The 71,359-nt window shown below is 41.8% G+C and overlaps 2 protein-coding genes, 1 non-coding gene and 1 pseudogene across 5 annotated transcripts; 1 reads left to right on the top strand and 3 right to left on the bottom strand.

Annotated features, from left to right (window-relative positions):
- Nucleotides 1–12,489: 12,489 nt before the first annotated feature.
- Nucleotides 12,490–14,438, bottom strand: LOC111169423 (putative G protein-coupled receptor 160; annotated as a pseudogene).
- Nucleotides 14,439–24,205: 9,767 nt separating this feature from the next.
- LOC115802240 (U2 spliceosomal RNA) lies at nt 24,206–24,396 on the bottom strand. The gene has a single exon (XR_004022660.1). It is a non-coding gene; the product is annotated as a U2 spliceosomal RNA (small nuclear RNA).
- Nucleotides 24,397–38,556: 14,160 nt separating this feature from the next.
- ALAS2 (5'-aminolevulinate synthase 2) lies at nt 38,557–62,062 on the top strand. The gene is made up of 11 exons (XM_022563597.2): nt 38,557–38,579; nt 43,537–43,732; nt 44,373–44,495; nt 45,347–45,457; nt 47,850–48,072; nt 48,622–48,806; nt 51,649–51,828; nt 54,292–54,456; nt 55,031–55,299; nt 57,721–57,883; nt 61,777–62,062. Exons 2-11 carry the CDS (start codon nt 43,567–43,569, stop codon nt 61,938–61,940), a joined length of 1,749 nt encoding a protein of 582 aa, XP_022419305.1. The 5' UTR covers nt 38,557–38,579; nt 43,537–43,566; the 3' UTR covers nt 61,941–62,062.
- Nucleotides 61,781–70,528, bottom strand: APEX2 (apurinic/apyrimidinic endodeoxyribonuclease 2). 3 transcript variants are annotated; one of them, XM_022563598.3, is made up of 6 exons: nt 70,270–70,527; nt 69,193–69,276; nt 68,377–68,557; nt 67,683–67,829; nt 66,887–66,956; nt 61,781–64,320 (listed from the first exon to the last, which is right to left on the bottom strand). In XM_022563598.3, exons 1-6 carry the CDS (start codon nt 70,424–70,426, stop codon nt 63,412–63,414), a joined length of 1,548 nt encoding a protein of 515 aa, XP_022419306.1. In that variant the 5' UTR covers nt 70,427–70,527; the 3' UTR covers nt 61,781–63,411. The 3 variants fall into 3 exon arrangements, with proteins under 3 accessions (XP_022419306.1, XP_022419307.1, XP_089760608.1); XM_022563599.2 differs by lacking the exon at nt 67,683–67,829 and having other exon boundaries at nt 70,270–70,528; XM_089904482.1 differs by lacking the exon at nt 68,377–68,557 and having other exon boundaries at nt 70,277–70,390.
- Nucleotides 70,529–71,359: the final 831 nt, after the last annotated feature.

Below are 71,359 nucleotides of genomic sequence, written 5' to 3'. Positions count from 1 at the left end.
TTTTGGTCTTGTTTATGGTTTCCTTTGTTGTGCAAAAGCTTTGAAGTTTCATTAGGACCCATTTGTTTATTTTTGTTTTTATTTCCATTCCTCTAGGAGGTGGGTCAAAAAGGATCTTGCTGTGATTTATATCATAGAGTGTTCTGCTTATATTTTCCTCTAAGAGTGTGATAGTTTCTGGCCCTATATTTAGGTCTTTAATCCATTTTGAGCTTATTTTTGTGTATGGTGTTAGGGAGTGATCTAATCTCCTACTTTTACATGTACCTGTCCAGTTTTCCCAGCACCACTTATTGAAGAGGCTATCGTTTCTCCACTGTACATTCCTGCCTCCTTTATCAAAGATAAGGTGACCATATGTGCGTGGGTTTACCTCTGGGCTTTCTATCCTTCTATCTTTCAACCTATCTTTCAGTTTCTGTGCCAGTACCATACTGTCTTGATTACTGTAGCTTTGTAGTATAGTCTGAAGTCAGGGAGCCTGATTCCTCCAGCTCCGTTTTTCGTTCTCAAGATTGCTTTGGCTATTTGGGGTCGTTTGTGTTTCCATACAAATTGTGAAATTTTTTTTCTAGTTCTGTGAAAAATGCCAGTGGTAGTTTGATAGGGATTGCATTGAATCTATAGATTACGTTGTGTAGTAGAGACACTTTCACATTGTTGATTCTTCCAATCCAAGAACATGGTATATCTCTCCATCTATTTGTATCATCTTTAATTTCTTTCATCAGTATCTTATAATTTTCTGCATACAGGTCTTTTGTCTCCTTACATAGGTTTATTCCAAGATATTTTATTCTTTTTGTTGCAATGGTAAATGGGAGTGTTTTCCTGATTTCACTTTCAGATTTTTCATCATTAGTGTATAGGAATGCCAGAGATTGCTGTGCATTAATTTTGTATCCTGCTACTTTACCAAATTCATTGATTAGCTCTAGTAGTTTCCTGGTAGCATCTTTAGGATTCTCTATGTACAGTATCATGTCATCTGCAAACAGTGACAGCTTTACTTCTTTTCCGATTTGGATTCCTTTTGTTTTCCTTTCTTCCCTGATTGCTGTGGCTAAAACTTCCAAAACTATATTGAGTAAGAGTGGTGAGAGTGGGCCACCTGGTCTTGTTCCTGATCTTACTGGAAATGCTGGCTGTGGGTTTGTCATATATGGCCTTTATTATGTTGAGGAACGTTCCCTCTATGCCTACTTTCTGCAGGGTTTTTATCATAAATGGGTGTTGAATTTTGTCAAAAGCTTTCTCTGCATCTATTGAGATGATCATATGGTTTTTCTCCTTCAATTTGTTAATATGGTGTATCACATTGATTGATTTGCATGTATTGAAGAATCCTTGCATTCCTGGAATAAACCCCACTTCATCATGGTGTATGATCCTTTTAATGTGCTGTTGGATTCTGTTTGCTACTATTTTGTTGAGTATTTTTGCATCTATGTTCATCAGTGATATTGGCCTGTAGTTTTCTTTCTTTGTGTCATCTTTGTCTAGTTTTGGTATCAAGGTGATGGTGGCCTCGTAGAATGAGTTTGGGAGCGTTCCTCCCTCTGCTATATTTTGGAAGAGTTTGAGAAGGGTAGGTGTTAGGTCTTCTCTATATGTTTGATAGAATTCGCCTGTGAAGCCATCTGGTCCTGGGCTTTTGTTTGTTGGAAGATTTTTAATCACTGTTTCAATTTCAGTGCTTGTGATTGGTCTGTTCTTATTTTCTATTTCTTCCTGGTTCAGTCTTGGCAGGTTGTGCATTTCTAAGAATTTGTCCATTTCTTCCAGGTTGTCCATTTTATTGGCATAGAGTTGTTTGTAGTAATGTCTCATGCTCTTTTGTATTTCTGCAGTGTCAGTTGTTACTTCTTCTTCTTCATTTCTAATTCTATTGATTTGAGTCTTCTCCCCTTTTTTCTACATGAGTCTGGCTAATGGTTTATCAATTTTGTTTATCTTCTCAAAGAACCAGCTTTTAGTTTTATTGATCTTTGCTATCGTTTCCTTCATTTCTTTTTCATTTATTTCTGACCTGATTTATATGATTTCTTTCCTTCTGCTAACTTTGGGGATTTTTGTTCTTCTTTCTCTAATTGCTTTAGGTGGAAGGTTAGGTTGTTTATTTGAGATGTCTCCTGTTTCTTTTCTTTTTCTTTAACATCTTTATTGGGGTATAATTGCTTTACAATGGTGTGTTAGTTTCTGCTTTATAACAAACTGAATCAGTTATACATATACATATGTTCCCATATCTCTTCCCTCTTGCGTCTCCCTCCCTCAAATCCCCCCCATCCCACCCCTTCAGGTGGTCACAAAGCACCGAGCTGATTACCCTGTGCTATGCGGCTGCTTCTCACTAGCTATCTACCTTATGTTTGGTAGTGTATATGCTTCCATGCCTCTCTCTCACTTTGTCACAGCTCCCCCTTCCCCCTCCCCATATCCTCAAGTCCATTCTGTAGTAGGTCTGTGTTTTTATTCCTGTCTTACCCCTAGGTTCTTCATGACATTTTTTTCCTTAAATTCCATATATATGTGTTAGCATACGGTATTTGTCTTTTTCTTTCTGACTTACTTCACTCTGTATGACAGACTCTACGTCTATCCACCTCATTACAGATAGCACAATTTCGTTTCTTTTTATGGCTGAGTAATATTACATTGTATATATGTGCCACATCTTCTTTATCCATTCATCCAATGATGGGGACTTAGGTTGTTTCCATCTCTGGGCTATTGTAAATAGAGCTGCACTGAACATTTTGGTACATGACTCTTTTTGAATTTTGGTTTTCTCAGGTATATGCCCAGTAGTGGGATTGCTGGGTCATATGGTAGTTCTATTTGTAATTTTTAAGGAACCTCCATACTGTTCTCCATAGTGGCTGTACCAATTCACATTCCCACCAGCAGTGCAAGAGTGTCCCCTTTTCTCCGCATGTTCTCCAGCATTTATTGTTACTAGATTTTTTGATGATGGCCATTCTGATTGGCGTGAGATAATATCTCATTGCAGTTTTCATTTGCATTTCTCTAATGATTAATGATTTTGAGCATTCTTTCATGTGTTTGTTGGCACTCTGTATATCTTCTTTGGAGAAATGTCTATTTAGGTCTTCTGCCCATTTTTGGATTGGGTTGTTTGTTTTTTTGTTACTGAGCTGCATGACTGCGTGTAAATTATGGAAAGTAATCCTTTGTCAGTTTCTTCATTTGCAAATATTTTCTCCCATTCTGAGGGTTGTCTTTTGGTCTTGTTTATGGTTTCCTTTGCTGTGCAAAAGCTTTGAAGGTTCATTAGGTCCATTTGTTTATTTTTGTTTTTATTTCCATTTCTCTAGGAGGTGGGTCAAAAAGCATCTTGCTGTGATTTATGTCATACAGTGTTCTGCCTATGTTTTCCTCTAAGAGTTTGATAGTGTCTGGCCTTACATTTAGGTCTTTAATCCATTTTGCACTTATTTTTGTGTATGGTGTTAGGGAGTGATCTAATCTCATACTTTTACATGTACCTGTCCAGTTTTCCCAGCACCATTTATTGAAGAGGCTGTCCTTTCTCCACTGTACATTCCTTCCTCCTTTATCAAAGATAAGGTGACCATATATGCGTGGGTTTATCTCTGGGCTTTCTATCCTGTTCCATTGATCTATCTTTCTGTTTTTGTGCCAGTACCATACTGTCTTGATTGCTGTAGCTTTGTAGTATAGTCTAAAGTCAGGGAGCCTGATTCCTCTAGCTCCATTTTTCGTTCTCAAGATTACTTTGGCTATTCGGGGTCTTTTGCGTTTCCATACAAATTGTGAAATTTTTTGTTCTAGTTCTGTGAAAAATGCCAGTGGTAGTTTGATAGGGATTGCATTGTATCTGTAGATTGCTTTCGGTAGTAGAGTCACTTTCACAATGTTGATTCTTCGAATCCAAGAACATGATATATCTCTCCATATATTTGTATCATCATTAATTTCTTTCATCAGTGTCTTATAATTTTCTGCATACAGGTGTTTTGTCTCCTTAGGTAGGTTTATACATAGATAGTTTATTCTTTTTGTTGCAGTAGTAAATGGGAATGTTTTCTTGATTTCACTTTCAGATTTCTCATCATTAGTGTATAGGAATGCCAGAGATTTCTGTGCATTAATTTTGTATCCTTCAAATTTACCGAATTCATTGATTAGCTCTAGTAATTTCCTCGTAGCATCCTTAGGATTCTCTATGTATAGTATCATGTCATCTGCAAACAGTGACAGCTTTACTTCCTCTTTTCTGATTTGGATTCCTTTTATTTCCTTTTCTTCTCTCATTGCTGTGGCTAAAACTTCCAAAACTATGTTGAATAAGAGTGGTGAGAGTTGGCAACCTTGCCTTGTTCCTGATATTAGTGGAAGTTCTTTCATTTTTTCAACATTGAGGATGATGTTGGGTGTTGGTTTGTCATACATGGCCTTTATTATGTTGAGGAAAGTTCCCTCTATGCCTACTTTCTGCAGGGCTTTTAATCATAAATGGGTGTTGAATTTTGTCAAAAGCTTTCTCTGCATCTATTGAGATGATCATATGTTTTTTCTCCTTCAATTTGTTAATATGGTTTATCACATTGATTGATTTGTGTATATTAAAGAATCCTTGCATTCCTGGAATAAACCCCACTTGATCATGGTGTATGATCCTTTTAATGTGCTGTTGGATTCTGTTTGCTAGTATTTTGTTGAGGATTTTTGCATCTGTGTTCATCAGTGATATTGGCCTGTAGTTTTCTTTCTTTGTGACATCCTTGTCTGGCTTTGGTATCAAGGTGATGTTGGCCTCGTAGAATGAATTTGGGAGTGTTCCTCCCTCTGCTATATTTTGGAAGAGTTTTAGAAGGATAGGTGTTAGCTCTTCTCTTAATGTTTGATAGAATTTGCCTGTGAAGCCATCTGGTCCTGGCCTTTTGTTTGTTGGAAGATTTTTAACCACAATTTCAATTTCAGTGCCTGTGATTGGTGTCTTCATTTTTTCTGTTTCTTCCTGATTCAATGTTGGCAGGTTGTGCATTTCTAAGAATTTGTCTGTTTCTTCCAGGTTGTCCATTTTATTGGAATAGAGTTGTTTGTAGCAATGTCTCATAATCTTTTGTATTTCTGCAGTGTTCTCCTTTTTCATTTCTAATTCTATTGATTTGAGTCTTCTCCATTTTTTTCCTGATTAGACTGGCTAATGGTTTATCTATTTTGTTTGTCTTCTCAAAGAACCAGGTTTTAGTTTTATTGATCTTTGCTATCATTTCCTTCATTTCTTTTTCATTTATTTCTGATCTGATCTTTATGATTTCTTTCCTTCTGCTAAGTTTGTGGTTTTTTGGTTCTTCTTTCTCTCATTGCTTTAGGTGCAAGGTTAGGTTGTTTATTCAAGATGTTTCCTGTTTCTTAAGGTGGGCTTGTATTGTTATAAAGTTCCCTCTTAGAACTGCTTTTGCTGCATCCCATAGATATTGGGTCGTCCTGTCTCCATTGTCATTTGTTTCTAGGTATTTTTTTTATTTCCTCTTTGATTTCTTCAGTGATAACTTCGTTATTAAGTAGTGTATTGTCTAGCCTCCATGTGTTTGTATTTTTTACAGATCTGTTCCTGTAATTGATATCTATTCTCATAGCATTGTGGTCGGAATAGGTACTTGATACAATTTCAGTCTTCTTATATTTACCAAGGCTTGATTTGTGACCCAAGATACGATCTATCCTGGAGAATGTTCCATGAGCACTTGAGAAAAATGTGTATTCTGTTGTTTTTGGATGGAATGTCCTATAAATATCAATTAAGTCCATCTTGTTTAACGTATCATTTAAAGCTTGTGTTTCCTTATTTATTTTCATTTTGGATGATCTGTCCATTGGGGAAAGAGGGGTGTTAAAGTCCCCTACTATGAATGTGTTACTGTCGATTTCCCCTTTTATGGCTGTTAGTATTTGCCTTATGTCTTGAGGTGCTCCTATGTTGGGTGCATAAATATTTACAATTGTTATATGTTCTTCTTAGATTGATCCCTTGATCATTATGTAGTGTCCTTCTTTTTCTCTTCTAATAGTCTTTATTTTAAAGTTTATTTTGTCTGATATGAGAATTGCTACTCCAGCTTTCTTTTGGTTTCCATTTGCATGGAATATTTTTTTCCATCCCCTTACATTCAGTCTGTTTGTGTCTCTAGGTCGGAATTGGGTCTCTTGTAGACAGCATATATATGTGTCTTGTTTTTGTATCCATTCAGCCCATTTGTGTCTTTTGGTGGGAGCATTTAGTCCATTTACATTTAAGGTAATTATTGATATGTAGTTTCCTATTCCCATATTCTTAATTGTTTTGGGTTCATTATGGTTGGTCTTTTCCTTCTCTTGTGTTTCTTGCCTAGAGAAGTTCCTTTAGCATTTGTTGTAAAGCTGGATTTGTGGTGCTGAACTCTCTCAGCTTTTGTTTGTCTGTAAAGGTTTTAATTTCTCCATCAAATCTGAATGAGATCCTTGCTGGCTAGAGTCATCTTGGTTGCAGGTTTTTCTCCTTCATCACTTTAAATATGTCCTGCCCGTCCCTTCTGGCTTGTAGTGTTTCTGCTGAAAGATCAGCGGTTTACCTTATGGGGATTCCCTTGTGTGTTATTTGTTGTTTTTCCCTTGCTGCTTTTAATATGTTTTCTTTGTATTTAATTTTTGACAGTTTGATTAATATGTGTCTTGGTGTATTTCTCCTTGGATTTATCCTGTATGAGACTCTCTGTGCTTCTTGGACTTCATTAACTATTTCCTTTCCTATATTAGGGAAGTTTTCAAGTATAGTCACTTCAAATAATTTCTCAGTCTCTTTCTTTTTCTCTTCTTCTTCTGGAAAACCTATAATTCGTATGTTGGTGCATTTAATGTTGTCCCAGAAGTCTCTGAGACTGTCCTCAGTTCTTTTCATTCTTTTTTCTTTATTCTGCTCTGCAGTAGTTATTTCCACTATTTTATCCTCCAGGTCACTTATCTGTTCTTCTGCCTCAGTTATTCTGCTATTGATCCCATCTAGAGTATTTTTAGTTTTATTTATTGTGTTTTTCATCGTTTCATCTTTAGTTCTTCTAGGTCCTTGTGAAATGTTTCTTGCATTTTGTCTCTTCTATTTCCAAGATTTTGGATCATCTTTACTATCATTATTCTGAGTTCTTTTTCAGGTAGACTGCCTATTTCCTCTTCATTTGTTAGGTCTGGTGGGTTTTTATCTTGCTCGCTCAACAGCTGTGTGTTTCTCTGTCTTTTCACTTTGCTTATCTAACTGTGTTTGGGGTCTGCTTTTTGCAGGCTGCAGTTTCGTAGTTCCCATTGTTTTTGCTGTCTGTCCTCAGTGGCTAAAGTTGGTTCAGTGGGTAGTGTAGGCTTCCTGTTGGAGGGGACTAGTTCCTGTGTTCTGGTGGATGAGGCTGGATCTTGTCTTTCTCGTGGGAATGTGACGTCTGTTGGTGTGTTTTGGGGTGCCTGTGGACTTATTATGATTTTAGGCAGCCTCTCTGCTAATGGGTGGGGTTGTGTTCCTGTCTTTCTACTTGTTTGGCATAGGGTGTCCAGCAATGTAGCTTGCTGGTCGTTGAGTGAAGCTGGGTGTTTGTGTTGAGATGGAGATCTCTGGGAGATTTTCGCCGTTTGATATTATGTGTAGCTGGGAGGTTTCTTGTTGACCAGTGTCCTGAAGTTGGCTCTCCCACCTCAGATGCACAGCACTGACTCCTGGCTGCAGCACCAAGAGCCTTTCTTCCACATGGCTCAGAATAAAAGTGAGAAAAAGTGGTAAGAAGAATTAATAGAAGCAGGAAGAAAGAAAGAAAGAAGGAAAGAAAGAAGGAAAAAAGGAGGGAAGGGGGAGAGAGGGAGGGAGGGAGGAAGGAAGGAAGGAGGAAAAAGAGAGAAAGAAAGAAGATAAAGGAAAATAAAATAAAGTAAGATAAAATAAAGTTATTAAAATAAAAAAATAATTTTTAAGAAAAGAAAATTAAGAAACAAAAACAAAAGCACAAAAACTGACGGATAGAACCCTAGGTCAAATGATGGAAACAAAGCTATACAGACAAAATCTTACACAGAAGCATACACATACACACTCACAAAAAGAGGAAAAGGTGAAAAAATCATAAATCTTGCTCTCAAAGTCCACCTCCTCAATTTTGGATGATTCGTTGTCTACAGGACAGAAAGAAGGAAAGAAAGAAAGAAAGAAAGAAAGAAAGAAAGAAGATAAAGTAAAATAAAATAAAGATAAAATAAAATAAAATAATTAAAATGAAAAATAATTATTAAGAAAAAAAGTTAAAAACAAAACCAAAGAAAACTAAAAAAAGCGGACGGATAGAAGCCTAGGACAAATGGTGGAAGCAAAGCTTTACAGACAAAATCTCACACAGAAGCATACACATACACACTCACAAAAATAGGAATATGGGAAAAAAATCATAAATCTTGCTCTCAAAGTACGCCTCCTCAATTTGGGATGATTCGTTGTCTATTCATGTATTCCACAGATGCAGGGTACATCAAGTTGATTGTGGAGTTTTAATCCACTGCTTCTGAGGCTGCTGGGAGAGATTTCCCTTTCTCTTTTTTGTTCTCACAGCTCCCGGGGCTCAGCTTTGAATTTGGCCCCGCCTCTGCGTGTGGTCGGTGGACTGCATCTGTACTTCACTCAGACAGGACCTGGTTAAAGGAGCAGTTGCTTCGGGGACTCTGGCTCTCTTAGGCCCCGGGGAGGGAGGGGCACGGTGTGCAGGGTGAGCCTGTGGCAGCAGAGGCCAGCGTGACGTTGCACCAGCTTGAGCTGCGCCGTGTGTTCTCCCGGAGAAGTCGTCCCTGGATCCCGGCACCCTGGTGGTCGCGGGCTGCACAGGCTCCCTGGAAGGGGAGTGTGGATAGTTACCTGTGCTCATGCACAGGATTCTTGGTGGCGGCAGCAACAGCCTTAGCATCTTATGCCCATCTCTGGGGTCCGCGCTTTTAGCCGCAGCTGGTGCCCTTCTCTGGAGCTCCTTTAAGCAGCGCTCTTAATCCCCTCTCATGGCGCACCAGGAAACAAAGAGGGAAGAAAAATCTCTTGCCTCTTCGGCAGGTCCAGACTTTTCCCCACACTCCCTGCCAGCTAGCCGTGGTGCACTAACCCCCTGCAGGCTGTGTTTACGCTGCCAACCTCAGTCCTCTCCCTGTGATCAGACCAAAGCCCGAGCCTCAGCTCCCGGCCCCGCCTGCCCTGGCTGTTGGGCAGACAAGCCTCTCGGGCTGGTGAGTGCCGGTCGGCACCGATCCTCTGTGAGGGAATCTCTCCGCTTTGCCCTCTGCACCCCTGTTGCTGTGCTCTCCTCCGCGGCTCCGAAGCTCTCCTCTCCGGCAACCACAGTCTCCGCCTGCGAACGGGCTTCCTAGTGTGTGGAAACCTTTCCTCCTTCACAGCTGCCTCCCACTGGTGCAGGTCCCGTCTCCACCCTTTTGTCGCTGTTTATTCCCTTTTCTTTTGCCCTACCCAGGTACGTGGGGAGTCTCCTGCCTTTTCAGAAGTCTGAGGTCTTCTGCCAGCATTCAGTAGATGCTCTGTAGGAGTTGTTCCACGAGTAGATGTATTTCTGGTGTATCTGTGGGGAGGAAGGTGATCTCCGCGTCTTACTCTTCCACCACCTTCCTGGAAGCCTCCACCTACTTTACTCTTAATCAATATTATTTTAGCTGTCCTTGGGCCTCTGAATTTCCATATAAATTTCAGAATAGATTTATCTATATCTACAAAACTTCCTTCCTGGGATTTTGATAGGAATCATATTAAGCCTATAAGTCTGTTTGGAGAGCTTTGACCTCTTTTCTAGTATTACCTTCAAATCCATGAACCCAGTAGGTCTCTCTGTTTAGGTCTTCTTTGGTGTCATTTGTCAATATGTTACGATTGTCATCATGTGGATCCTGCATATGTTTTTTCAAGTGTATAGGTAAGTGTTTCTGTTTTTTTGGAGTGATTTTAAATGGTAATACGGGTTTAATTTTGGTTTTCTTTAATCATTTTTAGCATATAGAAATGCAATTATATTTTAACCTTGATAAAAATGTTTATTTAAGGTCATATTGTAAAGATGGCAGTGAAAATCTGAAAGTGAAATCAAGAAAACACTCCCATTTACCATTGCAACAAAAACAATAAAATATCTAGGAATAAACCTACCTAAGGAGACAAAAGACCTGTATGCAGAAAATTATAAGATACTGATGAAAGAAATTAAAGATGATACAAATAGATGGAGAGATATACCATGTTCTTGGATTGGAAGAATCAACATTGTGAAAATGACTCTACTACACAAAGCAATCTACAGATTCAATGCAATCCCTATCAAACTACCACTGGCATTTTTCACACTAGAACAAAAATTTTCCAATTTGTATGGAAACACAAAAGACCCCGAATAGCTAAAGCAATCTTGAGAATGAAAAACGGAGCTGGAGGAATTAGGCTCCCTGACTTCAGTCTATACTACAAAGCTATAGTAATCAAGACAGTATGGTACTGGCACAAAAACAGAAAGATAGATCAATGGAAGAGGATAGAAAGCCCAGAGATAAACCCACGCACATATGGTCACCTTATCTTTGATAAAGGAGGCAGGAATGTACAGTGGAGAAAGGACAGCCTCTTCAATAAGTGGTACTGGGAAAACTGGACAGGTACCTGTAAAAGTATGAGATTAGGTCACTCCCTAACACCATACACAAAGATAAGTGCAAAATGGATTAAAGACCTAAATGTAAGGCCAGACACTATCAAACTCTTAGAGGAAAACATAGGCAGAACATTCTATGACGTAAATCATAGCAAGATCCTTTTTCACCCACCTCCTTAGAGAAATGGAAATAAAAAACAAAAATAAACAAATGGACCTAATGAAACTTCAAAGCTTTTGCACAGCAAAGGAAACCATAAACAAGACCAAAAGACAACCCTCAGAATGGGAGGAAATATTTGCAAATGAAGCAACTGACAAAGGATTTATCTGCAAAATTTACAAGGAGCTCATGCAGCTCATTAACAAAAAATCAAACAACCCAATCCAAAAATGAGCAGAAGACCTAAATAGACATTTCTCCAAAGAAGATATACAGACTGCCAACAAACACATGAAAGAATGGTCAACATCCTTAATCATTAGAGAAATGAAAATCAAAACTACAATGAGATATCATCTCACACCAGTCAGAATGGCCATCATCAAAAAATCTAGAAACCATAAATGGTGGAGAGGGTATGGGGAAAAGGGAACACTCTTGCACTGCTGGTGGGAATGTGAATTGGTACAGCCACTATGGAGAACAGTATGGAGGTTCCTTAAAAAACTGCAAATAGAACTATCATATGACCCAGCAATCCCACTACTGGACATATACCCTGAGAAAACCATAATTCAAAAAGAATCATGTACCAAAATGTTCATTGCAGCTCTATTTACAATAGCCCGGAGATGGAAACAACCTAAGTGCCCATCATTGGATGAATGGATAAAGAAAATGTGGCACATATATACAATGGAATATTAGCCATAAAAAGAAACAAAATTGAGGTATTTGTAATGAGGTGGATGGACCTAGAGTCTGTCATACAGAGTGAAGTAAGTTAGAAAGAGAAAGACAAATACCGTATGCTAACACATATATGTGGAATTTAAGAAAAAAATTGTCATGAAGAACCTAGGGTTAAGACAGGAATAAAGACACAGACCTACTAGAGAATGGACTTGAGGATATGGGGAGGGAGAATTGTAAGCTCTGACAAAGCAAGAGAGAGGCATGGACATATATACACTACCAAATGTAAGGTAGATAGCTAGTGGGAAGCAGCCGCATAGCCCAGGGAGATCAGCTCAGTGCTTTGTGACCACCTGCAGAGGTGGGATAGGGAGGGTGGGAGGGAGGGAGCTGCAAGAGGGAAGAGATATGGGAACATATGTATATGTATAACTGATTCACTTTGTTATAAAGCAGAAACTAACACACCATTGTAAAGCAATTATACTCGAATAAGGATGTAAAAAAAATAGTAATAAATAAATAACAATGGCAGTGAATCTCAGATTTACAGAACAGTTTGCAACCAGCAGTGTGTTTGGTAACAGAAACATCAACATGGCCAAAAGGTTAATTCTTTTCCCTTTAGTGTTAATAACAAACGATTATTTGTAATATAAAGTGTTACTGAGCAGGTATAAACACTGGAATTATATTTTTTTGCTTTTAAAATCACTATTTAATAAATAATATAGCCCCTAAAGGTAAATTCTGAAAAGTTTTGAAAATTAGGGGATAGGAAGCTTCAGTTTCATTTTTTCACATGTCTCAGTCGTCATTCTTTCCTGTTTGTAAAAGTATGATTCTTATTTTAGTTGTAAGTTTTGATTAGTTTTAACATGACAACATATTAACAAATTAATTTTTCCCAGCTTTATTGAAATATGAACAACATCTAATAAATTATTTTGGTGTAGGCTTTTCCGTTTGCTCAATATTATGAATTGTAAGTGGAATGAAGCAGCATTTCCAGTTGATAAGTGGATCTACAGGTAATGCAGTATCTCCCAAATTAAGCTTGTGACAATCAAACCAATAAACTGCAGCATTGAGAAAACTATTGAGAAAATACAACCAGGGAATGTTCATCTCAGTGTAGGCTGGAATGTGCACTTTAAGTAAAAGGATGGTTACTTGAAGTAGTGCAAATGGCAACTGGGTACCAAGAAAACAGATACTAGCTTGGTCAGGGATACTTGTTTAGAGCTCACACTGTAACTAGCAGAATGAAAGGGAAAATATAGGATAGTCTCATTCATAGAGGAAGTTATCCTAATAGCCTGTAGCAAGGTAATGACTTCTGACCAAGAGGTTATAAAAGCCACAGATAAAATCATCACCATGAAAAATGACAGACAGTAACTGAACACTGAAGTAGAAAGGACATTGAAAAGAATCAACATTCTGTGCCTTCAGGCTTTGGTAGATAGCTGCATCTCCCAAAAGATAAGCAAGGACTGAAATATAAATTCAAATTACTGTGAAGAAATAAAATCATTTTTTGACGATTAAATGGAAGCTTGGCAGTTTTGGAGAGATTCAGGTAATAATTTGTACAAGCTCTCAGGAAAACTGTATAATAGAAAAAGCCATAAGTAAAGGAAATAATTTGACTAAATAGGCAGATGTGGTATTTAGTAAACCTAATGCCTAAATGTACAAGACTCCATGAAGTAGGATAGCATGGAAATGTTTACCAAAAATAAAAGATGACTGCTAGTGAGATGCAAGAGAAAAGAAAATAAAACAAACAAACAAAAAAACCCTGTAAAATTCTGTTATGTGTTTTTTTTCTTCTCATTCCTAGCTGGAAGATATTTAATAATATGTTCCCAACTATAAACAAGAATAGCAAACAGCTGACATCTAGGGGCTGGTTGGTTTGATTGAAGTGGCAGTGAAAAGAGCAGTCCTCTAAAGAAAAAGTAGTCATGTTTTCTAAATTTCAAAAGGCCTGCTGAAATACATACGATAAAACACTGCTTTATTTTATTTTCCATCCTTTGCTTTCTCCAGTGGGTCTTTCTGATGATGTTTCTGTTTTATTTCAGCTTTACTGCCTTCAATTACCTTACTTTTGATTCCTTGCATTTCATTTTGCTACACCACAATGCCCAGAGAATAAGTTCCAAGTCACTTGCACAAGTGTGGAGGAAGGCAGTGCATTTCCTCTTAGCTATACTTTTCCCAGCAGGCCATCTCCACCTGGTTGCATCCCCCTGAATGCAGAGGAAAGGCCCTGCAGCCACCTCTGGACACCACCCCAGACATAGCTGCTCTGGCTGGTGCTGGGCTTCTCAGGCGCTGGGGGCCCAACCAGATGTGCCATGAGGTCACCGCCCCAGCACCAGCAGCCCTGGACCCCAGGTGACTGCCCCAGGGAGGGGCAGGAACCCCTCACACCCTCTTGGCTCTGTCCCGTCCACCCTGTGCAGTGTCCTGGAGCAGAGGCAAAGGTGTGGGGCAGGGAGCAGGGCCACTGGGACCACTTACAATCCTGTCCAAGTTCTGGGGGTTCTGAGGGCTCTTGACCAGGAAGTGCAGGCCTAGGCTCCAAGCCACAATTGACTTTTGAGTGCTGATTTTGTATCCACAGACCTGATTTAACTCAATTTTTGTTTTTGCTTTTTGTTTTGGGGGTTTGTGGGTGCTTGGGAGTGTTTTTTTGTTTAGGTTCTTTTTTGTAGTTTTCTTGCTATTTTCTATGTAGACAATGTCATGTGCAGATATGGGCAGTTTTATTTCTTCATTTCCCATCTATATGTTTTTCATTTCTTTTTCTTACCTTACTTATTTTAGGGGCTAGAACTTCCTTTTTTTGAATAAGAGTGGAGAGGTTGGTCATCCTTTCCTTGTTCCCAAACTTAGTGGTAATCATTCAGTCTCTCACTATTAAGTATGAAGTTAGCTGTAGGGTTTTTGTTGACGTTCTTTACCAAGCTTAGGTAATTCATCACTATCCCTAATGTTCTGAAAATTTGTTATCATGAATTGGTGTTGGATTTTGTCAATAATCTTCTCTATTCCTGGATGTAATAATATTATTTTTGTTCTTTAGCCTTTGTGGACTACATTAATTGAATTTTTGCATGTTGAAACAACATTGCAAACCTGGAAAAACTCTCACTTGGTCATGATGTATAATTTTTTTATACAGTGTTAGATTTGGCTTGCTAATATTTTGTTAACAATTTTTGTGCTTATATTCATGACGGATTTGATACATAATGGCTTTTTTGGTATTGTCTTTGTCTGGTTTTGGTGTCAGGTTAATATTGGCCTCATCAAATGAGTTGGGAAGATTTTCCTCCTTTTAATTTTTGACAGAGGTTGTGTGGATTGGTGTGACTTCTTTAACTGATTCATATAATTTTCTATTTAAATCATCTGGGCCCGGAAATTTTTTTTGGAAGGTTTTTTTTAATTAAAAATTCAAGTTCTTGAATAGCTTTAGTGTTATTCAGATGTCTATTTAATCTTATTTGAGTTTTGATACTTTTTGGTTTTCGCGGAATTGGTCCTTTTCTTCTAAATTGTTGAGTTTATGAGCGTATTTATAGTATTCCCATATTATACTTTGTGATAGCTGCAGACTCTGGAACCATATCCTCTGTTTAACTCCTGGCACTGGTGATTTGTGTCATCTCTCTGGTATTTTTGTCAGTCTTGCTAGAGGGTTGTCAATTTCAGTGACAGTTTTGAAAAAATAACAATTTCTTTGATAGTCTCTGTTGTTTTCCTATTTTCAATTTGATTTCCATTCTGGTGTTTATTATTTCCTTTCTTGTGATTTCTTTTGGTTTATTTTTCTCTTTTTTCCTAGTTTCTTGGGATAGAAACGTTTACTTGAGACCTTTTCTCTTTTCTAATATAAGCATTTAGTGCTATAAATTTCCCTGTCATCACTGTTCCAGCGACTTCATTTTTATTCTGTTCCATGTATATTTTATTTCCTTTGTGATCTCCTTCTTGACCCATGGACTATTTATAAATATGTTGTTTCATTTCAATGTGTTCTGAGATTTTTCCTCTTGTCTTTCTATTATTGATTTCCCATTTTGTTCCATTATGGTCAGAGAACACACTCTGTGTGAATGATACCATTTCTTTTCAACTTTTTAAGGTTTGTTTCATGGCCCAGGATAAAGGTCTATGTTGGTGAATATTCTGCGGGAACTTGAAAAAAATATATTCTGCCTGTTATTGACTGGAGTGTTCTATATATGTCAATTAGATCGTGTTTTAGTTGACTGTTTTTTCAGATCTACTATATTCCTTTTGATATTCTATTTATCAACAGTTGTTTTATCAGTTGCTCAGAGGACTTTGATTTGTCTAATTCTCCCTTGATGACTCTTCTCTCTTTTCTGCTCTTGGGGAAGCTGTTCAGGTAGACAGCAGGTCTGGATGGTACCAGGGCTGAGGGTCAATTTGCTAGGACAAATTAATTAATACCTACTTAGCTTCAATAGTGTACAAAATACAGCTCCTATACAGCTCTTTCCATTATTTCTTCAAATATTCTTTCTGCCACTTTCTCTCTCTCCTCCTTCTGGGATTTAGCATGCATTGGTGCTAAAGATGGTGCACCATAGTTCTCTTGGTCTCTTTTCATTTTGCTTCATTATTTTCTCCTTCTGATAGTCAGAATGGATGATCTCAAGTGCCTGGCCTTCAAATTTACTGATTCTTCTGTGATTTTAAATCTGCTCTTGAAAACCTCTACTGAATTTTTAAAAATAATTCTTTCACCTCTTTTTACTTTTCTTAATGTGGCCACAAGAACGTTTAAAATTACCTATGTGGCTCCTGTTATATGTTCCTGTGTGTGTGTGGTGTGCATGTTTATTTATTTTTAAGAGCAACTTTGGTTTCACAGCAAAATTAAGAGAAATGTACAGAAATTTCCCAATTACTCTCTGCCTCTACATATGCATAGCTTCCCGCATTATCAACATCCCTCACCAGAGTGGTACATCTGTTACTGTTGGTGAACTCGCATTGTCACATCCATCATAAGCACCCAACGTCCATAGTTTATATGAGGGTTCACTCGGTACTGTGCATTCTATGGGTTTGGAAGAATGTATAAATGACATGTATCCATCATTATAGAACCATATAGAGTGTTTTCACTGCCCTAAAATTCCTCTGTGCTCCACCTATTCATGCCTCCCCACCTGAAACCCTAGCAATCACTGATCTTCTTATTGTCTCCATAGTTTTGCCTTTTCCAAAATATCATGAAGCTGGAATCTTACAGGTGTGTAGCTTTTTCAGGTGGGTTTCTTTCACTTAGTAATATGCATTTAAGGTTCCTCATTGTCTTCTCATGGCTTGACAGTTCATTTCTTTTAAGCACTGAATAATATTCCATTGTCTGGATGTACCACAGTTTATGTTTCCATTATACCTACTGAAGGTTGAACTTGAAGGTTGCCTCCAAATTTTGGCAAACATGAATAAAGCTGCTATGAACATACATGTGCATGATTTTTTTGTGGACATAAGTTTTTAAATTCTTTGGGTAAATACCAAGGGGTGTGATTCCTGGATAATATGTTAGAGTGTGTTTAGTTTCATAAGAGATTGCCAGACTGTCTTCAAAAGTTGGCTATACCATTTGTATTTCCACCAGCAATGAATGAGAGGTCCCGTTGCTGTACATTCTCACCAGCATTTGTTCTTGTCAGTATTCCAGATTTTGTCCATTCTAATAGGTGTGTAGTGGTATTTCATTGTTTTAATTGGAATTTTCCTGATAACATATGATGTGGAGCATCTCTTCCTACCTTTATTTTCCATCTGCATATCTTCTGAGATGAGATGTCTGTGAAGGTCTTTGGCCCATTTTTTTGATTGAGTTTTTTGGGTTTTTATTGTTGGGTTTTAAGTGTTTGTATATTTTGGATAACAGTCCTTTATCAGATATGCTTTTGTAAATATATTCTCTCAGTCCATGGTTTGTGTTATCATTCTCCTGATAGTGTCTATTGCAGAGAAGATGTTTTACATTTTAATTAGGTCCAACTTATCAATTTTTTTAAATGGATTGTGCCTTTGCTGTTGTATCTAAAAAGTCACCGCCATATCCAAAGTCTTCTAGACTTTTTTTCTTACGTTATCTTCTATGAGTTTTACAGTTTTACATTTTACATTTAGGCGTACAATCTATTTTAGTTAATTTCTGTGATGTAGTGAATTTTTCATTTGTTATCTGACATTCCAGCTCCAGAATTTTATTGGTTCCTTTTCACAGTTTCAATCTATTTATTATAATTTTCTATTTTGTGAGACATTGTTCTTCTGATTTCCTTTAATTCTTTATTTATAGTTTCCTTTATCTTTTTGAGCATATTTAAAGCAGGTATTTAAATGTCTTTTCTAGTAATTCCAATATCTGTTCTTCCTCAGGGACCATTTCCACTAATTATTTATTTTGTAAATGGTACTGTGGACGAAGAATGTCACTTGCCATATCAGTAAGCAAAGGGTGTTGCAGCCATCAAGCCATCAGCCACTGCAGATGAACCCCACCCTGAAGGTGTACCCTGAGGGAATTCAGGATGGAGAAAACAGGATACTGCCCCTAGACAGTTAAGGTGTACATCAAAGGAATGATTTCAATGAGCCCCAACTCTTGCATCTTCCCATACATAGAAAAGTGCCTAATTCATTAACTTGAGATGTCTAGTTTTTCCTTCCAACTACCTAGTGGTTTTTGGCAGAAACTCCTATATATCCCGGCTCCTTCCTTACCTTGCTGGAGTAGTCCCTGATTGCTGAGAGGCTGTCTCCCAGGCTTAAGTCCTCATTATGTCTGCTTAATAAAACATATTTCTCAACTGTTAGCTTGTGCAATTTTTTTCAGTTGACAGTACATAGGTTCTTATCTCTTCTCATGCTTTGAAATTTTTGTTGAAAACTATATTTGGAATGTTATAAAGAGGCAACTCTGGAAATGAGATTCTCCTCCCTTTCTTGAGTTTATTGTTGTTTGTATTTTTAGGGACTTTTAAAAATTATTTTTGAGAGACTCTCTCCTTTGCCATATGTGGTCATTGATGACTCTTTCTCATTACCTTTGTTCATTAGCTTTTATTAGTTCATTTATTTGTTCATTAGCTTTTATTTCATTAGCCAGTGTTTTCACAGAGAACCCTTTAAGTGTCTGGATATAAAAAAAACAACTCAGTCTTTTCAGGTAGGCTATGTGTGTGCATTTGGGCACAACTTCAACACATCTAGGCAGATTACAACTATGCGTTCACCTTCATTTCTCGTTTATACACACACACACACACACACACACACACACACACACACACACTGCACATACGTAAAGAGAGAGAGAGAGAGAGAAGAATTTAGTATAAGGAATTGAAGCATATAACTTGTAAGACAGAACAGCAGGCTGAAAATTCAGGTGAAAGATGATTTTACAGTCTTGAGTCTGAAATCTGCAGGAAAGGCCATCAGGTAGGAAACTCAGGCAGGATTTCTATGTAGCAGACTTGAGGAAGAAAAAAAGCTTGTTCAGGAAACCTTAGACTTTGCCCTTAGAGCTTCGCCTTGGCTGATGACCACCCAAATAATGAAGAGTAATCTGCTTTAGTCCAAGTCTACTAACTGTAAATATTAATCACATCTAAAAATATCTTCACAGCAACATCCAGACTGGTGTTTGGCCAAAGAACTGGGCACCATAGCCAGGCATGTTGACAAAAAATATTAACTATCACAATTTGCATGTAAATGTTTTTGAGGAACACTGTCCCCAAAGTCACTTCTCTGACATGAGAGAGATCTGAATTAGATGGAAAAAGGTAAGTCCTTTGCAATAGACCTTCAGGGAGCCACTAGACATTTCCAAATGGACAATCACAATTCTTTGAGGGCAAGGATCTGCTGCTCTCACCAGCACCAGGAAACCACACTGGGAACATGGGTTGACATCAAACCCGGGAGGTGGGGTGGGACAAAAGTAAGTTAAAATGTCACAATGCACTCCTACCAGGTTTTAGTCACCTTTTTGTTGTTTAAGCATTTGATTGGTTGCTATAAACCTTTGATTATTTTCCAGACATCTGAAAAGTTGATTTTGACGTTGATTTTACCAGTGCTTTTGTAGAGGGATGGTCCTTTGGAACTCCCTACGCTGACATTTTTGTTGCTGTCACTACAATCAAGATGCATTTTAAGGAACATTTAAGAAAAAAAGAACGTGTTTAAAAGAAGAAAGCTTATCCTCCATAGAATGCAGTGTATTTTTCACCATCAGTCGACCACAGTCTGGAAATTTTTACAGTAGTGAACCTACTCATAACCATAGCGCTGACTAGAATTAATATGATTTGTTGAGCATTTTACTCTGTGCAACTGATGCCCAAATTGCCTCACATGTGTGATCTCCTTTGATCCACACAGACAGTGTAGCAATATGTTCTATTTAGCCTAAGAACAGAAGAGGCAGATCATATAGGAACATTCCCTATTTTATTGAATAAGAAACTGAGGATTAGCCACTGACACAATATCAAAAGGAGAAAATCTAGCAAAATTAGGTTTGTCACTCAATTTGGGACAAGTCAACTTCTTGACCCTTCAGTTTCTTCATTGTAAAATGGGAACAAGAATATCTACATTCTAGGAAAGTTCTGAAGGTATAGTGGTATAACATATGTTCAATTGCTAGCAGACACGTGATCAACTAATATTTAAACTAAGAATGATAAGGAGGATTAGGGCTGCTATGTTCTCAGCCTCCACTATGAAAGTCCAGCACTAAATAGCTAATTTCATTAAATAGACTGCCAACTTGCACTGACTGTACAGGAGAAATAACAAGTCATTTCATGTTGTCATTTATCAGAATATTACAATATGGACCTAACCTCAAAGGAAATTTGTGTTTGGAAATTAATATTCAGGCATTGAGATGTAACACAAGGCCCAAAGAGTTGCAATACTGTTGCTTAATTTGGTGAAAAATCTAACCTTTCTGATTCTCAGTTTACAATTTACTGTAAAAAGACATCATAAGAAATCATTGGAGAAAATTTGAAAACCAAAAGCAAATACTTTGAAAAGACCAATATGATTGACAAGCCTCTATCCAGGCTAGCTAAGAAAAAAAAGAGGATGTAAGTTGCTAATATAAGAAATGAAAGAGAAGAGATCACTACAGATCCCATAGGCACTGAAAGGGTAACAGTATATAATGAACAACTCTATGCCCACAAACTTGATAACCTGACCAATTCCTAAAAAGACACAATTATCCAATACTCCCACAAGAAGAAATACACAATCTGAATAGGCTTCTATTTATTAAAGGAGTTGAATTAATGATTAATACCTTCCAAAGCAGAAAACCACAGGCCAAGATGGGTTGGCCATTGAATTCTAACAAATATTTGAAGAAGGAATTATACCAGTTCTGTAAAAGCTACTCCAAGAGATAGAACAAGGTAGAATACTTCCTAACTCATTCTATGAGGCCAGCCTTGTCCTAATACCAAGCCCAGGCAAAAACATTATAAGAAAAATACACATCAATATCTTTCATTAACACAAATGCAAAATCCTCAATAAAATAGTAGTAAATCAAATACTATAATTTATAAGAACAGTGCATATATCATGAACATGTGAGATTTTGAATTTACCAAGAGAAAAGTGACTCATTCCCTACAAGAGAAACTCCATAAGACTGGGTTTCTCAGTAGAAACCTTGCAGGTCAGGAGAGGGAATGATGTGTTCAAAATGCTGAAAGAAAAAAAAAGCCTACCAAGAATACTTTACTCAGCAAAGCTGTCCTTTGCATATAAAGGTGAGATAAAACTTTGCCAGCCAAACAAAAAATGAGGTAATTAATCACCACTAAACCTGCCTTTACAAGAAATCCTAAAGGGAGTCTTCAAGCTGAACCAAAATGATGCTAATTAGTAACATGTAAACCTGTAAAAGTATAAAACTCACTGGTAAATGTAAGCCTATAGTCAAACTCAAAATACTCCAAAACTGTAATGGCAGTGTGTAAATCACATTTAACTTGAGTGTAAAGGTTAAAAGACACACACACAAAAATAAATTTAAAATAACTTTAGCTAAATAATTTGATAATGGATACACTAAGTAAAACAATATAAACCATGACATCAAAAACATAAACGTGATGGTAAAGTAAAAGTATAGAGTTTTTGTATGCAATCAACATTAAATTGTTATTGCCACACAGCTCGCAGTGCCATGTTGGCAGGGGTGTGTGGAATGACTCTGTTTCAGAAAAGAGAAGACAAGATGATGGAGTAGAAGATCTTGAGTTCACCTCCTCCCACGAGAACATCAAAATCACAACAAACTGCTGAACAATCAACAATAAAGAAGACTGGAACCTACTGAAGACAAAGAAGAAATCACAATGAGATAGTAGGAGGGGTGTACTCACAATATAATCAAATTTCATACCCCCTGGTGGGTGACCCAGAAACTGGAGAATAATTATATCACAGAAATTCTCCCATGGGAGTGTGAGTTCTGAACCCCATGTCATGCTCCCCAGGCTGGGGGTCTGGCTACAGGATGAGGAGCCCTAAGAGCATTTGACTTTGAAGGCCACCAGGTCTTGTTTGCAGGAGCTCCAGAAGAGTGGGGGAAACAGAGACTCCAATATTGGAGGATGAACACAAGGTCTCATTTGCACTGGGACCCAGGGCAAAAGCAGTGACTTTGTAGGAGCCTGGGCCAGACCTACATGCTGGTCTTGAATTTATTCAGCTATGCAAGAGTGGTTCAAAATTTGAAAATCAATTGATGTAATCTATCCTATCAACAGTCTGAAGAAGATAATTGCATGAATATATATGAATATATATATATATGCAGAAATTGGATTGAACAAAATCCAATGCCCATTCAGCAAAGTAGGAACATGGGAACTTCCTCAATTTGACAAGTTCATATACAAAAACCTACCGTTAATATCACATTCAGCAAGATGGTGGAATACCATCCTTTCTATCATCCTCTTCCCACAGAGGTACAGATTTTCATAATCTCCCCAGCATAAGAGTACCTTTGTGGAAGTCCTGGAGTCCAGAGAAGTTCCAGCACACCAATTGAGCAAAAAAATCCAAGAATAGAAACACTGAAGAGGGTAAGAAGCACAGTTTCACCTGACCCACATCACCCCTCCCCCAAGGCAGCACAGCTCAGTGCCAAGAGAGATCCCCTCAACACAATTTCTCCCACAAGGGAGAGTGAAAACATAGTGAGTGAACTCATGGCTTCCCCAGCAAGAAGTCCACTTCTTTCTTGCCCCACCCAGAATACTGAGGTAGGTGGAAGAGTTTGGGTGTAGGGAAAAGAAGTGGGGACTCACAACAACCAGGGCTCAGAATTCAATAATGGGCCATAGATTCTATTGTCAGCTTCACAGACTGCAATAGGAGGCACACCAATGAGTCACTTGGTGTGCCTCACCTTCAGAACACTCCCTCCCCCAACTGGCCCACAGGAATTCCCAAAACACAGCTCTATTCAGCCTCCCCTGTGGCTGGCTCCCATTGCTTGACCCCACAGATGGCAAGTGTGATCCTCTGCAGACAGCTTGAGAAAACATGCCAATGGCCATCTCAACTCTGCAGAATTGGGAGAAGGCACACAAACTTGAGCAATTCAGGGAACTGCACTATGGTAAACAAACAGGAGGCTCTCAGCACCTTGCCTGGTATTGTGGGATCAAGAGAGACATAAAATCTTAGGAATTCCCTCCTCCTAAGAGGGAACAAGGAGTGCAGAGTTGGTGCATCCATAGAAATGGTCTGCAAGTGCCTCAAAATCCATAGCTGGGCTGACTGGTGAAGGTGTTCCTCTCCTATAGCCAGTCAGTAAGAACTGTAGGAGGTGTCTACATCTTCAAATGTGAAAACAGCAACACAGAATTTCAATGTTAATGGAAAATCAAGAAAGCATGATACTATCGAAGGAACATAATAATATTCCAATAACTGACCCCAAAGAAATGAAGAGCTATGAATTGTCTGACAAAAATTCAAAATAGTTGTTTTAAGGAAGCTGGTGAGCTACAAGAGAACACAGATAACTCAGCAAAATCAGGAAAACCATACATGAACAAAATTAGAATTTCAATAAAGAAATAGAAATAATGAAAAAGAACCAAAGAGAAATTCTAGAGCTGAAGAAAGCATCGAATAAAGAAAAATTCCATAGAGAACACTGAAAACAGATTTCATCATGCAGAAGAAAAATCTGTGAACTCAAAGACAGGTCATTTGAAATTATCATGTCAGAGGACAACAAAGAGTGAAAGGATCAAAGATAGCCTACAGGATTCATCAGACACCATGAGGGAACTAATATACAGATTATGAGAGTCCCAGAAGAGAGCAAGAAAGAGATGTAAAGCTTACTTAAAGAAATAATGGCTGAAAACATTCCAAATCTTGAAAAAGCTATTTATGGATATCCAGGAACACGAAGGTCAAAGGTGCCCAAAGAGGATCAACTCAAATTGAATTTCACCAAGGCACATTACAATCAAACTGTAAATAATCAAAGACAAAGAGAATTTTTTTTTTTTTTGGTCCCCGTGAGGGGAAGTGCACCGTTCCTGGAGATACTGCAATACCAGGTCGATGCGTGGAGCGGACAGAGCAAGCTCCTATTCCGACTCCCAGCTCCAAAAATCCATTTAATATATTGTCCTCGGATAGAGGACGTATCAGATATTAAACTGATAAGAACAGATACTACACTTGATCTTAGCCAAAAGGCCGAGAAGCGATGACAAAGAGAATTTTGAATTCACCAAGAGAAAAGTGATTCATTCCATACAAGAGAAACTCCATAAGATTCTAGATTTCTCAGTAGAAACCTTGCAGTTCAGGAGAGAGTGAGATGATATGTTCAAAATGCTGAAAGAAAAATAAAAAAAGCCTACCAAGAATACTTTACCCAGTAAAGCTGTCCTGTGGAAATAAAGAAGAGATAAAACTGCCAGCCAAACAAAAAGTGAGGTAATTAATCATGACTAAACCTGACTTTACAAGAAATGCTACAGGAAGTTCTTCAAGCTGAACCAAAATGATGCTAATTAGTAACATGTAAACCTATAAAAGTATAAAACTAAAAGTATAAAACTCACTGGTAAATGTAAGTATATAGTCAAACTCAAAATACTACAAAACTTTAATGGTGGTGTGTAAATCACATTTAACTCGAGTGTAAAGGTTAAAAAAACAAAAGAATTAAAAATAACTATGCCGGGAGGACCTTCAAGATGGTGGAGGGGGGCTTCCCTGGTGGCGCAGGGGTTGAGAGTCCGCCTGTAGGGGACACGGGTTCGTGCTCCGGTCCGGGAAGATCCCACATGCTGCGGAGCGGCTAGGCCCGTGAGCCATGGCTGCTGAGCCTGCGCGTCCGGAGCCTGTGATCTGCAACGGGAGAGGCCAAAACAGTGAGAGGCCCGTGTACCGCAAAAAAAAAAAAGATGGTGGTGGAGTAAGACGTGGAGATCACCTTCCTCCCCACAGATACATCAAAAATACATCTGCATGTGGAACAACTCCTACAGAACACCTCCTGAACACTGTCAGAAGATCTCAGACTTCCCAAAAGGCAAGAAACTCCCCCCCACTGTACCTGGGTAGGGCAAAAGAAAAAAGAAAACACAGAGACAAAAGAATGCGGACTGGACCTGCCCCTCTGGGAGGGAGCTGTGAAGGAGGAAAAGTTTCCACAAACTAGGAAGCCCCTTCACTGGCAGAGACAGGGGGATGGGCGGGGGAAAGCTTCGGAGCCACAGAGGAGAGCGCAGCAACAGGGGTGCAGAGGGCAAAGTGGAGAGATTCCTGCACAGAGGGTCAGTGCCAAACAGCACTCACCAGCCTGAGAAGCTTGTCTGCTCAACCACTGGGGTGGGTGGGGCCTGGGAGCTGAGGCTCGGGCTTCGGAGGTCAAATCCCAGGGAAAGGACTGGAGTTGGCTGTGTGAACACAGCCTGGAGGGGGCTAGTGCACCACAGCTAACTGGGAGGGAGTGCAGGAAAAGGTTTGGAACTGCCTAACTGTTAAGAGACCATTGTTTCGGGGTGCACGAGGAGAGGAGATTCAGAACACCATGTAAATGAGCTTCAGAGATGGGCTTGAGCCACGGCTATCAGCAAGAACACCAGAGACGGGCATGAAGTGCTAAGGCTGCTGCTACAGCCACCAAGAATCCTGTGTGCAAGCACAGGTCACTATCCACACCTCCCTCCCTGGAGCCTGTGCAACCCACCACTGCCAGGGTCCCGTGATCCATGGACAACTTCTCCGGGAGAACACTCGGCCTGCCTCAGGCTGTTGCAATGGCACACTGGCCTCTGCCCTCACAGGCTCGCTCCACATTCTGTACCCCTCCCTCCCCCCAGCCTGAGTGAGCCAGAGCCCACTAATCAGCCGCTTCTTTAACCCCCTCCATTCTGGGTGAAAAACAGATGCCCTCAGGCGACCTACATGCAGAAGCGGGGCCAAATACAATGCTGAACTCCAGGAGCTGTGCAAACAAAGAAGAGAAAGGGAAATTTCTCCACGCAGCCTCAGGAGCAGCGGATTAAATCCCCACAAGCAACTTGATGTACCCTGCATCTGTGGAATAACTGAATAGACAACGAATCATGCCAAAATTGAGGTGGTGGACTTGGGGAGCAACTGTAGACTTGGGGTTTGCTGTATGCAACAGACTAGTTTCTGATTTTTATGTTTATCTTAGCATAGATTTAGTGCTTCTTGTAATTGTTGGATTTGTTTATTGGTTTGGTTGCTCTCATATTTTTAAATTTTTAAATTTTTTGCTGTACATGGGCCTCTCACTATTGTGGCCTCTTCCATTGCAGAGCACAGGCTCCAGACGCGCAGGCTCAGTGGCCATGGCTCACGGGCCCAGCCGCCCCATGGCATGTGGGATCTTCCTGGACCAGGTCACAAACCCATGCCCCCTGCATCGGCAGGCAGACTCTCAACCACTGCGCCACCAGGGAAGCCCTTAAATTTTTTAATAATACTTTTTTCGTTTTAATAACTTTATTCTTTTTCTTTCTTTTATTTCTCCCTTTTCTTCTGAGTCATGTGGCTGACAGGGTCTTGGTGCTCCATCTGGGTGTCAGGCCTGAGCCTCATAGGTGGGAGAGCTGAGTTCAGGACATTGGTCCAACAGATATCTCCCAGCTCCATGTAATATCAAATGGTGAAAATCCCCCAGAGATCTCCATCTCAACACTAAGACCCATCTCCACTCAATGACCAGCAAGCTACAGTGCTGGACACCCTATGCCAAACAACTAGCAAGACAGGAACACAACCCCACCCACTAGCAGAAAGGCTGCCTAATATCATAAGGTCACAGACACCCCAAAACACACCACCAGACGTGGACCTGCCCACCAGAAAGACAAGATCCAGCCTCATCCACCAGAACATAGGCACTAGTCCCCTCCACCAGAAAGCCTACACAACCCACTGAACCAAACTTAGCCACTGGGGGCAGACACCAAAAACAATGGGAACTACCAACCTGCAGCCTGTGAAAAGGAGACCCCAAACACAGTAAGTTAAGCAAAATGAGAAGACAAATACACAGAAGATGAAGGAGCAACGTAAAAACCCACCAGACCAAACAAATGAAGAGGAAATAGGCAGTCTACTTGAAAAAGAATTCAGAGTAATGATAGTAAAAATGATCCAAAATCTTGGATTTTTCTTTGTATTTAATTTTTGATAGTTGGATTAATATGTGTCTTAGTGTGTTTCTCCCTGAATTTTTCCTGTAGGAATGGGACTCTCTGTGCTTCCTGGACTTGGTTGACTGTTTCCTTTCCCATGTTAGGGAAGTTTTCAACTATAATCTCTTCAAATATTTTTCAGTACCTTTCCTTTTCTCTTCTTCTGGGACCCCTATAGTTCGAATGTTGGTGTGTTTAATGTTGTCCCAGAGGTCTCTGAGACTGGCCTCAATTCTTTTCATTCTTATTTCTTTATTCTGCTCTGCAGTAGTTATTTCCACCATTGTATCTTCCATGTCACTTATTTGTTCTTCTGCCTCAGTTATTCTCCTATTGATTCCTTCTAGTGTATTTTCTATTTCAGTTTTGTGTTCTCCATCACTGATTGTTTGTTCTTTAGTTCTTCTAGGTCTTTGTTAAATATTTCTTGTATCTTCTCAATCTGTGCCTCCATTCTATTTTCGAGGTCTTGGTTCATCTTTATTATGATTACTCTGAATTCTTTTTCAGGTAGATTGCCTATTTCCTCTTCATTTATTTGGTCTTGTGGGGTTTTACCTTGCTCCTTCTTCTGTAATCTATTTCTCTGTCATCTCATTTTGTCTAACCTACTGTTAAGGTCTCCTTTCCTTAGGCTTCAGTGTCTGTAGTTCCTCTTGCTTTTGTTGTCTGCTCCCAGTCAGTGAGGTTGGTCCAAGGGCTTGTGTAGGCTTCCCAGTGGGAGGGACTGGTGCCTGTGCTTGGGGGTGTGGAGCTGAGTCTTTTCCCTCTGAAAGGCAGGGCCACATCAGGTGGTGTGTTTTGGGGTGTCTGTGATCTTAGTATGACTTTAGGTAGCCTGTCTGATGATGGGTGAGGCTGTGTTCCTGTCTTGCTGGTTGCTTGGTGTGAGGTGTCCAGCACTGGAGCCTGCAGGCTGTTGTGTGGGGCTGCATCTTGGTGTTGATATGGATACCTCCAGAAGTATGCACACCGATTAATATTCCCTGGGCCCAGGTATTCTCTGGCGGTCCAGTGTCCTAGACTTGGCACTTCCACCCCAGAGGCCCAGGCCTGACCCCTGGATGGGGAACCAAGTGCCCACAAGCTGCCCAATGTAGCCAGAGATAAAAGAAAGAACAGAAAAGAAAACCAAGGCAAAGAGCAAAAACAACAGCAAACAGCAGCAACAACAACACAACACACACACACAGAATAAAATAAAATAAATTTAAAAAACAAGAGAAAAAACAAACAAAAGAATTCAAACATGAGAACAGTCAATAAGGCCTTAACGAACAAAACTTAAAAAATGAAAAATAAAACAAAAACAGATAGCAAACAAAAAACAAGAAAAGTGAAGAAAACAAAATATACACATATAAACAATCAAAAAAACTAAAGAAAAAATAAAATGAAAAAACAAAGAACAAAACAAGAAAAGAAACAAGTAAAGTAAAAATAGAATATATATATATATTTAAAAAATAAAAATAAATGATAAAAAATAATAAAAGGAACAACACCAACAACTGAACAAAACGAAACAAACAAAACTGAAAAATAGAATTAAGAATATTTTCCTGGCCCCTCCTCTGTCAGTGTCATTGCTCCCTCAGTGAGCCACAGCCAATCTCCACCTTCCCAGGAGGACCTCCAATAACTCTAGGTAGGTCTCTGGACCTGCTGTGGGCACTGTGGGGCCAGCTCAGACTCTGACCTGGCTTGACTCCCACATGTATGTTCCCTAAAACTCCAGTGCTATGAAGGCTAGATCGGTCTCAACTGTGGGAACACTCATTGTCTATTCAGGTATTCCACAGAGGCTGGATTTACCAAGTCAATCTTGGGGATTTAATCCATGGCTTGTGCAGCTGCATGGAAAGACTTCCATTCCTCTTCCTTAGTCGCATGGCGCCTGGGGCTCAATTCTCGTTTTGGCCCCACCTCTGCATGTGTGCCACCCTCAGGAATCTGTTCCTTGCCCAGGTGTGAGTGGGTGAAAGCAGTGGCTGCTTGGGGCACACTTACTCAGGCCAGGGAGGGGTATGGCGGACACAATTGGGGTGTTCATGAGTTGCCTGCAGCAGCGGGGACCAGCAGGCAGTTGCAACGGTCTGGGGCATGCTCACTCTGGTGGGAGTGCCTGGCAGTGCCTGCAGAGGCAGGAGCTGGCATGTGGGGGCAGTGGTGGCCCTGCCCCCCTCACACCTTTCAACAATGGTGCCCCACTTTCCAGGCAGTGCATGCTTCCTCTAGGGGCATTCCCAGCTGCGCATCCCCTCACTCCTGTCCCCACTGCTATATCCGCGCAGCTTACAGCACTCCTCTGCCCAGATCCATTCTCCCAACCCCATGCTTTAGCACTCAGCCCAGCCAGCATCAGCAGACTCTCATCCCAGGCAGGGGAGCCCAGGGCTGATGCCCAAGGAGGCTTTGGGATGGGCAGCACTCAGGCCTCTGGAGCCCACATGGGCAGAGGAGACCCTGGCCCGAGGGATGGGTGTGCCCGCTCAGATGGGAGCCCTTCCCAATGCTCATGGAGGCTGAAGAAGCCGGTAGGTGGGGAAAGGGGTTATAATGGCAGTTCTGCCCCTTGTACGCCACTCAAAAATGACGCCTTGCTTTTATGGTGTCCCAGGTTTTTTCTGCAGACTTTCCCGGTTGTGCAGCTCCTTACTCTTGTCCCTTCAGGCTATCTTTTCACACCCAACAGCTGTCCCCTCCCTGGGTCCGTGCTCCAAACCCCAATTTCCTGCATCCAGCCTCCCTTCGCAACAGGTGACTCATGACTCAGGCTGGAATGTGCAGAGCTGCAGTGTAGACCATGCAGTTCTTATTTTTTCCTGCCTTCTACAGACTGTCCACTGCATTCTCCTTTGATCCCCTGAAGGTCCTTTTCTGTCCCAGCTGATTTCCCCACCATGAGAGAGTTTTTCTGAATGTGAGGACCTCCCCTCACCTTCAGCTTCCCACCAGGGTTGCTGGTCCCTTTTTTGATTCCTCTTTTCTTTTTTTCTTCTTTCTTTCATCCTAGACAGTTGTGAGGGGATGTTTCTTGTCCTCTTAGGTGTCCAAAGTCTTCCACTAATGTTCAGCAGGTGCTCTATGAGAACTGTTACGTTTGTAGTTGTATTCTTGATATACTTGTGAAGAGCAACGAATTCCACATCCTCCTGTTCCACCATCTTAACTCCTCCCCTCTCTTGTTTCTTGATGTAGGCATTTATCAGTATAAATTCCCCTCTTATAACAGCTTTTGTAGAAACACATGGGTTTTGATGTGCTTCAATTTTAGTTTCAAGATATTTCTTGATCATGCTTTTAATTTCTTCTTAGACCCATCAATTGCTGCTGAGCATGTTTTTGTTGTTGTTTTTAACATCTTTATTGGAGTATAATTGCTTTACAATATTGTGTTTCTGCTGTATAACAAAGTGAATCAGCTATACATATACATATATGCCCATATCCCCTCCCTCTTGCATCTCCCTCCCACCCTCCCTATCCCACCCCTCTAGGTGGTCACAAAGCACCGAGCTGATCTCCCTGCGCTATGCAGCTGCTTCCCACTAGCTATCTATTTTACATTTGGTAGTGTATATATGTCCACTGAGCATGTTGTTTAATTCCCAACTATCTGTTAATTTTCCAGCTTTCCTCCTGCTATTGATTTCTAATTTCATACCATTGTAGTCAGAAAATATAGTAGCTATAATTTCAATCTTTTTTAAAATTTGGTAAGACTTGACTTGTGACATATTATATAATTTATCCTGGAGAATGTTCTGTGTGTGCTTAAGAATATTCTGCTGCTCTTGGATGGAATATTCTGTACATGTCTGTTAGTTCCATTTATTCTATAGTATGGTTCAAATCCAATGTTTCCTTATTTATTTTCTGTACAGATGTCCTATCTGTTGTTGAAAGTGGGGCATTGATGTCTTCTACTATTATTGCATTGCTGTCTATTTCTCTTTTCAGAACTGTTAGTATTTGCTTAATATATGTAGATTCATATATATTTACAATTGTTATATCTTCTTTCTTATTTATTTTATTTTATTTTATTTTTTATTGGAGTATAGTTGCTTTACAATGTTGTATTAATTTCTACTGTACAGCAAAGTGAATCAGTTATACGTATACATATATCCACTCTTTTTAAGATTTCCTTCCCATTTAGGTCACCACAGATCATTGAGTAGAGTTCCTTGTGCTATACAGTAGGTTCTCATTAGTTATCTATTTTATACATAGTAGCGTATATATGTCAATCCCAATCTCCCAATTTGTCCCACCCTCCCTTCCCCCCTTGGTAACCATAAGTTTGTTCTCTACATCTGTGACTCTATTTCTGCATTGCAAATAAGTTCATCTGCACTATTTTTCTAGATTCCACATATAAGCTATATTATACAATATTTGTTTTTCTCTTTCTTAATTACTTCATTTTGTATGACAATCTCTAGGTCCATCCACATCTCTGCAAATGGCACTATTTCATTCCTTTTTATGTCTGAGTAATATTCCCTTGTATATATGTACCACATTTTCTTTATCCATTCCTCTGTCAATGGACATTTAGGTTGCTTCCATGTCCTGGCTATTGTAAATAGTGCTGCAATGAACATCAGGGTTCATGCATCCTTTACAATTGTTATATCTTCTTGACCCCTTTATCATTACATAATTACCATATTTGCCTTCTGTTACTATTTTTTGCTTAAAGACTATTTTTTCTGATATACATATAGCTACCCCTCCTCTCTTTTGGTTTCCACTTGCATGGAATATCTTTTGTCATCTCTTTACTTTGAGCCTATGTGTGTCCTTAAAGTTGAAGTGAGTCTCCATAGGCATCATATAGTTGGGTCCTATTTTTTCATCCATACAACCACACTTTGCCATTTTATTAGAGAATTCAATCCATTTACATTTAGAGTAATTCTTAATAGGTAAACGATAGGTAAAGACTGACTAATGCCATCCTATTAATTGTTTTCTGGCTGTTTTGTGGCTTGATTGTTCTTTTCTTCCTTTCTTGCTGTCTACCATTGAGGATTGATAATTTTCCACAGTGATATTGTTTGATTCCCCTCTTTCTATCTTTTTTTGTAACTGCTTTGCAGTTAACAAGGAGGCTTACATAAATCTTCTTATATATATAACAGTCTATTTTACACTGATAACAATTTAACTTTGATTGCATGCAAAAACTATATACTTTAATCCCCTTTCCTTTTATACTTTTTATGTCACTATTTTAATCTTTTTTTATTGTGTATCCATTAACAAATTGTTGAAGCTCTAGCTATTTTGGGTACTTTTGTTTTTTAACCTTTATGCTAGAGTTAACTAGTTAACACATCACCATATTACAGTATCAAGCTGTTTCGAGTCTAATTATATGTTCACTTTTGCCAATGTGTTGCTTATTTTCTTATGTTTTCATGTTAGTAATTAGCATTCTTTTGTTTCAGCTTCAAGAATTCCTTTCAGCATTTCTCGTAAGGCAGCTTTAGTGGTGATGAAATCCCTCAGCTTTTTCCCGGGAAACTCTTTATCTCTCTTTCATTTTTGAAGGACAACTTTGCTGGCTAAAGTATTCTTGGTTGGCAGTTTCTTTTAGCACTTTGAGTATATCATCCCACTCTCTCCTAACCTGTAAGTTCATTGCTGAGAAATCCACTGATAGCCTTATGGGTGTTCACTCATTGTAGAAAATTTTTTTCCTGTTGCTTGTAAGATTCTCTCTTTGTCTTTAAACAATTTTATTATTATGTATCTTGGAGAACATTGTTTTGGATTGAAATTTTGAGGTGACCTATTAGCTTCATGAACCTGAATAACTATATCCCTTCCCAGGTTTGTGAAGTTCTCAGCCATTATTTTTTTAAATAAGCTTTCAGCCATTTCTCCATCTCTTCTTCTGGGACTCCAGTTAAGTATAATATTTCTTTTGATGGTATTTCATAATTTCCATAGGCTTTCTTCATTCGTTTTCATTCATTATTTTTTTTTTTTGCTTCTCTGATTGGATAATTTCAATTGATCTGCCTTCTAGCTCACTGATTCTCTCTTCTGTTTGTTAAAGTGTGTTGTTGGAGTTCTCTGTTGTATTCTTCCATTCAGTGATTGTATTTAGCTCCAAAATTTGTTTGGTTATTTTTTTATGCTTTCTGTCTCTTTATTGACTTCTCCTTTCGTTCTTGCACTGTTTCCCTGACATCATTAAATTGTTTATCTGTGTTCTCTTGTAGCTTTCTGAGCATCTGTAGAAAAATTATTTTGAATACTTTGTTGAACACTTCCTTGAGCTCTATTTCTCTGGGGACAGTTGCTGGTGGTTTACTGTATTCCTTTGGTAGAGATGTATTTTCCTGATTTTTTTTTCATGATTCCTGTAGCCTTGGCTATGTATCTGCACACTTGAAGGAGTAGTCAACTCTTCTAGACTTTATGGACTGACTTCAGTAACAGAAGCATTTCACCTATGAATAGAGGCACACTGTATCATGCTGTGACCTGGTTCTAGTGGTCCAGGGCGCCAAGTATGGGGGCTTGTGGTGGCACTGCGTCTGGGAAGCATGATGTCTCTTCAGTTTAGGCCAATTTTGTCCACAGTACTGACAACTATGTGGTCCTTGGTGAGCACAGCACAGTGTGGGGGGTTATGCAGTGGATGCAAGGACTGTTGGACTCCTTAGTGGCACCTCTAGATCTAGCAGCTAGGGACCAGGGCAGTCAGTGGTGCTGGTCAGAGTCAGTGGTGTGCACACACTCAGCTGCAGAGGCTAGCTGCAGACACCTGTGCCTGCACACTTTTTCCTTAAGCATGTGTGCTTCAGTGGAGGCTGATAGTGGGAGTTGGGCTAGGGACATGCAGGTACACAGCTAGAAGGGCTAGCTATGGGTAGGTGTGATGTTGCCAGCCAGTGATTAATCCAGGCCCACAAACAGCTGCAGGGGCTGTGGCATTCCATGTGATCACCTGTGGCTCCAACTCTCCCTGCCCATCTTACCCCGGGCATGTGTACTGCAGTGGAAGCTGATGGCTGATGACAGGATCCAGGCTGGAAGCATGCAGGCACACAGTTGAAGAGGTTAACTATGGGTGGGTGTGGTAGTGCTGGACAGTGACAGAAGACAGGGCCTGATCTGGGCTCAGAAGTTGCTCCAGGGGCCCTGGCTTTTGGTGTGCCCACTGTGGCTGCACGATCTTCCTCAGGGTATGAAAGCTACAGTAGAGGCATAAGGATAGTTCCATGTAGATGTGCAGATGGAGGCCCCAAGCAGAAGCACAGTGGTGAAAGTCACCCAGGGTGCTTAGGCTGGCATTTTGCACTCATGCAGATGCAGAGGCTCAACATGGCTATGTGTGTGGCTCCTGGGCTCTGGCAGTAGCATGGAAGGACTCAGGCAGCTGGCAACTTATACTTGCATAGCTTCAGGATCCTGGATAGCTGTTGGTATGGTTCCTGGGCTCTGACAGGGGTGGGAGGAGGAAAGGAGTGGGAAGGAACTCAGATGGCTGGCAGCAGCAAATGCAAATACCTGTGGAGTGAAAGCTGGTGAAATATGCAGGCAATCCACAGCAACTGTGTTGGCTGTTGGTTTCCTCAGTGGTGAAATTTGCTGAATTCGTCTGCAGAGCAGGTCTTTGTGAACTATGATTGCTCCTGCTGTATGTCTGCTAATAATAGCGTCTGCTTTTCTTCCTTGTTCCTAGCTGGCTCTATACATTTCAGCTTTGCTGGTCTAGGTGGGGTGAAACCAAAGTGGGAACTTTCTGCAATGCCTCAAGAGGCTGGATAAGCTGTTTGCTCACCCCTACTCTTCCTTTCCTAGAGAGAGGAACTCTTTCTTGGTGCTGAACAATGCTGCTTTGGGAGATGGGATGTTGCAGATGGAATGAAGTTGTCTTCTTTCTCTGCTTGTGTGGTTCTCAAAAATACTGGGTTTTGTTCCACTGTGCTGCTAAAATTCCTAGGTGGACTCTAGAGGTTTTCCAGAGCTGTTTTTATTCATGGATAGCTGTTCAATCATTGAACTTTTTTGGGGGGGGTGTTGGGGAAGCAGGGTTCTTCTGCATTTCAGTTTTCCCCAGAAACTAATGGCTGATTTTTCATCAAAAACCATGGAGGCCAGAAGGCATACTTAAAGTGTGAAAAGAAAAAAACAGTCAACTAAGAATTCTATATCTGCCAAAACTATTCATCAGAACTGAAGGATAAATCAAGACAGCCCCAAACAAACAAAATCAGAAGAATTTGTCACCAGTAGACGTGCCCTACAAGAAATGCAAAAGGGAGTCCTTCAGGCTGAAAGGGAAGGATGCTAGATAGCCATACACAGAAATAAAGAACACCAGTAAAGGTAATTAAATAGGTAAATATAAAATTCAGTATTATTTTATTATTGGTTTGTGACTTTTCTTTTTTACTACATGATTTGAAAGACAAATTCATAAAACAATAATTATAAGTCAATGCTAGTGGATACACATTGTATAAAGATGTAAGTTATGACAATAACATCATAAAGGGGAAAGAACAGAGGTGTCTAGGAGTATAAGAGCAGAGTTTTGCATGCTACTGAAGCTGTTAGTATTAATTCAAACTAAAATGTTATGAATTCAATATGTTACTTATAATCCGCAGGATAACCACGAAGAAAATAACTCAAAATATACAAAAAGGAAAATGAGAAGGGAACCAAAATGGAACACAACAACAAAAAATCAATTAAACACAAATGAAGGCAGTGATGGAGGTAATGAGGAAGGAAAAGCTATAAGACATATAGAAAAAAATAGCAAAATGGCTGAAGCAAATTCTTCCTTATCAGTAATAAGTTTAAATGTAAATAGAGTAAACTCTGTAATCAAAAGGCATAGATTGGCAGAATGGATGAAAAAATTATGATAAAACTATATGCTGCCTACAAGAGACTCATTTTAATCAAAAGAAACTGGTAGGTTGAAAGTGAAATTATGGAGAGAATACTCCACGCAAATAGTAGCTAAAAGAGAACTGGGGTAGTTATACAAATATCATACTAAACAGACTTTAATTCAAAATGTGTTTCAAGGTACAAAGAAGGACATTACATATTGATTAAAAGGTCAATTCACCAAGGAGCTATAATTATAAACATACACACAACTAACAAGACCATCACAAAATATATGAAGCAAAACCAGGCAAAACAGAAGGAAGAAATAGTTCTACAATAATAGTTCTATACTTCAATACTCCACTGTCAGTAATGGGTAGAACAACAACCCATAAACAGAAGATCAATAATAGAGAACTTGCAAAACACTATAAACCAACTAGAACAAATAATATATACAGAATGCTCTGCTGGCAATAGCAGAATACATATTTTTCTCAAGTGCACATGGAGCATTCTCCAGGATACACCATAAATTGAGCCCCAAGTCTCAGTTAATTTAAAAAGAATAAAATCTTATGAAATATCTTTTGTGGTGACAAAGGAATGAAACTGAAAATCAATAACAAGTGAAACTGGAAAATTCACAAATATGTGGAAATGGAACAACACACTATTAAACAATCAGTAGGTCAAAGAATACATCACAAGGGAAATTAGAAAATACTTAGAAATGGAATAAAATGAAAATACAGCCTATCAAAACATATGGGATGCAGCAAGGCAGTGCTCAGAGATTTATAGTTATAAAAACATATTTTTAAAAAGAAACAATATATCAAACCAATAACCTAACTCTACACCTTAAGGAAATAGGAAATTAAAATAGCAAACTAAATCCAAAGTTAGCAGAAGGAAGGAAATAATAAAAATTAGTTATAATATTGTAAATTAAGTATATTTCAGTTAAGTAATTAATTAAATTTTTAAAATGGTGTTGGCAAGTTTATGAGAGAACAGACACACACACTCTTATGCACCATTATTGGGGATGTATAGCAAATGTATAGGGCAAATTAGCAGTATCAAAAATTTTAATGTCTATATATCCTTTGACCCAGGAATTTTTTTAGGATTCTACCATATAAAAAATATCCTCACATAAGCCCAAAGATATTTATTGCAACATTATTCATAATGGAGGGGGGAAATCCCTGGAAGTAACTTAAATTTCCATTAATAAGTGAGTGTTTAAATAATGTTAACATTCAGATTCTTGAATAGTATGACTCCACAAAAAAGAAAGAATTTATATGGAAAGAACTACATGGCATATTGCCATGTGGTCAAATAGAAAAAAAGGAAATTGCAAATCATTATAGAGTATGATTCCATTTATGTTAATATACTATTAATGATGATAATCTGCTCCACAGATGAAATTGCCTGGTTATGACATCGTCCTGCTGCCCTAGGATTGAGAAAGAAAAAAGAAGATAGTGAGGAGAAGAAAATTACAAAGGGATAAGGAGTTGGTAATAAAAAGGAAATAGAGAACTTCAAATTTTTAACTGTATATCCTGAAAGGGAGAATAGTGCTTAAAGAGTACAGGTTCTGGAACCAGACTGCCTGAGTTCATAGTTGGACTCTGAACTTACTATCTGGGTAATTATCAGTTAGCTGTCTCACTTCTCTGAGCCCTAGTTTCTTCATCTGTAACATGGGAATAATAATACCTTTCTCATAAGGTCCTTATGAGGATGGGCTAAATTTATCCATGTAAAGCACTTAACAAAGGTGCAGAGTAAGCACTCAATCAACATTAGCTGTTATTTCTTTGGACCAGGCACTGTGTTGTGTTTTCTGTACATGATATTATTGAATTGTTACAATGACCTGGATGTCATCTATGGAAGCTAACTGTTACAGAGCCCTTCCCTCTTGTGCTACAGTTGCTTCTGACTTTTATTGCCCTCCTTTTATAGTTGAGGAAAATGAGGGTCAGAGAGATAGATGGTTTGGCTCAAGGTGCCCTAGCCATATAGGGATGGTCTAATTCCAAAGCCCAGCAAACTCATTTTACTGCTCCAGAGGGAGAAGGGAAAGAAAATAGAGAGGGGAGAGCTGGTGCTGGGTGAGGGTGGGAGACAAGAGGGGACTACATTGGGTTTTATCTCTAGCAAGGGCCTGAGATACCTTTGGGGCCAATGCAGGGCCAGGCCAGCAGAAGGCGGGGTGGGTGGAGTTGAGCCAAGGGAGAAGGGATAAAACCAGGTCCTGACCCACAGCACCCAACCCGTCGTTCGTTCGTCCTCAGTGCAGGGCAACAGGTAAGTGTTGCTTTCAGCCTGGTGCCCTCTCTCTTGGTCTGCTTGCCCACCTCAAGGCTGTATATGCTGACTCTCTGGCCTGACTAGATCTGACTTTGTCTGTTCCTTAGAATCTGTCACTCTGTCATTTTCTTTTTGCCCCCTATGTCTCTTCCTGTCTTTCCCAGTTTTCAGCTTTCCTTTGTCTTTTTTCCTCCTTGTTTCCTCTCCTCTGTTAGTTTTCAAGATCACTCACTTTACTTCATCATTCTCTGACACTCTAGCTTTCTCTTATTTTTCCTTTTTCTGAGGTTTATATGTATCTTTTCCTCTAAATCTCTCTCTCCCTTTCCATCTCTTTCTTCTACTCTGTATCTCTCAGTCTCGCAGTTTTTCTATCTCTTCCATTCCTTCTCTGTCTCCCAAGAAAAGGTCTTGGTATTTGTTTTTTTTTGCCAATTCTCCATTCCTCCCTCACTTTGACTCCTTCTCTCTCCTTGGCTGACAGCAGAGCTCAATGGGTCAGACCCCAGAGGGCCAGAGGTAGGGAGAGAAAACAAAGTGAATGTGGGGTGGTGGGAATGATGAATTGGGAAGGGAGAGATTTGAGGGAAGTGAGAGATGAATAATTAGCAGAAATAAGGGGAGATGGTGGGAGAAGAATGGGGCCCTATGCTGAAAGTCAATTGATTTGTTTTCTCACCCTAATTCACTGTGAGGCAAATCATTCACCCTTTGAAAAAAAGGGCTTGGTCTATGATTTCCACAACCTCTTCTATGTTTGATTTCATGGTCTTCTAAATTTTTGTTTCTAAGAATTTCTGATTCTGATTCCAGGAATCTAAAATTCTTTATGATTCTTCCATGATGGGGAGAGGGTGCTAGGAAGGGAAGTAAATCCTGATGCTTCCAACTCCTGAAGAGAAGTGACCACATCCCCTCCAGACTTAACTGATTCTTTCAAAGCAGGCCACAAAGGGGAGAGAGAGATCGAGGAACGCTGCAATGAGTGGTTTCTGGCTCTCTCCTGGGGTAGAGTTGTGGTTGGCCCCTCTGATCTCTGGGACTGCAGATTGGCTGCTGACACGAGAGAGGATTTTAAGGTGTAGGGAAAACCTTCTAGTAATGCTCTATCACTTGGCCCAAAATTTCACAGTTACCTCCTTGGGTAAAAGCATTGTTTTAAGAAGACCCTGGCAAAGATTGGTGCATAAGTTGTTAAATAATGGAATGAATGAATGTATGAATGAATGAATGTTCACCAGTGCCTGAAATTCCGCTTCAGTTAGAAATCTGTTCCTGTGGTAAAGGCATTGGTTACAACTCAAAATCAAGTGTCCCAGAAAGGGACCTGTTAGTGTAGGAGAGTGGATTTATGCCTGGAGTCAGGCTCTCAGTCAGGATAATGTGTAGTAATATTAGAATCATAGATCCATAGTGGTTAAGTTAGTAGGCTCTGGAACCAGATTGACTAGGTTCAAATCCTGGTTCTCCTACTTAGTAGCTCTGTGACCTGAACAGGTTACTTAATCTTTTGGGCCCTCAGTTTCCTCATCTTTGAAATAAAGTTGATATTAGTATATAACTCACAGGGTTGTCATGAAGATTAAATAAGTCAATGTATGTGAAGCATTTACAAAGGGGTATGGCACAGTGAGAACTCTGTGAGTGTTTGACTGTTAGAACCATATGGAATCTATGGAGCTATCTAGTCCAATGTTTTTGGAGAAACTGAGGCCCAGAGAGGGAAAATACAGAGCCCAAGTTCATATAATAAGTTGTAACAGAATCAGGACAAGAATCAGGATTGAGACAAGAATCAAGTTTCCAGACCTGGTCTGGTGTATTCATGATGTTACTTCCCTTGACTATACCTTCACTTTCCCTACATAGAAAATGTAGAATATAAAAAAGAACAGATAACACTTTTTCAGCATTTACTCTAGGATAGGCACTCTTCTATATACTTTATATAGATTATCTTACTGGATCTTCACAACATCCCTGTGAAGTAGATTGTCCTTGTTATTATCTACATTTTAAAGATATAAGACATAGAGCAGAGACATGACTTTTCTAATGTCCCAGAGCTAGTGAGTGGTAGAGCCAGGATTCAAATGCAAGTAGTCTGGCTCCAGAGGCTGTGCTCTTAATACCCTAAATTGCCTAAAATACTCCTTTGATTCGATTTTACTCACTCCAGTCTCATGATAGGTAGTAAGATAGAATGGAAACAGAGCCCAAGATGGGCAGGCAGAGTGAGGCAGGGCAAATTCCAGGAAAGGAGTGCCAGAACAGAGAAACTGGAACTGAAGCTTGAAAGAACTTGATAATTCAACAAATTCCAAGAAGTAGCCTATATTTTCCCAGGTCCCTGAGAATATCATGGCTGAAAGCCCCTTAGAGATGATGTGTGTACTGAACTTCTGTTTTTATACCTGGGGGTGGGATTCACCATCATCCAAAGGCAGGACTGGACTTTGCTTCCAATCTTGGGGGTTTTTCTTCACATTACATACCCCAATGTTGTCATTATTGTTGTTAATGTTGGGGAAAGGAATTTGCAGGAGCCTGGAACCTGGCCATCTGCTTTGCCTCCTCTCCCTGGGCCATCCGCCCCCCTCACCACCAATAGCTAGGGTCAGCCCCAGCCAGATGCACAGACATGATTCTAGAAAGGAACTCCTCTTCTCTTCCACACCCTGGTCTCAGCTTCGGGAGTGGTCAGACCCTAAACGTGATAAACTCTGGGAGCCTTATCTGTGGTCTGCAGGCTCAGTTCCAAGCACTTTAGCCTTTGCAAGAAGGCAGGAGAAGGGAAACTCATATCTCCAGATATAAGGTAGGCATCAAATCCAATTCATTACCTACCATATGAGGTAGACATAAATACCTTACATTTGACAGCTGATGAAAGCTGAGACCCAAAGAGGAGAAATGACTTTCCAAGAACGTCCAACAAGGAGTTGGGGAGATGGAATTGAAATAAGAAAAGCTAAGATTTTCTTTTAGGCACTTTCCTAAAGTGTTAACATGAGTTTCATTAGTCCTTTCAACACCCCTTGGCCTTTCCCAATTTCAGGACCCACACACCCTACCGCACATACCAACGTATGCTCTTATGACAGCCTGTGAGAGTTGGAGGAGGATGCTCTGGGATGGAACAAGGGGAAGAGGCTGCTTTGTGAGTTAGGAGGAGGGTGTTTGCTCTATGAGATCTAGAAGGGAGGGGGTATTGCTCTGTAAGAGGTGAAGGAGGTTGTCATATGATGACATGGCCACGAGCTCCTCCTGTTCACTTTTCCCTCACAACCTAAAGCCTTAAATACTAGAGGTGCTGTTAGGTTCTACTAAGTAGCTCTCCTGGTGGTGGGAGGGCCTTAGTCTTACCACATTCCTCCATCTCTCTCCCATTATCCTGTCCCATATCTTGTCTCACCCTCTGATGCTGGATCTCTAGTTTGTCCTTTTTCTTTTAATCTATTTCTCCCTCTTGCTATCTCTAGCTCTCTTTGTCTTTATATGTCTCAGCCCTCCCTCATCCCAACCCCCAACCCACCTTAGCCATCTCTCTGTCTCTATCCTTTGATCTTAGCTCTAACTCAGTCTCACTCTAATCTCCCTCAGTAGGGAGGGCCAAGATCCTCTTTCCTTAGCTCTTCTTTGTTGTTCTCCCCCACCCACACAATCTCTGACAGAATTTCTCCTTTACCTTTGTGCCTGACTGACTCTCTGCCTCTGCTGGATTCTCTCCTCTCCTGCTTTCAGTTTTCTGAGTCTTTGTATATTCAGCCATGCTCCTTGATTTCGCCTCATATCCCTTTTTTGTCCCTCTGTCTATCTGTCTCTAACTCTACCTCTGCTCTGTTTCTCTCTCTCTCTCTCTTCTCTCATCTTCTCTCTTTCTCTTATCTCAGTCTCTTTCCCTACCTTCTATATTTCCCATAATCCTCTTGTCCTCTGCTTTTCTGGATCAGTCCTCTTCTCCCTGTTCTTATCTCTACCTGTCCCCTTTCCTCTTGCTTTGATCTCTCTCCCGCTATTTCTGTTGTAACTCCACTACTACCATTGCACCTTTGTTCTCTTACTTTCCTCCTTTTATCTTTCCTAATTTTTCTTTCTTTATGACCCTTCCTCTATTCTCTTTCCTCCATTTGAGTCCCTGCTCATTCATTAATTTACTCCCAAATTCAACAAATATTTATTGAATGCCTACTATGTGTATTTTTGTCTTATATTCTCCCCACCCCGATTCTCTCCTCTGTCTTAGTCTCTGCCTCTTTCATTCACCTATAGACTTGTTTCCCAGATTCCTTGGGTCTTGCTTTCACCTACATATCTATCTGATTTTCAAAACTCCAGGAGAAAGTCCAAAGACAGTAATATATCTGTCTCGTGGCACATGGTGCCCTTTTGTCCTATTTCCTGAATCTACTTAAGCTGGTACCTATGGCCTCAAGCTCCTTGTCTCCCTGACTGGGTCTGCTAAGGAAACACTCCGAGTGAAGCCTCATGAGCCCTTGTCAATGGCATCTGTCTGCATTAGCAGGTTGAATCTTCATTTGGCTGAGGCCAATATTCTTAGAAAGAGTCTTAGCCTTAAGTGTTGATCAAAGGGTTGGTGGGTTGTCAACTCTCATCCTGCCACACACAATCAGACTTCAATGATCCTTACCATCACAGAGCGGGTCAGTGGCAGAGTATGAATCAGAATTCAGGCTTTCTGACCTCCAGTGGGAACTCTTTTCTTCACCTCTTTTGTCTAATGATCAGTTTCCTGTTTCTTCCTCTCTGATGCCCTATTAGTACATTTTAATATTTGGAAAGCTCTTACCCTGAAATGACAATAAAGGCATCTCTGGGGAGGGAGGCAAGCATTGGGTGAGAAGCTAAAGGCAAAGGATCAAACACAAGAATGACCCTTGGCTTTCAGCCAGGTCTTCATGGTGGAATCTCATCTCTTCCACATCTTATGCAGAACTTCGGGCTCAAGAGGGTGGCAGCAGCCATGTTGCTACAGCGTTGCCCAGTGCTTATCCGGAGCCCCACAGCCATCCTGGGCAAGATGATTAAGACTCACCAGTTCCTGATTGGTATTGGACGCTGTCCCATCCTGGCCACCCAAGGAACAACCTGTTCTCAAATCCACCTTAAGGCAACCAAGGCTGGAGGGGGTAAGAAGTCACTGCTGGCAAATGGGGGAGAATGTTTGGATCCTAGAGATAAGATTCCAAGTCATATTGGTCATCATTACCTAATAATTGGAAGGGTTCATGTGAAAAGTATCAAGGAAGAATGAGCTTGCCTAAGAGTTCACTGGCCTCTGACTTCTGGCAGTATCTTTAAAAGGAGTTTCACTCTCATTCCCCTCACATTCTATATACTCCAGTCATGCTGAAACTAAAGTTGTCTGGATTAACTGTTTTCTTAAGTTTCTGTGTCTTTGCACCTGTCAAATGACTCTCTCCCATTATCTTTACTAGAGTATCTCATACTTCTCATGCAACATTTAACTTGGGCATCATCTCCTCTATGAAGCCTACCTAGACTTCCAGCCTGTCCAAATCCAATTCTGGGTCATGTCCCTTTCCTCTTCTAGCCCATGTCCTCCCTCCAATCCCAGCACTGCTCATAATGTGTCTGCAGTATGTGCCATTCCCAACAACTCAGGAACTCCCCTAGGGACCAGATACATCCATCTCTGTGTCTCTACCATAGCCTGAGATAGAGCTTTGAGATATAGTACTTCTCAGTGACCACTGTTAAACTTACAGCTAGAAGCTCACTGCCATTTACTCTCTTAACTTTACGTAGACTCTCCATCTTGGGCCAAGAGCCACTGTCCCTTCATGCTGTTGGAACTCCAGGATGGGAAGAGTAAAATTGTGCAGAAGGCAGCCCCAGAAGTCCAGGAGGATGTGAAGACTTTCAAGACAGGTTGGAGTTAAGTTCCACCTCATGTAACCTCTACACCTAATGCTTGATTTCACTTTATTACAGTCCTGAGCTAGGCAGCTCAGGGCAGCTACTATACATTTCATGATGGAAATCCAGTCTTTTCCAGGGGAACCATGTTACTCAATAGCATAGACTGTGCACTGAAATGCACCCTCCCCAACACACATACATGCTTCTGTAACTTTTAGCTATTAGTCTAAAATGAGCCCTCTAGAGTTCTGCCTCCCCTCTCCCAAGTGGCTAAATGGATTCCAACAGGCTGGGCTCCCACATTTAAGCAATACCACTCTATGACAATCTGTATTTGCATAAAAGAGTGAGTTTTGGAAGCAGGTACGTTCTTTAGAAGAGTATGGAGCCCAGGTGAACTCAATTGGTGCAGACCACTGAAGGCCACACTTGAGAGTTGGCCACACTTGAGAGTTGGCCATACAGTCAACATCTTTCATAGACCCTTTTGGGGTATAATTAAGAGTAAAAATTTCAAAATTGAATTTTAATGACTTTCAGAAAAGAAGAGTAAGGTACACTGTCCTGCATCTACCTTCCAAGTGCAAGACTCAGCATTGCTGCTCCAGTTATCTCACCCAAGGGAAAGTCCTAGTGAAGAGAAGTGTAATTCAGCCTATGGATGGCTTCCTGACATATAAGTCTCCACTTGGGGAGATGAGAAAGGGCTCACTTTTCAGAATATTTCTTCTCTCTGTACAAGGCTTCCCTCTTTCCTAAACTTGAATATTTATATGTTGTATTGCGTTTAAAGAAGATAGCACATGCTTTCTTTTTCCCCCCTTTTTTTCATGGCCAATGAATCCCATACTCCTTCTCAGACCTGCCCATCTCCCTGGCCTCAACCAGCCTGAGGAAGCCATTCTTCAGTCCCCAGGAGCCAGAGAAGAATTCAGAGAAGGTCACACACCTGATTCAGAACAACATGGCTGGTGAGTTTGCTCAGGAGGAAGTAAAAGGGGTAGGAATATGGAAGGAATGCTGAAAGGGCTTCTGACACAGTAGAGGCAATGGCAAGAAAGCACTTTAGAGCCAAAGGGAATCTGAGTTTAAATTTTAATGCTGGCACTTGCTGTATCTGCATGCTTTAGAAAGTAAGTCACTCCCCTCCAGTGAGATTTTAATAACTCAACAAGTTATTATGAGAAGGAAATAAAATTACACTTATGGAAGTGCTTCTAACTTGTTATGAAGCTTCATTAAATATTAGGTGTATTCCTATTATTTCTTCTCCATGTTTCCCTCAAAAACTCTCATCCTTTGCAGAGAGCCTTTTTCCCCTCTCTTATATGTGTTTATATTCATTTTTCATAATAGAATGTTTTATTTTACCGATATAAAAAGAATATAAAGAGGGAAATTTAAAGCACTCAGAGTTCCACCATCCACCATTAGCTTTTTGTCATACTTTTTCCAGATATTTTCCTATGACTAAACACACACACACACACACACACACACACACACACACACACACACACAACTACACTTCCCTCCACACACATGTTGTTATTAGAAATGTGATCTTATTCCACCTGGAGTTTGTTATTACGCTTTGTTCACTTAACAATATGTTAGGGGCATTATTCCATGTCCCTAAACATAGAGCTGCATAATAATTATTAATGGTTGAAATGTGTTCTGTAGCATGAATGCAACATCATTTAGTTAACCAAGCACCTATATTTCAGGTAATTGTTTCCAACTTTTTGTGTGTATTCTTCCACTCTACATTGTATGTTGGTTTTACATACATATATATGTATCCAAAGATAATATATAGTATTATCTTAGACTTAGTGTGGCTGTACTATAGAGTATTTAGTTATTCCTCTATTGGGTTGCTTCCAATTTTTCCTATTACAAACAGAGGTGCAACAAACATCCTTGAATGTACCTCATGTATACAGGTAAGTGTTCCTCTAGAATAGACACTAAGAGGTGACGATTCTCAGGACGTAAGGGTGTGTACCTTTTCAATATTAATAAATATTGCCAATTAGTCCTCCAAAGTGGTGTACCAGTTATCAAAGAGAATCCATATTCTCACACGCTCTCCAGCACTTAGTATTATCACATTTTAAAATCTTTATCAATTTGATGAGTGAAAATTTGTTTTTGCCTTTTGATTTTCCCCGATTAAGCATCTTTTTCTACATTTATTGAATTGTCTGTTTATATTATTTGCCCACTTTTCTATTGGGTTAAAATTTTCCATAATAATTGTTCAGAGTTTCTAAAAAATAAATTCTGGATATCAATTTTTCTGTTAAACATGCTGCAAATATTCCCCTAGGTATGTCAGCATGTGCATTTTAAAAACTCTTGGTACATATTTCCAAACATCTCCACAGCAAAGATGTTTCCAATTTACACCCCTACCATATAAGTTGCCATCTGCAACAATCATGATTTCTGTCTCATGGATAGAGTTCTGGAGTTCAACAAGCCCACTGGCATACATTATTTCAATTTATCCTAAAAGTAGGGTTGCTCCATTTTGTAGTGGTAATGGTTAAAGAAGTAGACTCTAGGTCACTTATTTGTAGGCCACTTATGTGCTGTATGACCTTGGTCAAGTTACCTAACCTCCATAAGCCTCTGTTTCCGCACTTGTAAAATGGAGATACTAATAGAACTTACCACATAGGGTTGTTATGAGGAATAAATGAAATAATATCTGTAAGTTCCTAAGAGAGGGTATTACATGTAATAGGCACTTATTAAATGTTGGCTATAATAATATTGTTTAAAATTATTATTATTATTATTACTACTACTACTATATTACAATAATCATAATACTACTACTATGTGCCAGACACTAGTTTGGGTGTATTACATTCTGTTTGTCATCAGATGGTCACAATTCTGCAGGGAAGATACTATTAATCCCATTCTACAGATGAGGAAATTAAAACTAAGAGGATTCATGACTTGCTCAAGATTACACAACTAGGAAGTGGCAGAGTTATGACTAGAAACTAGACCCATCAACATTCTTCCACTGAAACTAGAAGTAGTGATTCTAGTAAGGAGGGTGCCATACTAACCTTGGGAAAAGAGATGAGGCCATGCCAAGGGTAGGAAGCCTGAGTGAATGTATAAATAAATTACTAAGTGAATGAGTCAGTGAGTAAGCAAAGGGATGCTTGAATGAAATAGTAGAGAGTTAATGTGACCCAGTAAGTTAATGACTGATCAAATAAATGAATAAATGGAAAGAGAATTGGAGAACACCAAATCAACAGCATGAATAAAATATGGACTAGCCAGGAAGTAATTTAAAATGAATTCTACTCATCCCCATTTCTACTCCTGCAGGAAACCATGTCTTTGGTTATGACCAGTTTTTTAGGAACAAGATCATGGAGAAGAAACAGGACCACACCTACCGTGTTTTCAAAACTGTGAACCGCTGGGCTGATGCATACCCCTTTGCCGAACACTTCTTTGAGGCATCTGTGGCTTCAAAGGATGTGTCTGTCTGGTGCAGTAATGACTACCTGGGCATGAGCCGGCACCCTCGGGTCTTGCAAGCCACACAGTGAGTAGTAGGGTCTGAGCCATGAGCTATGGGGAGACATCCAGAGAAGAGCCAAAGCCACGCATGGAAGGAAAAGGCAGAGCTGACAGTGGAAACCTTGTTTCCACCCAACACCCCTTTTGTCCAAGGTCTTCCAGCAAATCTAATCCTCAGACATGAACTAAGTCAAAAGCTATGTTTTCCAAACTCTTTGGTGTCCAGTGCTACAAAGGAAAGGATGAGAAACCAAGCAAGGCCCACTCTCTATGAGTTCTTACTCTGGCTGCAGAATGAGTATTGCCAGAGATGATGTGCTAACTCCTCTAGAAGGTCTTCCAAGCTAATCAAGCTCAACATGGCTTCTCCCTCCATCCCTGAGTGCTTTCAGCCTGAGAAGGAAGGTCCATTTCTCCCCATTGTTCCCAGCCTGCCCTCTACCTGGTCATATAGGACACAGCTCATAGAGTCACTAAATCAATACTGACCCCCTTCAAGGAAGAGAAACCTACCCAGTTCCTCAGAATCTGACAAGAATTTCTTCTTGTCCCCCCTCTGTTTTCTCATGGCCAGAGAGACCCTGCAGCGTCACGGAGCTGGAGCTGGTGGCACCCGCAACATCTCGGGTACCAGCAGGTTTCATGTTGAGCTGGAGCAAGAGCTGGCTGAGCTGCACCAGAAGGACTCAGCCCTGCTATTCTCTTCCTGCTTTGTGGCCAATGACTCTACTCTCTTCACCTTGGCCAAGATCTTGCCAGGTAAGCCTGGTGCCTGAGCTTTGTTCAGGGGTGGTATCCTGCACTACAGCATCCAGGTTTACTGCCTCCATCACTCCTTACCTGTCTTCTGAGTTCACTTGCTCCCATTGCCCTTCCTTATTACCCACCTTGCATCTCCTCAACACTGGATGACTATATCCCAACCTCACAGAAGGGTAACATCATAAATTTATCATTTCCCAACTCAACTGCACTCTTAACACTTATAAACAGTCCTTTTATGTCCCTACATCAACTTTTTCAAACTTTCTTCCCCCTTCTAAAACCTGTAGCTACCTCCTCCTTCACTCTTAGCAAATAACCTCACATCTTACAACACAAAGAAAACAGAAGCCACCAGACAGGAGCTCCTTTAACTTATAGCCACCAAATCCACAAATTCATCTGACTGTTCATGTACCCTTCTTTCATTCTTTCCTTTTACAAATTGAAAGCGCATCTCTCCTTCTGCCTAAAGCCAATCCCTTCACTTATACACTAGATCCCATCTGAATCCCATCTTCCTACTCCCCCATTCTCTAGCCAATAATGTCTTCAACTCATATGCCTGTCATCCTTCCATCATAGCCCAACTCTGGATGAATATAACTCTCCACCTTCTTTTTTTTTTTTTTTTTTTGCGGTACGCGGGCCTCTCACTGCTGTGGCCTCTCCCGTTGCGGAGCACAGGCTCCGGACGCGCAAGCTCAGCGGCCATGGCTCACGGGCCCAGCCGCTCCGCGGCATGTGGGATCCACCCGGACCGGGGCACGAACCCGTGTCCCCTGCATCAGCAGGCGGACTCTCAACCACTGCGCCACCAGGGAAGCCCTCTCCACCTTCTTTATGTCAATCCTGGTCTTATATAATTGCTCAGATGGGAGCCACTAAAAATTCATGATCCCCAATGTCTACCAGGTCCTCTATGCTGCCTGGCAATCCTGTTTTCATAGTCAGCTCTCCAAGTCTCCAAGGTAACTCTGCCAAACCCCGATCTCTTCAGCCTTCTTACACCTCCACCTGACCTTCAACCACAGCAAATGACTTCACCTACTACCACACGGAAAATAGAAGACCCCACGCAGTAATGTCCTCAACTTCTTGCCTCAAACTACTTATAAACTCATGAGCATTCCCCTATGTCCTCTCCTCTCTCCTTCTCTCCTGTCACAGTAGAAGAGGTGCCCTTTTTCTTGTTGACTAATTCTTACATTGGTGCTCTGTGTCCTCTACCTCTTCAGGAACCTTGATCTATGAGTTCTCTCTCTCCCTCCTGTATCTTTAGCCTCTCCCTCTCTTTAAAAATGTTGAAGTCTTTTGCATCTCAAAAAAAAAAAAAAAAACACTTGCCCTCATCATTCTCTAGCTACTGCCCTTCTCTCTCCTCCCTATAACAGCCAAACTGCTTGAGAGAAGTCTCCACACTTGTTATCCACTTCCTCACTTCCTGTCTATTTTTCAGCACACTGTAAACACCTCCACTGCTTCTCAGAAACTTTTTCCGAGATCACACATAACCCCAGCTAAAGCCAACATCTTTGGGAATGTTTTCAGTGAACCCCCTCTTCAGCCATTAGAATTCAACTTCTTTCCATTTCCTCTGCCACCATCCTCACCTAGACCAACATCATTTTCTTGATTTCACCTTTGCCCTCCTACAATATATTCTTCACAACAATCAGATCACATTTTAAAAATGCAAACCTATCTTTGTTACTCCCCTGCCCCAAACCCTTTAATAGATCCCCACTGCCCTTAGGACCAAATCCAAACTCTTTATAATGCCTTCTAAAGCCCTCAATAATCTGGTCTCTACCTATCTCTTCAGGCTCATCTTTTGACACCCCTCCTCTCACTCTTTCATTCAGTAATATATTAATTCATATATTCATTCACTCACTTGAAAATCAGTAATTTGTTTTTTATCCATTCATTCATTCAGGAAAGGTTTGCTTAACATCTAAAGTACACTTAGCCTTAACCTGGGTACCAGAGACAGAAAGATAAAAAGATGTGGCTCCTGCTCCCTAGAAATTCCCAGTCTACTTATCTTTCACAGCAGGTCCTCCAGGAAGTCATTCCTGATTTCCACAGGTAGAAGTGATCCCTTACTCTAATGATAGGCCACAGTTCCTTGATGTCAGTGCAGTTTTGGGGGCCCAGGGATCAACTCCATCCACCAATTTCCCATCTCTACCTGTTCTCCCAGCATTGTCCAGTAAAAAGCCCTGCATTCCTCAGGTCCTAGAGAAAGGTCTTCCCCTCTCTGGACCTTAGCTTCCTCACTTGTACAGTAAAGGGATTAGATTCCATGGTCACCAATGGCCCTTCCAGCTCTGACTTGTCATGAGCTTATGATTCAAATTGTGAAAGTCTGATGAGTGTCTACCCTGTAACTATAAGCAGAAGGATGCTACCTGGAAGAGGTGGGATTTCATCTAGATCAGGAAGAATCTAGCATCAGTCCAAATCAGCAAATATTCCCTGGGATAAACTCCTTTCTAAAGCTTAATCTTGGTGTCTAGGAGAAGGAACCTAGGTCCTGCCCTCAGGAAACTCTGGAGCTTCTTGGGAAATTCAAATTTCCTCCACCTCAAGATAGTCAAAGGCCAGACCAGAGTTAGAAATGCCTGGAGGGAAGAGTGTAGGGGTCAGAATTTCAGGGCAGAGGAGTTCTTCCAAGAGAGGAAGAGGTGCTACAAAGGCTTCCAGAGGATGGAGAAGCAGAGCAGAGTCTTTAAAGGGAGGAAAGGGTTGGCTCTCTGTCCCTGTCAGGTCAATCCTGAGGTTGAAGTGTGAATACTGGGACTGAAGCTTAAGCATTATGCATCTGGTTCTTCAGGGTGCGAGATTTACTCAGATGCAGGCAACCATGCTTCAATGATCCAAGGTATCCGCAATAGTGGAGCAGCGAAGTTTGTCTTCAGGCACAATGACCCTGACCACCTGAAGAAACTTCTAAAGAAGTCTAACCCTGAGACACCCAAAATTGTGGCCTTTGAGACTGTTCACTCCATGGATGGTATGTATATGTGTGAGTGTATGTTTACTAAAATTGGTCTCACAAAAACTATGATGATAATGATAACAGCTAACATTTATAGTGCTTATTATGTGCCAAGCAAAATTATTAGTATTTTACATGTATTAATTCACTTAATCTTCACAACGATTCTATGAGGTAGGTGCTATCATTACTTCTGTTTATTTATATGAGGAGATTGAGACATAAACAAGTGAAGTGACTTGCCCTAGGTCACACAACCAGTAACTGCCAAAGGATGGAGGCAGCTATTACACTGATCTCAAAGGTTAAGAAACTAAAGTGCAGAGACAGTATGCAATTTGTCTTGGTTGGCTCAGTAAATTGGTGCCAAAGTGAGTAGCTGCACCCTAGGATGTACGATTCCAATTCCTTCACATGACACTCCCTCCATTAGAAGTGCAAATCAATCATCCCAGTGTCTGGTTTCTGCAACAGAAAATTTCACAAACCATTGCCTGGGAGATTTTTCAGGGTCCAATATCATCCTACCTCTTTTCTCTTCCCAACTGAAACAATGCTCAAATCATTCCATTGTTGTCCCTTTTAAGCAGAAGTCATGTGTTTTAGGCATAACCTTCTGGATTTATTAAAATGAAGAGGTCCTCACTTCATTTCAACTTGTCACTTTTCCAAGTGAAACAAAGGAGAGTCCACTGTATTCTCTGATTTAGCCAATGTAAGTGCCATCACATCAAGCAATGGTGATGCACAGGCTGTTGAACCAAACTATCCATGTTCCAGTCCCAGTATGACAACTTACTAGCTTGGGCAAGTTTCTTAATTGCTCTGTGTCTCAGTTGCCTTACCTTTAAAAATGGAGATGATAATAATAGAGTAGCTGCGAGAATTTAAGTAAGTTAATTTATATAATGAACTTATTGTCATGCCCTCTTTCACAGTTCTACAACTAACAATGATTATATTTCTACCACTGAGACTACTCTAATTCATTCATTTTTTTTTTTTTTTGGCCACACTGCATGGCTTGTGGGATATTAGCTCCCCGACCAGGGATCAAACCTGGGCCCTCAGCAGTGAGAGCACAGAGTCCTAATCACTGTACCACTAGGGAATTCCCTCTAATTCATTATTTCTGTAGTGAAAGCCATGTTGGAACCATTCTACTTCCTTACACTTGCAAATGAATGGTTCCTGATTCTTTTGGTGGAAACCCTGCCTAAATTGTCAACCATAGGGCTGAATTCCTCCCACTGAAATGATGCTTGAGCCATCACACTGTCCTCTTTGTCTTGGGCTCCAACTCCTGTGGTTTTCTCCCCTCCTGTTGTCCCAGCTCATATACTCTTATCCAGGCCTGGAGTCCCTGTTCCCACCAGAAGAAGTTTCGTCTGTATTCCAACTCCCTGTACCATTAGTTTCCAGCGATGGGGAATGGCAGAAGTGTGGGTTCTTGTATATGTAGAGTGGCCACAAAGTCTATACATGAGAGTCACAGCCATTTGAAGACCTTATAAACGACTATCAGCATAGAAGATGTCTAGAATAACAGGGAAAAATGGTAAATCTGCATGGAAAATGTACAGGAACATACAGATTACTTCTAATTCACTTTCATTCAGTATATTGAGACTGAGTCTGTGGGTGGGGGCCCTCAGGTAACAACATTGACAGAGATGAGACAGAAATATATTCCCACAGAGACACAGAAAAGACACAGAGGCACAAAGAAACTCAGAAAGAGACAAAGATATAGAGAAAAAAAGTCTGAAGTCAGAAAGGTAGATAAAAAAGGGACACAAACAGTAAGAAAGAGAGAAGTGAGAGAGGAACGTGAGGGAGGGAGTGAGAGAGACACTGACAAAGAGACAGAGGGAGGAAGTGGAGAGGAGAGAGAAAAACAGAGGCAGAGATAGAAAAATAGAGAAACAAAGATGGAAATAGCCACAAAAAGAGAGATAGTGACAAAAAGCCAGAAAGACAGAAATAGGGAGGACCAGTGAAGAATAATAATATTGACAGGGCTGCCAACAGTACTTGGCTGAGGGGGTGAGCAGGATCTAAAATCAGGACTACATTAACCTGGAGCAAAAGGTTATTTTTTTTCAATTTATTTAAACAAAGGCATCATATAGGCTAGTGCCAATCCTAGATGGAAATACACAGACTTGTACAGAAAAAAAAAAGAAGCAGAGAGAGGCTGGCAAATAGCATAAACAAGATGACAGATATTATCAGAATGAAGTAAAAATAGAAAGAGGCAAGTCTTAATCACAGGTTGGAGAAAACACACACACACACAGCTTGGGTGGGAGTGGGGTGAAATTAGTCAACACATATAAAGACGTTTGGCATAGCCCCAACTGACAGTGCACACCCACCTCCTTTCCCAACCTAAAGTAGTTATGGGTCACAAATTCCATGCTGGAGATGGAGCTGGGGAAGGGTTATGATCTACCTCTATTTGTTGGCTTTGCTCAGGTGCCATCTGTCCCCTTGAGGAGTTGTGTGATGTGGCCCACCAGTATGGGGCTCTGACCTTCGTGGATGAGGTTCATGCTGTAGGACTGTATGGGTCCCGGGGTGCTGGGATTGGGGAGCGTGATGGAATTATGCACAAGATTGACATCATCTCTGGAACTCTTGGTGAGTGAGTCCCTTGGGTTGCCCTTATATACAATCCAGAAAGGAAGCCCCTAGAAGACCCTTTTCTTCCTCCTCCCCACAACTGCAGGAGCTATCCGGGTAGAATTTACAGCCCCAGGCTATGGAACTCGTGGATTCTCTCATCCCACTCCCACCCCACTGCAGAGTTGCTGAGAAAGTCTGGGAGGGTTTTCTGAGAAGACCCCTGAGCCAGGCCAAATAGCCAAGTTCAACTCAGTGAGTGGAGAGTTGTGGTTCTAAACTCCTCCCCCACCCCAGCCCCAAACTTCATTTTAGCTCCACTTTTGGGCCTAACCAGTTGATGGTCCCACCCAGCTCCTGCATATCTAGTCATTGCATATGGCAGCCCTTGAAAGTCCTATCTCAAAGCAGCAGAATTATCAGCTCTGTCTGCCTTGTCATGGACAGGGGAGATGAACAGAGGCCTGTGAAGGGAGTCTGGAGCTCCAGCTTTTGGTATACCGCCTTGTGTTACCTGGTGCATGACCCTGTTCCTTGGGGGACTGATAATGGGGTCTGTGCATATCCTCCTCATTCTCCTCCTTGTCTCCAGGCAAGGCCTTTGGCTGTGTGGGCGGCTATATCGCCAGCACCCGTGACTTGGTGGACATGGTGCGCTCCTATGCTGCTGGCTTCATCTTCACCACTTCACTGCCTCCCATGGTGCTCTCTGGGGCTCTGGAATCCGTGCGACTGCTCAAGGGAGAGGAGGGCCAAGCCCTGAGGCGGGCCCACCAGCGCAATGTCAAGCACATGCGTCAGCTACTAATGGACAGAGGCCTTCCTGTCATCCCATGCCCCAGCCACATCATCCCCATTCGGGTGAGAGCCCCACACTGCCCATTTCCTTCTCTACCTATCTCTTCTGGGAGCCTTCCCACACCCAGCAAACCGACACCTGTTCCTGTCAACTCTGCTTTCTTGTTAATCATCCTCCTTATTGCCAGTTATGTTGCCCTTTTTGAAAAATTATCAGTCATTCTGGATTAGCCAGTCCTTTTTTTTTTGTTTGCATTATCTCATGCTTATTTTGCATTAGCTATTATCTCATGCTTATTAGACTGTCCTGACCCTCAGTTTTTTCAAACTGTGGATCAAGACCATTAATGGGACACAAAGTCAGTTTAGTGGGTTATGATTAGCATTAAAAAATAGAAGAAATAGAATAGGAAATGTTGGAGCACATCACACATAGTAAGGGTATCGTTTTATGAGAAATTTGTTTCAGTTGCGTATATGCACATTTATGTGTATGTGTGTATAGTACGGTCATGGTGTGAAATGTATTTCTTAACGGAGAACTGAAGTCAGAAAATAGAAAATCAAAATCCATGGGGCTAGCTGCTACTTTGGATTCCCAACTATGTTTGTGTTTACTGCCTTTAAAAATGAACCTCTGGGGCTTCCCTGGTGGCGCAGTCGTTGAGAGTCCGCCTGACGATGCAGGGGACGCAGGCTCGTGCCCCGGTCCGGGAGGATCCCACGTGGCACAGAGCGGCTGGGCCCATAAGCCATGCCATTGAGCCTGTGCGTCCGGAGCCTGTGCTCCGCGGCAGGAGAGGCCACAGCAGTAAGAGGCCCACACACCGAAAAAAAACAAGAACCGCTATTGTATGTATGTGCCACACTTTCTTTATCCATTCATCTGTCGATGTACATTTAGGTTGCTTCCATGTCCTGGCTATTGCAAATACAGCTGCAATGAACATTGTGGTACATGACTCTTTTGATGGACCTAGAGACTGTCATACAGAGTGAAGTCAGGAACAGAAAAACAAATACCGTATGCTAACACATATATACGGAATGCAAAAAAAAAAAAAAAGGTTCTGAAGAACCTAGGGGCAGGACAGGAATAAAGACGCAGACTTTGAGAATGCACTTGAGGACATAGGGAGGGGGTAGGGTAAGCTGGGATGAAGTGAGAGTAGTATAGACATATATACATTACCAAATATAAAATAGATAGCTAGTGGGAAGCAGCCACATAGCACAGGGAGATCAGCTCAGTGCTTTGTGTTCACTTAGAGGGGAGGGATAGGGAGGGTGGGAGGGAGATGCAAGAGGGAGGAGATATGGGGACGTATGTATATGTATGTATACATGTATGTATGTATATGCATAGCGGATTCACTTTGTTATACGGCAGAAACTAACACACCAGTGCAAAGCAATTATACTCCAATAAAGATGTTAAAAAAATGAACTGCTAATTCTTTCTTAAATTCTTAAATGACATCTATTTGTGTGTGTCAGTAAGCTGGGGTATGGTAAGGACAATTTTTTGTGACCTTTATTGATGAGAATGGTCACTGTTCTTGGGCCAACCCAATGTTCCCTTGAAAGACTGCTTTTGTAAATATGTTTCTTTAATTAACCCAGTGACAGCACCCCAGAGGTGGCTTGGAGGGGTTTATCTTCTTACCCAGAAGCACCCCAAATTAACATACTAGCTAAGTATGCTTGCTCTGCCAACAACTTCAAGACAAGGTCCCTAGTGCCACCTCCACCTCCTTTCATTTTTTTTTTAATTGCAGTATAGTTGACTTACAATATTGTGTTAGTTTCAGGTGTACAGCAAAGTGATTCAGTTATATATATATATATATTTTTTCAGATTATTTTCCATTATAGGTTATTACAAGATAGTAATAGTTCCCTGTGTTACATATTTAATAGTTCCCTGTGACTATAGTTCCCTGTGTTATGTAGTAAATCCTTGTTGCTTATGTATTTTATGTATAGTAGTTTGTATCTGTTAATCCCATACTCCTAATTTATCCCTCCCCTCCTCCCTTTCCCCTTAGGCATCCATAAGTTTGTTTTCTGTGAGTCTGTTTTCTTTGTAGATTCATTTGTATTATCTTTTAGTCTCCACATATAAGTGGTATCATATAATATTTGTCTTTCTCTGTCTTACTTCATTTAGTATAATATTCTCCAGGTCCATACATGTTGCTACAAATGGCAATATTTCACTCTTTTTATGGCTGAGTAATATTCCACTGTGTGTGTGTATGTGCTGCTATGAACATTGAGGTACATGTATCTCAAATTTGCTTGCTGCCTCTGAGCAACTCCTTGATAGAAATTCTAGACCTGCCACTGACTAAGCCTCTTATGAAAAAATATGTCCCCAAATTCAGTGGTGTTCCTTGATCTGGTTCCCTCCACCTACTTAATGGAGCTAGTGATAGTGGTCCCAGGGTAGCAGATACTGACAGCCTTTTCTCCTGAGCCCAGGTGGGTGATGCAGCACTGAACAGCAGGATCTGTGATCTCCTGCTCTCCAAGCATGGCATCTATGTGCAAGCCATCAACTACCCAACTGTCCCCCGGGGTGAGGAGCTGCTGCGCTTGGCACCCTCCCCCCACCACAGCCCTCAGATGATGGAAGACTTTGTGGGTAAGTCCTCAACGTGGGTGCCTACAGTACTCTCCTTCCCTTCAGCCCCAGTATGTGAAGAAGTTGAGAATGGATGCCATTCAGTTTAAAAATATATTCCTGGAACATCTATTATGTGCCAGACCCTATACTAGGGTCATAAATTAATGAGAAACAGTCCTTATACTCATAGGGCTTCAGTTTGGTTGAGGAGATCATAGCAGACCCAAACAATGACTTCAAGGGCTGATCAAAGTTCAACAAAGACAATGTATGGGGGAGTTGTGGGAGCAGAGAGGAGGGGCCTGACCCAACCTGTGGGATTCAAGACAGGCTTCCTAGTGGAGATGACACCTGAGCTGAGTCTTACAAAGCTGTGTGGTATTGGGCCAAGAGAAGAAAGAGGGTGTAGTAGGGGTATTCCTAGCAGAAGGAAGAGCATGAAGAAAGGCAAGGAGGAGGGTGAGAAGTAGCCTGGGACTTATCAAGAATAAGCAGGTGTTACTGGAATGTAGGGTAGTAAGAATGGAGGGGTGGAGGGCAGTGTTTATCTATGAACCTACAAAGACAACACAAGATTTAGAGGCTTGTAGAGCTGAATAGCTTGGGTTTTATCCTGAAGGATGCCAGTTTAGATGCTCCCTGGTGGTCTAGTGGTTAGGATTCGGCACTCTGAAAGATGCCAGTTTAGTCAATTCACCTAAAGTTTACTGGATTCCTGTTGGGTGCAGGGCCTGGCATAGAGCAGGTTCTCTTTCTAGGTCTGTTGGGTGAAAGACACATAGGCAGTTGATGGTATAGCAAAGGAGACAGACATAAACATGGATCGTACTGGTCCAGTGTGATGAGTTCCAGTACTCTGGGAACTGGAAGGAGAGTGCTCATTTATGGCTAGAGAGGGTATAGGAAGGGTGAAATTAAAGAGGCTTTATTGGTAAGGAAGTCCTGCTGCACCTTGAAGTACATGTGGTATGGTGTAAGGACATTCCAGAATAAGGGAATTCCATGAGCATGGACCTAGAGATAGGAAAACAGAGGGCAGGCATGGGCAACAGTCATTCTGTTTGTCTGGAGCATAGGCAGAATGAGAGTCCCAGGAAGAAAAGACAGGTAGGTGCCATTCATTCATTCATTTAAAAACATCAAATAATGCTAGCCAACATTTATTAAGTACTTACCACGTGCCAAGAACTGTTCTAAACACTTTACATGTATTAACTCATCTAATCCTCATGGGGTACAGATGGTATTATTAGTATTTCCATTTTATACATGTAGAAATTGAGACATAAAAATATATAATAACTGGTCCAAAGTCACACAGCTATTAGATTTGAACTGCAGAGTCTGTTTCTACATCCATGCTCATACTACTAGATCTGTATACTACCTCTGTGAACTAATGATCTAGACTTCTGGACCTTTTGCTCAGTCCTCTCACTTGCTCCAGGCTTCAATTATAGACCTCTCAGTACTCTCAGTTCTCTGAGTGTCCATTTATGCTGGGCTTTTGCAGGAAAGAAATATGAGGCATCCACCATGACTCCACCAGTCAGTCCTTCAATGTCATAGCCAACCCATCACGAAATCTTGCAAATGTTCTCTACAATCGCTCTCTAATGTCTTTTCTCCACTGCCACTTCTTTAAGCCATGTCAATGTGATTTCTTCCTAATTTTCCTGCTTCTCTCTTGCTTCCTTCTAATCCCTTATCCATATTGACCACTAGAGGGATTTTTCTAAAAATCTGACCATATAGCTCTCTTGCCTAAACCTCTTCATTTTTCCCTATTGTCTAGACTAGAGCAGTGGTCTCCAAGGTGAGGTATGCAAGATGATCCATAGGGTAAGGGGATTTATTAGAATTTTATGTTTACTTTTTATATTAAAAAATAGGAAATTAAGCGTGACTGATATTGATCTCTAATATATAGCGTGACAATGATATACGTATATAGTATATAAAAAATACATACATTGGAGGTACATACTACAACTTTTGTACTAATAGGATGTATAAGCCTCCAAATTGGAGACAACTGGCCTGGAGAACAGTCAAAGCTCCTTGGCATGGCATTCAGTGCCTTCAACATGGTGAACTCTATGCCCTCACTTCTTGCCCACATTCATTTTATTTCTCCAGCTACACTGAATGATTTATAGTTCCCTCATTTTGCTCTAGCCTCTTACCTCTGGGATTTTGCTAATGATGCTCCCTTCTGATTGGAATGCCCTCCCTCACCCCTTACTCTGGCTTACTTCTTTTCATCTTCTAGCCTTAATCAGGCATCCTTTCATTCATTCTTTTGACACATATTTATTGAGTACCTACTGTGTGCTAGACACTGTTCTAGGTGCTGGGGATCCAGTAGTAAACAAAACAGACACAAATTCCCTATCCTTCTGGAACTTACATTCTAGTGGAAGGAGATAGTCAAAAATCACTTTAAAAAGTAAGTGCAAATTAAATAGCATGGTAGTTCTAAGCACTATGGAAAAAATAGAGCAGAATAAACGTGCTGGTTGGGGGGATACATGGGCTAGCTTGGAGGAGGGTTGTAGCATTAAATGGAGTGTTATGGGTAGAGACAACCAAAGTGACACTTGAGCAAAGATATGAAGGAGGTGAAGGAGTTAGCTGGGCAGAAATCTAAGAGAAGGGCATCCCAGGCAGAGAGAACAGCCTAAGACAAGGAAGACCCTAACACAGCAGTATTCCTTCTGTATTTGAAGAACAGTAAGTAGATGAGTGTGGATGGAGTGGTGTGAGCAAGAGGGAAAGACACAGAAAACTGAGGAGGGGCAATGTGGGCTAGACTGTGTAGGGTATTATAGGCCACTGGAAGGGTTATGGCTTTAACTCTGAAATGGAGAGCCTTCTGAAGGATTTAAGCAGAGGAGTAACATATCTGATTCAGGTTTTAAAAGAATTTCTCTGACTTCTATGTTGAGAATAGACTGAAAGACTGGGAGCAGGGAGATCCATTAGGGGGCTACTGTAATATTCTGGGTTAAGAAATTATGGTGGCTCAGACCTGAAAATAGCACTGTAGGTGATGAGAAGTGGTCAGATTTTGAAGGTAGAGCCAATGGTATTTGCTGATAGACTGGATGTATGGTAGGAGAGAAAGAGAAAAATAAAGGATGGCTCAAACATTTTTGCACTGAGCAACTGGAATTGCCATCAACTGAGATGGGTAAGGCTGAAAGTAGGGTAGACTTGGTGGAGAGTAGGGAGATCAGTAGCTCAGTTGTGCTCATGTTAAGTTACAGATGCCTACTAGATATCCAGGTGGAGATATAGAAACGCAATTGGATACACAAGTCTAGAATTCAGGATACAGCTTTAGGCTAGAGATGAAAATTTCAGAATCATCAGCATACGACGGTATTTAAAGCCATAAAACTAGATGAGATCACACAGGGAGTAGGCATGAAAAAAAGCCAGGGACAGAGACACAACTGAGGTACTTCTGACAGCAAGGTCAGGTTCTGTCCTCTGGGCTCCCACTCCCTCTAGGAAAAACCCCTGCCCCAGGCTCCCAGGTCACAATACTGACGACACTGTGTGGGTAGTGTCAGTGTCACCTTCCTCACCAGGCTAGGAGTTTCCAACTAGATGGATTCACTTCTTGAGCCACAGCATGTCCTGTACTTAGGGCTTGGTTCAGGCCAGGTCAGTATAGCTTCAAATTATGTCACATGAGTGCTTCTCAAACTTTTATACATCACAGCACCCATACACAAATGCTAACATTCATAGCACACGGTGGAGAAAACTGAGGAGGATACCTCTGGTTCCGAGACATCTCAAAGGGTTGAGGGGATCAATATCTTGGCACATCTGTAATGTGACACAGGGATTAAGACCTACTCTAACCAATTATTTCCCTCCCCTCCCCTCACTACCTTCAGAGAAGCTGCTGGCAGCCTGGACTGAGGTGGGGCTGCCCCTCCAGGATGTATCTATAGCTGCCTGCAACTTCTGTCGTCGTCCTGTGCACTTCGAGCTCATGAGTGAGTGGGAACGTTCCTACTTTGGGAACATGGGGCCCCAGTATGTCACCACCTATGCCTGAGAAACAAGCTGCCTTGGATCCCCACCACACCTGCACCTCTCTTGGGGCTGGGCCGCCTCCTGTCCTCTGCTTTGTTGTGTGCCTCTAGCTGACTTGAGCCTGAAAATAAAGAGCAAAGTGTAGCATTTGTAGCCCTTTGTTTGACAGAGAACAGACAACTACATTATACCTGACCCCCTTAGACAAGTGGCAGAGCCATGAGGAAACCACTGATCACCTGTTGGTCTGACCATCCCATTTTACTGATAGGGAAACAGATCCAGAAAGAGGAAGAGGCCAAAAACTACACAGTGAGTTAAACAAAGAGCCAGGACATTTGGCAGGTTTATATCAAATGGCTCTTTTCCCATGGTTTCAACAAGAATCCAGGGATTGACTCTTCATGCGTAGGCCCAGAAACTCAGGCCCCAGGTAGCCTCTGAAGCCAGGAGGTGGAATCAGCCCAAACCAATCTGCCTGGAGAAAAAGACTGGTTCCCCAAAACTTTGGAGATATTTTCCAACAGAGAGAATGGATGTCCTCCTCAATCCATTATCCTCTTTGCTTCTCACAACACCTTATAAAACAAGACTTATCAGTTCTGTTTCCCAAGGTGAGAAAGAGGCTTGGCTATAGCAAGCAACTTGTTCAAGGCAATGCTCCCAAACTTTCTAGGTCATAACACACTGAAAACATTTGCATGGCACGCTTGGGTGAATTAATGGTATTACTTGTCCAGGAGGCAATCTTTTCTGACACTTGTGCGATTCCTGGTCCTGCCTGGCAACTCTAGGGTTGAGGGACCCATTTCTTTCTACCCTGTAACCCATTTGTGGCAGCTGTGAGACACATCAGTTGAGAAACAGTGGTTTAAAGCTACACAGCCCACCTGAGCTTTCTGCCCCACCACACCCACCTCCCTTGCTGATCCAACCTCAGCAGTGCAGGGAACCCCAACAACTCAACAGAGTACTTTAATGGTAAGCACCAATCCTCCTTCCTCCCCTCTCCCTGGAAGTTATATCATCAGGTTACAGGCAGTTGGCAAACCCGGGACTGAGATAACGTCTCTGACTCAGCTTTATGGAGCACATCCAAAATGTCCACATGACATGGTGCACTACAACAAAGACATGTACTTTATTTAGGCACAGATACATTTCCCAGGAAGGAAGGAAGGGGTTTAAAATCACAACTTCCTGGGGCAACTGGTTCCTCTGTAATTCTGAGAGGAAGGTGGGAAGTGGGGTGGGGGACTGGGTCACAGCATTAAGACAAAAGAAGCTCACCAGTGAGGAGGAGCTAGGCAGGAAGAAGAGAGAGGAAGGGAGGCCTTGGAGGAAGAAGAAAAAGAGGAAAGGGAAGGGTCCCTGAGGAAGGTGGAGGAGGAAGAGGAGGTGGGAAGGAGGCCTTGAGGAATAGCTTAGGAGGAAGCTGGCCTCAGACCATGTACAAGGTTAACCATGCCAGATATCCCTAGGCCTGGGTTGGTTCAGCTGGGCCTGCTCCAGAGGAAGAAGCTGCAGCGGGAGGAGGGGTCAGTGGGAGGACCCTGGGGCCTGGCACACATGTAGAAGTGGCGGCCCAGGTTGGGTCCTGGCTTCTTCACAGTTCGCATTACACACGGCTCCCTGTGGCCCCCACACAGGGGCATGGGCAAGGGCCCCCCCAGCAGAGACTTCCAGAATGAGGTCCGTACCTCCTTTTCATCCTTGGCCTCTGAAGCCTTGGCCCAGCCCTCCACCACATTGGCCATCACGTCCTCTTCTGAGGTCTTTGGGGTCATGAGGGTGCCCAGGCTAGGAAGCTCCAAGTTAGGAGAAGCTTGGGGACGACTGGAGGATGGCTGGAAGTAGCTCATCAGGTTTTTTTGGCCTCTACTGGAACCAGCTTGACTTAGCCGAGACCTGGTCGAGCGCACACGGGCTTTGTTTTGGCGCATCTGTACCGGTGTTTGATTGCTGAGCTGCAGCGCTGACTGCCTGAACACAGGATCTTGTTCGAGACGAACTAGGAATCTAAGGATCTTGAGCTGGGTGCCTGCAAACTCAGGGAGGAAGCGGGTGCACAGAGGAGGGCACTGTTTTGCCGGCACAGAAGACACGCTTAAGACTGCACCCACGGGGCAGTGGTCAGAGCCCATCACCTCAGGCAGCAAGAAGGAGGCCTGAAAGGTGTCCATGACCAGGGTCCTGTCTCCCAGCACATAGTCAAGCCGAGAGCCATAGTTCAGATGGCGGGCGCCACTGACTGTGGACCAGCAGGTGAAGGCCCCCTTCTGCTTTGGATGGAAGCATCGGTAGCTATCAATGAAGGGTCCCGTATGGGAACCAGCCTGGCACCCCAGGTTACTGAGCAAGTGGTCCATCCACTTGCGACCTGGGTCCTCTTCAAAGCATTCCTGGGGAAAGAGAAGGGGGACAAAGAAAGAGGTAGAACTAGATGCCTAGAACTGGAAGGGACTTAGATTAACTGCTTCATTTTACAGACAAGAAAATGTGGTTGTTTCAAAGAAGAATGCTCAAGGTCATACAGTCCAGAACTGGCAGAGCTGGAATTCACTTTCCACCCTTACTGATTTAAAAGGCCATGATTTTTTTTCCCCTCTGCATCAGGCTACCTCTACCTTGCACTGGGCCATAAATCCCAGATCTGAAAGCTTGCTGTTAGTTAATCAAAGCAATTCTCAGAACTGCTCACCAAGAGAATGGAAAACAGCAAGTTAAAAGTAGTTACCTCCAGGAAGTAGGGCTGAGGTTAGGAGTTAAGAAGCCTGTTGCCTTTTCATGTAAACCCTCTGGTACTATTTGGCTTATCTTGTTGTGTGTGTCAAAGCCTTCACTGACCACACCCCCTTCCTGAGCTGAGGGGCTCCAGGGTTTCAGGTCTGAATACTTCCTTTGGCTCTGATCCCTAATTCATCATCCATCCAATCCACTCACCCACTCATTCAGTGCAACAAATGTTCAAAGAACACTGATTATGTGCCAGGCACGATACTAGAGACAAAGTGGGACCATGATCTTGTCTTGGGGACCAACAAGGCTTCCTTTCAGGAAGTGATCTGGAGCTGAGAAGTGAAGGCTGAGCAAGAGTAACCCAGGCAGAGGGTGTTACAAATTGAGAGAACAACTTCTGTGATGGGCCTGTGGAGGGAGGGGACAGTATACCCAAAAGACTTGAGGGGCAACCAGACTGACTATCAAGAGGTGATGGTCACTTAGACTAGGGTGGTGCCAGAGGAGACAAAATGAAATTAAGAGATGATGTGGAGCTAGAATCAACAGTACTCGCTGACCAACTGAATGGGAAAGGGGGGTAGAGAAGAAGAACACTAACACAATTCCCTGGCTTCTGGTTGGAGCAACCAAGAGGACGATGGTACTATTTAGGGAGATGAGACTAGAAGAGCTGGTCTTGTGGGAAGTAGACATACTCTGTTATTTTGGAAAGATTGTGTTTCTCATGTGATCTGGTACTATTAGTTCTCTCTCCTTGGGAAAAAAAGAATATAGGAAGTGCACTCGAGATATCTAAGATATTTCTAAACTAAGAAGAGAAGGCATAAAAGTATATAACACTATCACAGGAAGCAGCAAAAACAGACTAAGTAAACACCGATAAGGAATAAGGTAGGGAGGATTGAAGGCTTGCAGTTTGTAGTGTACACTCCCTTCCCCACCACCACCACCACCACCACCACCACCACCAGTCTCTCATTATCTCATTTCTGCTCATTTTCCCAGCTGAGAGACAAATTTATGTTCCTGTGGCTCTTCTGCAAACTAATCAAGGAATTTTCCTACAGCCTCTTCTTTGAGCCAAGCCTACTGCTGAGTTGGACTGTGCCAGCATAAGTTACTTATCCCTCCCCTTATGAGGCAAGCTATGATGAGAACTGACTTGGAGATTCTAGGGCAGTGGTCCTCAAGCATGAATATACAATAAAATCAGCCTGGGAACTTTCAAAACATACTGCTACCCTGGCTCCACACCCAATAGATTCTGATTTAATTGGTCTAGGGTTGCACCAAGGTATTGACATTTTTGTAAAAGCTCCTTGTACTAATGTACTTTCAAGGGTTGAGAACCATTGGCATAGAAGGACTCAGAGATGAGAGGTTCACACAAGAAAAGAAGACAGAGGGAGGGGATGCCTACCAATTCAGAGGACAGTGAGAAAAGCCAAAATGAGAATAACTTTTGCAATGGGCAGAGAGGAGGCAACCTGGCTGGAGTGGATGGAGTGTGTAGCGGTGCGGAGGATGGAAACGGAGACTGGGTGCAGACAAGAAAGAGTTTTGAATGCCAGGTCTGTGTGTTTTCTCTGCATCACAAAGGTAACAGAGAGGTGTTGAAGGTTCATGAGCAGGAAACATAGTATATTAGGGAAATGATCAAGGCAATGTGGAGTTCCAGGCTCTTGAAATCTGACTGAAACTCTCCAGCCCCATCTCCTGCTACTCACCTTCCTTCTCTTTCACCCCCTAACAAGAATGGGACTTGTAGTTCTCAATGCACACCAGCCAAATTCTCACCTTGCATCCTTTGCTCATCATGCTAGAATTCTTTGCTTCCCACCCCAAAGCTCTGTTCTACTCATCTTTTAAGATTCAGCCATTTTAAGATATCTCCCCTGATGTCCTGGCTGGCCCAACTCCTATTTCCAGGCTCTCCTAACCTCCTGGGCTGCTGTCTCTGCCTCAGCCCTGAAGACACCATTCTATAATTGACTGGTCATGTGTCCATACCCCACCACCATGCTGAGAGCTCTAAGGGGCCGAGCCAGCACTGACTACTAACTGAGTCCACAGCACAATCCTCAGTGCTTTGAGAATAGAATTTCAAACTAAGCTCTGCTTTTCCGTGAAGGAAGCTTGCCCCTGGGCCAAAAAAAAAAGCATTGATTGGCTGGCTAAACAGAACCATAGTCAGGAGTGAGGTCAAAGGCCTAGAGGGAGCCTTACCAGGTTGACTGCATCCCAGTGGTCAATGGGGCGGTGAGCTGTATTCAGGTCCCCCAGAATGATAACATGGCTGAAAAACATAAAATGAATGTTCAGAAAGGGAAGCAGTAGTCCTGGCCCATCTACTTTCTCCTGGGCCCAAGATCTCAGATAGACCACCTGCCACATAGAGGTCAAGGTGGGGTCCAACGGCAAGTCATAATAGCCTGTCTCTCCAATTTCAGTATAACCTTGATGCCTTTTACAACTGACCAACACAATTATGATCTCCAAAGGTAACCCTGTTCCCTGTTTGACATGATTGTCTCACTTACCTAATGGCATCTTACCTAATGGCATCTTTCTGGTCCTTCAAAGATGAGCTCAGGTACCACTCCCTCTAGGAAGCATCCCTCGATTATGTCAACCTACCCTCACTTTCCTGTCCCTCCCTGGGATAAGACTTTTCATTTGTTCCCAAGTACGTTACCTTCCTCATCTCATTTCATCCTTAAAACTATACTCTGAGATAGGGATTCATACACTTATTTTACAAAAGAGAAAATAGAGGCAACACTAGCCTTCGGGCTCACAGTGAGTAAAAGAGGATCTGGGATAGGTGCTCAGAGGTATCTGAGTACAAAACCCATATTTGTATCACTTTACCTGGTCCCCACAGCTCTTAGACAGCAGGGTCTATTCTGGCTGTAAATGAACTCAAAAGACAAAGATCCCATATCCCTCTCAATGGACCTTGACACAGGGCTGGGCACCCGGGACAAGCTCAAGGAAGCCTTGCTGCCCAGGTTTGCAGTACCTGCCAGCTGCCAGGAGGGCTTCTGCTCGGATCTGCAGCAAGCGATAGAAGCGCATCTTAAAGGCGAGCCGCTCAGGCTTCCCAGGGTCCGCATGGGGGCAGTACACGTTGATTAGGGTCAAGGTCTTCTCCTTCCCTTCCCATGTGCTGGGGAGAATAGAAACGGCCCCCGCAAAAGGCGTCACTTTCAAGCCACCCTCCCCCTCCCAACACCATGTGGCTCCCACTTAATGATTGTCTGTGGGATGGAAGTGAAGGAAAGGGATAGAGAGACATGAACAAGCTGGCATACACAGGACTTGAGGACTGACTACATCTAGGATGACACTCAGGTAAACCAGGTGATGGTCCTGCCATTCACAAAGACAGGACACAGAAAGAGAGCAACCTGGGGCAGTAAAGTTGGCTAACTTGCTTCTGAGGCACCTGTGGTAAAAAAGAGAGCTAGTCCTCCCGGCCAGGCTCCCTCTTCCCCCGCCCCCGCCCCTGTAGAAATAGAGAACTCAAGGCTCAGAAGAGAATATGATTTGTTCAGGGTCACATAGCAGGTTGCCTTGCCAGGACTGAAGTCCAGGAAAGGCAAGTTTGGGAAGTTTTCTATGGTGAATGTATGTTTATAAGGCAAGCCTTAGAATCACCACATTCACAGAGTTGAACCAGCGATGCTCGGTGACAGGCGGATGTGGGCTATTACCAGATCTTGTGTTGTGTGAGGAGGGCCCGGCCCTCACTATCCAGAGCTCGAAGCTCCTCTTGAGTGAAGTCATCCATGTTTCCGTAGCAACCCACGTCCCCATTCTGAGTGGCAAGTAGGCCACTCAGGCCTTCTTCAGCAGCCACTGGGGTAGCACTGTCCTTACAGAAGGTGGCTACACCTGGAGACAGAGAGGGTACTCTAAGCAGGCCTGGCAGCCAACAGCCTGTTGCACAGTCTATTGCCCCTGCACAGGTCACCCGACTCATCTTCATCAAGTGTGGCTCTCTTGATGACTCCCCCAACTCAAGGGCCATGGATGCCTGAGGCAACTCCTCTACTCAAACCCTGGAGTTTCAGTTCCTTCATCTAGAAAAGCTGCAGATTAATAACAGCTAATATTCTAAGTGCTTTACATGGTAGGTGCTCAGAAAATGTTAGCTATTATTATTATCACATGGATTAATTAGTTTAGTCCTTGTAATAGCCCTAAGAAGTACACATTATTATCCCCATTTTCCAGCTGAGGAACTTGAGGCATAAAGAGGTTAAGTAGCTTGCCAGAGGGTACGCAGCTAGGAAGTGAGCTAGGATCCAAACTCAGGCAGTCTGGCTCCAGAGCTCATACAACTAACCATCACACTACTGTGTTTCTGAGATCCAATATTATACATAAAAATTATCCTTCATATAACCTGATATGGCTTTAGCTCTGTGGATGAAAAGCCTACATTTCTTATTACCTTCTCATTAAATATTGAAAACCCTTTCCCACCTGTCTCCATCACTTTAAAGTCCCCAGAAAGCCCCATTTACCAGAATAGCCACTACGGTTGCGGCTGAAGCTGAAATAGGAGTTACAGCCCTCAATGATAGCCAGGGGCTCTGTCAGCACATCCCCTGGAAAAAAAAAAAAGATGTAAGATTACATCAGAGATAAAACTAGGACCCAGGACACAGAAAGGCTTGGAATTACAGCTGTAGGCTAATTTCTTGCACACATCAGAGCCAGGGTAGAAGAGAATATCAAGTACCTATGATAAGAAGAGAAGCTAAAAAAAGGTGGGGACTAGAGAGGAAATTATTATCAGAATTACGAGAAAGGGGAAGACTACTGAATGGGAGGTGAAGAATTAGGTGGGAGGAGGCTAGGTGACTAGGTGACTGGAGGAAGTTGGGGGTGGGAAATGGACATAAGGGAGAGAGAACTGGGAATCTGAGCTGGGAGTAGGAGGTAGGAGAGGGAGTTCAAGGATTTGAACTGAGGATGGAGGGAAAGTAGGTAATGGGTCTTAGAGGGAGGTGGGTGGGAGAGGGAAGGAATCAGGGGATTGAGCTGTGGGGGAGAGGAAATTAGAGGGTCTAAGTTTGGGGTGGGACATGAGGTAGAAATGATGAGAAGCTCTCAGCTGGGGAGGAGAGATGGTAGAGATAAGAGGAACTGGGGATCTGAGATAGAAGTTTAAAAAGGAGGAAACTAGGGAGTCTAAACTGGGGGCAAAGATGGTGTGAGAATTAAAGGATATGAACTGGGGGCAGAAAAGGGAAAGTGGGGGTGTTTGTCTTGGGAGTGGGAGATGGAAAATGTGTGGCGGGAGGAAATTTGGGGGACTGAGCTGTGTCAGGAGAATGAGTAGGAATTAGAGGATCTGAAAGAAGATGGAGATTGCAAGGGGGAGGGAATTATGGCTCTGCTGAGGCCAGGAGATGATGTCGGAATTAGGAGATCTAGCTGGAGTGCGAAATATAGAGGGGGGATCGGGATTCCAGACGGGCTCTAGGGGGAGGACTCTAAGGATAGAGAAATGGGAAAGTGAAATGATATGGAGCAGAGAGCAAAAGTTAGCGGAAAAGGGAACGTGTGGTAGGGGTCCTGAATTCTTGAGCGCTCACTGGTTACTTTGGTCTCCTGAAGACAGACGATGTCAGCATCCAGCTTGTCCAAAATGCGCCCCATGGTCATGGCGGTACAATTGCTGGGATCCTCGTATCCCACCCCTTGCACGGGGCTGCGAATCCCATTGATGTTCCAGCTCACCACGCGCAACATGCTGACAGCTAACTGCAATGCCTTTAAGCCCGCGCCCCACGTAAGTGCGAGCCAAAACCCGAAAATTCCTTTGTCCGCCAGGCCTGGCCTTCCGCGCGCGCATTTGCGCAGGCGTTCTTGTGCGTGCCGCAAAAGGGTCGGACACACATGGGGCGGGGATTCAAGCCCTTCAGTTTTCATTGGCTGGAGAAGCGGAAGCTGAAGGGGGCGGTGTGGTAGCCTAGGGGCAATGAATAGTGAGAGGAAGGCCAGTGGTTGGGCTCCTGCACCTACCACCCGACCCTGGCTCACGTGCCTGAGTCTGACTGCGTTTCTGCTCTGCTGAAAAGTCCCCTTGGTGCTTTCGATTACTTACAAACGAGATTTTACCACTTTTTAAGTGGCGGAACCGCGCAGCGACCGAAGCCCCGCCCACAGTGTTCAGACTGCACCCCTGAGTACAAAGAGGGCTGCGGCACCCAGGGACTAGGGAGTGGCTGGCGTAACCCTGCATGTAAATGTGGGCGGGGGAATGCGCGAAGGGAACTTTGCGGCCGGAGGAGGGAGCAATAAGAAACGCACTCCATTTTGGAAATTAAGATCTTGCTGGTCGTCGGTCATCGTTTGCAAATACTTTCTCCCAGTCCTTAGGTCATCTTTTCGTTTTGTTTATGGTTTCCTTTGTTGTGCAAAAGCTTTTAAGTTTGATTAGGTCCCATTTGTTTATTTGCTTTATTGCTTTTGCCTTGGGAGACTGATCTAAGACGATATTACCAGGAGTTATGTCTGAGAATGTTTTGCCTGTGTTCTTTTTCTAAGAGTTTTTTTATGGTGTCACGTCTTATATTTAAGTCTTTAAACCATTTTGAATTTATTTTCATGTATGGTGTGAGTCTTCTAACTTCACTGATTTACATAAGGCTGTCCAACTTTCCCAGCACCACTTGCTGTAGA

The sequence above is a fragment of the Delphinapterus leucas genome, chromosome X (genome assembly GCF_059928025.1).
Source record: "Delphinapterus leucas isolate spDelLeu-1000000601 "Yukka" chromosome X, BTC_Dleu_Yukka2, whole genome shotgun sequence".
Taxonomy (NCBI): Eukaryota; Metazoa; Chordata; class Mammalia; order Artiodactyla; family Monodontidae; genus Delphinapterus; species Delphinapterus leucas.
Note: the sequence above shows the minus strand (reverse complement) of the source record. Positions and strands in the feature narration are given on the sequence as shown.

What these genes read in the sequence shown, in the direction of transcription:
- ALAS2 (XM_022563597.2), top strand. Translation starts at nt 43,567, where the DNA reads ATGTTGCTACAGCGTTGCCCAGTGCTTATCCGGAGCCCCACAGCCATC. An exon ending in GGCAACCAAGGCTGGAGGGG is followed by an intron (nt 43,733 to 44,372) that starts GTAAGAAGTCAC and finishes AACTTTACGTAG; the next exon opens with ACTCTCCATCTTGGGCCAAG. An exon ending in TGTGAAGACTTTCAAGACAG is followed by an intron (nt 44,496 to 45,346) that starts GTTGGAGTTAAG and finishes ACTCCTTCTCAG; the next exon opens with ACCTGCCCATCTCCCTGGCC.
- APEX2 (XM_022563598.3), bottom strand. Translation starts at nt 70,426, where the DNA reads ATGTTGCGCGTGGTGAGCTGGAACATCAATGGGATTCGCAGCCCCGTG. An exon ending in TCAGGAGACCAAAGTAACCA is followed by an intron (nt 69,277 to 70,269) that starts GTGAGCGCTCAA and finishes TTTTTTTTCCAG; the next exon opens with GGGATGTGCTGACAGAGCCC. An exon ending in ACTGGGATGCAGTCAACCTG is followed by an intron (nt 64,321 to 66,886) that starts GTAAGGCTCCCT and finishes CTCTTTCCCCAG; the next exon opens with GAATGCTTTGAAGAGGACCC.